General features: G+C 34.1%; 3 protein-coding genes and 1 long non-coding RNA gene across 4 annotated transcripts in view; 3 read left to right on the forward strand and 1 right to left on the reverse strand.

Annotated features, from left to right (window-relative positions):
* Window positions 1-826: 826 nt before the first annotated feature.
* On the reverse strand, window positions 827-1,318 carry LOC126710505 (uncharacterized). Its single transcript, XR_007649676.1, has 2 exons — window positions 1,173-1,318; window positions 827-869 (listed from the first exon to the last, which is right to left on the reverse strand). It is a non-coding gene; the product is annotated as an uncharacterized LOC126710505 (long non-coding RNA).
* Window positions 1,319-34,310: 32,992 nt separating this feature from the next.
* LOC126710522 (triacylglycerol lipase OBL1-like) lies at window positions 34,311-47,893 on the forward strand. The gene is made up of 6 exons (XM_050411028.1): window positions 34,311-34,719; window positions 35,158-35,351; window positions 35,469-35,502; window positions 37,273-37,886; window positions 37,992-38,246; window positions 47,672-47,893. Exons 1-6 carry the CDS (start codon window positions 34,416-34,418, stop codon window positions 47,678-47,680), a joined length of 1,410 nt encoding a protein of 469 aa, XP_050266985.1. The 5' UTR covers window positions 34,311-34,415; the 3' UTR covers window positions 47,681-47,893.
* On the forward strand, window positions 43,855-47,893 carry LOC126710520 (triacylglycerol lipase OBL1-like). Its single transcript, XM_050411013.1, has 5 exons — window positions 43,855-44,395; window positions 44,820-45,013; window positions 45,142-45,175; window positions 46,700-47,313; window positions 47,417-47,893. Exons 1-5 carry the CDS (start codon window positions 44,092-44,094, stop codon window positions 47,678-47,680), a joined length of 1,410 nt encoding a protein of 469 aa, XP_050266970.1. The 5' UTR covers window positions 43,855-44,091; the 3' UTR covers window positions 47,681-47,893.
* A 23,629-nt stretch (window positions 47,894-71,522) lies between these two features.
* The window catches only part of LOC126710512 (triacylglycerol lipase OBL1-like), a 5,497-nt gene continuing 4,930 nt past the window's right edge, over window positions 71,523-72,089 (forward strand). The window contains exon 1 of the mRNA XM_050411000.1: window positions 71,523-71,909. Within this exon, the coding sequence (XP_050266957.1) occupies window positions 71,606-71,909 (304 nt within the window). The 5' untranslated portion in view covers window positions 71,523-71,605. The remainder of the gene's footprint in view (window positions 71,910-72,089) is intronic.

The raw sequence follows: 72,089 nt of genomic DNA on the forward strand, positions 1-72,089 counted from the left end.
AAACAAAAACTATGATTTATTGACTTACCAGAAAAAACTATGATTTATTGACTTACAATTCCACCCTAAAGAAATCTGTGGGCAAGGAACACATCTACATCATACCTGCAAAGCCAGAAGTCCGATTAAAAGGTTCAAAAAGTTTTAACTAAGTTACAAACACTATAAAAGGTAATTAGTGAATTTATATATACTAATTATAGTCAGACCAAAGCAAGAAAGCTATTGTGATTGTACATACAAAAAGCTAAGCCCTTCTAAATTTTATTGTCATTTTTTTCTCATTTATTTTAAAATCTTTTTTTTTTATATATTTATTTAGGGGTGGGTGAGAGGAGGTTAAAATGCAATCTAGAGGGATCAAACTTGTAAATTAAACATTTTGTCAATTATTTTAGTAGATATACGTTCCCACTTCTGGTAAACTCAATGCTGAAAGCCAACTATTTTGGGTCGCAATTGTAAGTTAATGGGGTGGATTGTTGAACACACTCCAAAGGAAGAATCTTATGAGGTGAAATTAAAGCAACTGTCCAAAATAAGTAAAAGCCATAGTCATATGCATTGTCTTGACATACTGCACATCAATCAAAACATCCACAATTCAAATACATTTATTTAATGAGCATGTTTTATTATAATATCACATACCATAAAGCAAATTTGACAACTAATTACTAATTGTGTTGATGGCAACATCACAAAAGACATAAAATGAGGAGGATGAAGGAAGTGAAGCAAGAGAAGCAGTAGCTAGGCTTCTATTCAGCATTGGAGCCATTGAAAACCCCTTTCTTCTAAATTCTAATTCCCAGTGATCAACATATTTAACCCAGTGATCAACCAATGATTTAATTTTCTTGTCATTTCTACATATATAGAAAGTAATAAGGTGCTAAGTGGCAAACTGACAGAGAAGTGTTAAGGCTTTTCTCCTTGTTCTTCTTTTCTTATCCAAATTCTTTGGTTTTGGTATTGGTAAGACCATTTATAGAACTACCTATGCTAGAGTTGTTGATTGTGTTTAAATATATTGACAGCTACAACGCACATTCAAGAAATGAAAACTAAAACAAGCTAATACCCACTTAAATGCAATCACAACATCAAAACCCACTTCATGTGAATATGGCAAAGAGACATAACACAAATTAAAAGGCAAATGAACTTACCAAGAACTTGAAATTTGAACTCACAAACGTTCTAGCTTTCAATCCCACAAATAGTGAAAAAACTGCTGGAACAATTACATTAATAAATTCAATCTCACTTGCTAAAAACAATCAAAGTAGCATCATTACCTCAATGATGCAAGTGAGTACCATATATTGCACTGAGTGATTCAGCCAACAAAAAACAGAGTATCTAATATAAAAAATGCAAGTCAGTATAAAAAAAAAAAAGCAAGTCAGTTTCATTCTCAATGCTCAGTACCATATATTGCACTTATGCTGATAATTAAATGGTAAGAATATCCTTCTACATATTCAATCTCAAGAATTATTTCATAAAAATTAACAAAATTCATTATTAAAGCACTTCAAGTAGAACCATAGATTCCTTAACTAAACCAGAAAACAATTCTTAAGTCATAAACATGTGGTGAAAAATATACCAGAACCTAAGATTTATGGAAATGGAAACAAGTACTATAGTTTCAAAAAGACATGGGACGTTCAGCACAGCCCAATATTTTTCACATATGTTTGAACAAATGTCAGACAAAGGTTTACACAAGCCCTGCCATAAAAAAAGTTGAAACACCCCAAAATCTGTAAGAGTTTTCCTACAAACTGTAGACCAAATTAACCTGAAAAAGAGTTGGACCAAGGCACTATTGCTTCATGGGATATCTCCAAGACAAGATAAATATTCGCATTAGTATATAATAATAATAAAAGGCTGAAAATAAGTTGAGGGTTCTGATTCTTGAGGCTTAAAATTACAATTATTTTATATGTAGCATTACAATATCTTAAATAATATTAATTTATTGTTGGCACCCAGTATTTTTATTTGCATTTCACAAGGTGTGTGCGAACTTTGATTGACAGTCCAAAGCCTAGGATTTTTGTACTCTCCATTGTACATAACAAGCTGACTTTAGATTCTTTATCTCTTTTATTTCTATCAGCTCATACCATACCCATTTAATGACCACCAACAATAAGAGAGTACAAAGGGCATGCCTTGAGTTCACCGTAGAAGGTGATATGTTTGCTTGATGAAAGGATAGTTTTCCCTGATGTGATGCCATGCAGTAACCACTAGATAGTAGGTAACTCTGTCCTGAATTTTATTTTATTTTTTTAAACCAAGCTAGAAGGCTTAAAGCACTGGCATCAACATTGACAACACATTTAATTATAAACCACAAAAACAATTTTAATTAGTATTTTACAAGGTTCTAGTAGTGATAAGCAAACTCAAGTTGTTATAGATAATAAATGAAAATCTCAAAATTTTGAGCAACAAAAATAGTAAAAACAGCTAGTGATAGGTAGAAATAAAATCTTCTATTGTTCCTGAGATCATAACCATCCATCTTGTAATCTACAGATATGTTATTAAGACAAAAAGTGAACTCTTGTTAGAACACAAAAAGGCAAACAATCAAATAATTGTAAACCCTTTATTAACAAGTTACATATCAAGTACAAAATTAAATACCAAATCTTCCAAAGATTATTGTTAATCTAACAAAAACCAAACTTTCAGATGCACACAAATTAGCCAAAAAAGTCAAAAACTCAGCTTTACAATACAATTAGAAGCTTCATACAGAACATGAAAACAACCACAAAGCATGATAATTAGAAATTAATTGAAGTAACAAAAAAAACCAATAGAGTAGAGAACGTTTCTCATTTTTAAGAGTAGATTTTTTTTTTTTTTTTTTGAAATGTCATATACTCCATAAACTACCACAAAAAAAAACTCTCCCAATTAATGGTAACCTCTCCCATATAGTCGATTTTGTGATTTTAGTTCTTCTTTTATTAGTTCAGGTCACTTAATAAACAAATCCCAAAAACCCACACACCCCAATCTCTCAAACAAAACCAAAAATTAAAAAAAGCATTGACTATTGAAATACCCACTTCCCCAACTGCAAAGATGATGAACTAAAAAGCCAAAAACACACACACGCACACAAAATGAAACCAAATATACTGAGAGAGAGAGAGAGAGAGAGAGAGAGAGAGAGAGAGAGAGAGAGAGAGACTCACGGTGGCGTTTGATGATTGCGCAGGGATCAAAACGACGTCGGTGGTTTGGAAGAGAGTGGTGACAAGAGTGCCGGATGGAGGGACCTGGTGGAGGTCGGCGAAGATGGTGGTGGAGGAGATGAGGGAAGCGAAGGAAGATCTGCTCTAATGGAGGGTGAGGGTTGAGCTAGATCGGGCTTGAGAGATGGAGGCTATGTGCGATGGAAGAGGCTAGGGGTGAAAAGGTTTGTAGTTTAGTATTTATATAATTCCTGAAGCCGCGTTTTTAACCTGCAGCTATAGGGGCCATCTGAAGCCACGTTTAATAAACGCGGCCACTTCCTAATTTAAAGCGCGTTTTCTACACGCGGCTATAGACAAAACTTAAAGCCACGTTTGATAAATGCGGCTTTAGCTCAAAAAAACGCGGCCTAAGAATCCGTCTATGGCCCCGTTTTTAAAATGCGGCCACAGTTAAGGAAAAGAAAAGAAAAAAAAGAAAAAAAAAAAAGAAAAAAAAAAAAAGAAAAAAAAGAAGTTTGCCAAAAAATAAAATATGGAGGTCCTTAGGCCGCGTTTTTAGCTCAAAAAAACGCGGCCTAAGAACCCGTCTATGGCCCCGTTTTTAAAATGTGGCCACAGTTAAGGAAAAGAAAAAAAAAAGTTTGCCAAAAAATAAAATACGGAGGTCCTTAGGCCGCGTTTTTAGCTCAAAAAAACGCGGTCTAAGAACCCGTCTATGGCCCCGCTTAAAAAACGCAGCCTAAGAACCCGTCGATGGCCCCGTTTTTAAAATGCGGCCACAGTTAAGGAAAAAAAAAAGTTTGCCAAAAAATAAAATACGGAGGTCCTTAGGCCGCGTTTTTTATAGCCAAGGCTTAAAAAACGCGGCCCAAGGCCCCCGCGTTTTGTAGTGACAAAACAAAAGTGGAACACCAATTGAGGGATTTGAATGCAATCAGCTTGTGCTTAGCAAAAAAACTGCCACTACCCATTTTGTTTTAGTAAAAGAGAGTGCATCTACTGCAAGCCAGAGAGATTAGCAAAGTTGCTTGATGACAAGATGGACTGTGAGATTAGCTAAGTTGCTTAAGAGCTAGTACTTTGGATTTTGGAAGAGAAAGTGTAATACAAGGTGGGTTGTGAGGCTCAAGTTACGTTTATCTCTTTTTAAAGACTTTAATTTTATGGTTGTTTCCGTGTTATTACTTAATAGCATTTGGTAGATTGATAAGGATGAGAATAAATTGTTGAGTTTCTTAAGTTAGATTAAGAATAAGTTCTTAAAAAAAAAAAAAAAAACTCAAAAGTTTTATTTTGTTGCATAGGATAAGAATGCAGGGTTTTTTTTAATGTTAGATTAGGAATAATTATATCTTATCTATGACTTTTTCTATTTAAAATTTTAACTTTATCTTTTAATGCTATATACTCCGGAATCCTATTCTTCATAGTTCTTACTTTTAGAGTAACTATATCATGAAAATTTTAAAATTCTATCTTTCTCTGTTAAAATAAATTGATTATTTTTTTTTTAATATCTTAAATACATACCAAAATGGTAATAGTCCATATGTTTGTTTAGATGTTGTTAGGTTCTAAGACTTTAGGAATTAAATGTATTAGAACTTCCCTTTGTATATATTGGCAAACCATGATCAAAACTGTAAAGTTGAATTTATTCAATCATGTGTTGGCTTTATTCCGTGTCAAATTTGCTTGTAATTTAGAAATTAAATACCCTGTATTTAGGTGAGAATAATGTAAGGATTGTGTGTGAGAGAGTGTGAAGAAATTCAAGTGTGTGTGCATTGGAGGATTCTCGCGATTGGATCTCGCGAGTGATTCGCAACTGGCAACTCGCCAAAATGCCACATGTGTGAAATATGCAGGAAGCTGAAGGGTCACGACAGCTGGAGCACTATAGGACAAAAAGTACAGTCTGACTTGGCAGTTATCTTGCAACTCATCCCACTCGCGAGACTAAGTTGCCAGAATACCATGTTATGCTGAAAAAATGACATTTCACATTCCTCACGTACATTACTATAAATAACTGTGGGGGTAACAGACTGGGGAGCTCACACCAATATACACGTTGGGCCAAGGACCCAGTCTAAGGAAGAACCCTTCCTCAGCCATGGGAAGAACCCCTCCTCGGCCATGACAAAGGGAACGGCCTATCACTGAGAGTGGCACTCCGGGTCATTCCATGGAATAAGAAAAGTACTAAGACAGAAAAGAACAACGGAACGAATGGAAATATCTAAGGGAAAGTTGCCATTATTGCATTCAGTACTCTGTACCTGACAGAGCCATGCTTTTCTGCCTTTACAACCATTCCCAACAGTTTTGGAGAGGGGCTGATGGGACAAGCATCAGCACTATGAATCTAAATCGGGAGGAAGGAAACTAATATAAAAGGGCGTGAAGGGAGGCAATGGGGGGGACTCTGGAACCCCGACCACTCACCACGTACCAAAAAAACTCCTCGGATCGTTCCGAGGACCAACCTTCTTTGATAAACTTAGTTCATCTTTGCTTGACTGTCATGAACACCATATTAACTGTTACCCATGCACTAAGGCCTAGCTCTTCGACCCACTCTCTATAAATTTATTGTACCGGCTTCACAAGTCCAAGATCCCATACATCTTAAGCTTGGGCTGCAAAACGTGACCCTACAATTAGCGCCATCTGTGAGAAGAGCTTGTGCGTTGGTGGATGCAACGGTTAATCATGGTGGGATCAAGCTCCTATCAGTAAGAGTCCCTCGAGAAGACCATTTCGGCGGTGGTACATGCTACACGAAAGCTTCCCCGTTATTTCCAAGAACACACAGTTGTTGTCATAACTCAGCCTTCGTTCAGGTCTACACTTTGAAGTACTGATTACGCGGGGAGGATTGCTAAATGGGGCGCAATTCTAGGGGCTTCTGACGTCAAGTATATGCCCCATACACTTGTCAAGAGGCTAGTTCTCGCGAGTCTAGTAGCCCGGTTCACTGAATCCCCATTGGAGAAAGAAGCCGAGAGTCAAAGCATGGATGGTGAAGCGGTTAAATAGAACCTTAGTTATGTCGAGTCCTCAGACCTCCTGCTTTGGGGAAATTAACACGCATTGAAATCTTTTGAAGCGGTTAAACAGAACCTTAGCTATGTCGGGTTCTCGGACCTTCTGTTTTGGGGAAATTAACATGCACTGAAATCTTCTGAAGTGGTTAAACAGAACCCTAGCTATGTCGGGTCCTCGGACCTCTTACTTTGGGGAAATTAACACACACTGAAATCTTCTGAAGCGGTTAAACAGAATCTTGGCTATGTCGGGTCCTCGGACCTCCTACTTTGGGGAAATTAACACACACTGAAATCTTTTGAAGCGGTTAAACAGAACTTTAGCTATGTCGGGTCCTCGGACCTCCTGCTTTGGGGAAATTGACACGCACTGAAATCTTCTGAAGCGGTTAAACAAAACCTTAGCTGTGTCGGGTCCTCGAACCTCCTGCTTTGGGAAATTAATGCGCACTAAAATCTTCTGAAGCGGTTAAACAGAACCTTAACTGTGTTGAGTCCTCGGACCTCCTGCTTCGGGAAATTAACACGCACTGAAATCTGTTGAAGCGGTTAAACAGAACCTTAGCTATGTCGAGTCCTCGGACCTCCTGCTTTGGGGAAATTAACACGCACTGAAATCTTCTGAAGCGGTTAAACAAAACCTTAGCTATGTCGAGTGTCCTCGGACCTCTTGCTTTGGGGAAATTGACACGCACTGAAATCTTCTGAAGCGGTTAAACAGAACCTTAGCTGTGTCGGGTCCTCGGACCTCCTACTTCAGGAAATTAACACGCACTGAAATTTTCTAAAGCGATTAAACAAAACCTTAGCTATGTCGGGTCCTCGGACCTCCTGCTTTGGGGAAATTAACACGCACTGAAATCTTCTGAAGCAGTTAAACAGATCCTTAGTTTTGCTGGGTCCTCGGACCTCCTGTTTTGGGGAAATTAACACGCACTGACAACTTTCTAAATGATTAAGCTGAACTCAATCATGCCTCGGTCCTCGGACCAAATGATGTGGGAAGGCTAACACTTTGTGACAACTTTTAAAGTGCTTAAATAGAACCTAGTGCATGCCTAAGTCCTCAGACCAGACGCTCAAGGGAAGTTAACGCTATAACATTATCGTAAATGTTGAAAAGAACCTTTGTACCCGGTGGTCCCCTCGGACCGCTTACTTTAAATTACATGTTCTTTGATGGTTGCGCTGTTCGCAGTATAAAGCACACAGTTATTTTCCTGATTAGTCCTACATAGTTAACTTATTTAAAGTTAGCGATCGGGTGCCCGTCAGTTTTGATAAACGCAGGGTGACAACTTTTCATTACCATCAACAACACCAATTCTAAGTACTATTTGAGAGAAAAATACCAACACACCCATTCACGAAATAATTATTGCATAAAAGGAAAGGTTCGTAAAATAAAATGCAGTTATCTTTTTATTAAATAGAGGGAAAGTACATCGTATACAAAAGGGCTTAGGCAAGCCCGTTTTAAAAGCTAATTATAAAAAGCAGTCTATAGGAGCAGTAAATCCATAATCTTGTTCTAGCAGCAATCGAACCAGCATGGATGGTACCGGCGATGAGAAAGAGGAAGAAGCGGAGTATGGATGGTACCGGCGATGAGAAAGAAGAAGAAGTGGAGACGCCAGATCCACAATCTTGATTTAGTAGCAATCGAGTCAGTATGGATGGTACCAGCGATGAGAAAGAAGAAGAAGCGGGAGCGCTTGATGGACCCCTCTTCTCCTAACTACAAGATGTTCTGATATCAAGGCTGAAAGACAGAACACCTGCCTACCCACGTTCTTGTTGGTTTACTTGATCAACCTTAGTTCGTCTCCATGTCTGCGCACATGTGACACATGACGCCGGGTGAAATCCAAATTTTGTCGCACCAAAAATCTGATGCGGTCTACACCTACTTTGGGTTTTGGCTGCAAGAAGAGAGATTTCTTTCTTGCTCGGTTGAAAGGAAGAAATGTCTTTGGCCTCTGCTTCCCTTGCCCTAACTGTGTCATCCTGAATCTTGGCAACGTCCTTAGCTTCTGAAGAGGGCTTGGTTCCTTCACCCTCATCTTTATCCTTGGCCACTTCATTCCCCAAACCTCAATCAACACCCTGGTGGGGCCCTTGGGAACATTTGAAGAGTTAAGAACCTGAAACTCCCGCAGAACTCAAGGATCTGAAAATGAAGAAGAACGACCCCCCCTGTGTCCTATATTAGAGGCAAACCTGGTGGCAATTAATTCGCCCGAATCTCAAAGAAAGAATTACAAGCGAGATAAATCCCGCTCAATTTCCAAAGCAGTCTTCAACCGTTGGATTTGCGTCACCTCGTAAAAGACCTTAATGAAAGCGCGCCTCGTGTACCGAAACAGCAGGAACGCGACTTGGATAAACTAAAAGAATATCTTACAATCAGACATAGTGTAAAATGGGCGCGAAAGAACTATCATCACATCGAGATCCTCCTTTCCTCCCATGGGGAAGAATAGAAGAACCTCGAGGGGCTATTGTGGGGGTAACAGACCGGGGAGCCTACACCAATATACACGTTGTGCCAAGGGCCCAGTCCAAGGAAGAACCCTTCCTCGGCCATGGGAAGAACCCCTCCTTGGCCAGGTATGGCCGAGGATAAAGGGAACGGCCTATCACTGAGAGTGGCACTCTTGGCCGAGGATAAAGGGAACGGCCTATCATTGAGAGTGGCACTCCGAGTCATTCCATGGAATAAGAAAAGTACTAAGGCAGAAAAGGACAACGAAACGAATGGAAATATCTAAGGGAAAACTGCCATTATTACATTCAGTACTCTGTACCTGACAGAGCCATGTTTTTCTGCCTTTACAACCACTCCCAATAGTTTTGGGGAGAGGCTGATGGGACAAGTATCAATACTATGAATCTAAATCGGGAGGAAAGAAACTAATATAAAAGAGGGTGAAGGGAGGCAATGGGGGGGGGGGGGGACTCTGGAACCCCGATCACTCACCACGTACTAGAAAAGCTCCTCGAATCGTGCCGAGGACCAACCTTCTTTGATAAATTCAGTTCATTTTTGCTTGACTGTCATGAATACCATATTAACTGTTACCTATGCACTAAGGCCTAGCTCTTCGACCTACTTTCTACAAATTTATTGTACCGGCTCACAGGTCCAAGATCCCATACATCTTGGGCTTGGGCTACAAAACGTGACCCTACAATAACCTTATACCCACGAAATGTAAAGAGCTTCTAGAGATAATTTTGAGAGAGAAACCCTAAAGAAAACCAAGATTGACTCATCCACAATCTTTGCCTTTTGATTCTCCAAATTCCTCCATTCTCATCCTCTCCTTTGAGAGGTTCATTAGCCAAATCCTTATCTCACTATACCCATATCAGTGAGGAGGTATTTTGGTGCTTGGAAAGCAGTTCAAAGAGGACCAATTCGTTTGGTTGATGCAATGGGCTTAATGCGGGATTCGGAAAGTTAGAGAAGACATGGTTAGGCTTAACCAATTGGTTGCAGGAGCTTAGAGGGCTCAACTACATTGGGTAGACTAAGCTTGGAGGGTATTTTGTTATTCATGTACTCCAACTTTATTCTCTAGTGGATGTTTCATCGCTTGGAGTGCGGTGGAGAGGTTTTTCGCTGAGTTCTTCGATTTCCTCTTCGATAACATGTGCCGGTGTTATCTTTGTGTTGGCATCTCTCTTCCCTTACTCTTTGCCTTTTAATTGTTGTTGTGTTTGTGATTAATTATGGTTTAGAGTGTTTTACCAATTTGGGTTTAGCTTATATTCATCATTCCACACATATATTGTTTATGTATAAGCTTGTATTGGTAATTTTGAAATTGGGGATCCAAACATTCATTGATATTTTACACACTAATTGAACTTTCAAAAACAATGAGTCTAGGTTTAGACTTGCTCAAATTTTGGTTTAATGTAAGTTTGGAATCGAGTAATTATAGGAAATTACTATTCTATATCTGCAAGGCTCAATTGATCGAAGAATAGACTCGATCGATTAAGAATCATGGATTAGGAATTTTCTGCAGAATTTTCAAACCAGCCTAAGCCCAACACACGTGTAGGGTTAAGTGTTTTATTTCTAGTAGATAAAGGAAACTCTAAGTGCGTTTTTATAGGGCTTTTCAAAGAGAGAAGAGTGTGCCTCTTTTGTAGATCTAGGGTTTTGTACCCAAAAACTCTCTAAAGTCTTTGTTGTGTTGTGTGTTGAATTTTCTGTGAGATCTGAGAGGTGTTTACCTTCATCCACACATAGAATTATCAAGATCAAGATTCATGTCAAGAACTTGATGATCTTTTCAGTTGCTACATAAAGAACTATAAAGAAGATCTAAAACCTTTAAGTGGAGTCTTAAAGTCACAAGTAAGAGAACTTGTGGTTGCTGCAAATCAAAGAAAGAAGTAGTCCGTGGACTCGGAGCTGTCACGTGGTCGTGGTAATAAGTTTTCTACTCGAGGTAGTAATAGGATTTTAGTGGTCTAAGTCTTATTATAAAAATTTCAATTCTTTCATAGTTGATCTGTTTTTACCTTGAGGATAGCTAGGTTAAATCTTCCTTAAGTTTTTCACCGGTTATGTTTTCCTGTTATCATATCTTTGTGTTCTTTATTTTTCCGCATTATATCTATTTTACACATGTTGGTTTAACCTAGATCTTATTAACAAACTTGTTAATCAACTTGGCTTAATATTAGGTTAAACAACTTGTGTTAAGGGGTCTAAAAACGTATAGATATTACTATTACAAAGCAAAATCCAAATATCCAATCTAGTCATTTCAAAATAGATAGATGTGACTTAGACATTTACTGTAGAATACAAGAGTTGCCCTAAAACTCTCTAAAATACCTTAATCCATATATTTATGTGAAGGGAAGCCAAGCATCCCCTTTTCCCTCTGTTTGTGAGGGGCCATCCAACATAACTAATCTAATTCAATCTAGAAGATTTAAAACGAAGTTTTAAAATGTTAATGACCTATCTTAAAAAGAAAGGGGAAAAAACAAAACAAGAAGAGTCAAGCAAGCTATTAGAAACCCCATGTGCAAACCTCCCCATGGGGTACATCCCCCTTAGGATCCCAACATGAAGGTTTTCTTCCATCAGTGTGAGCCCCCTTTGTCATGTTTTTACATTACATGAATCCTTCCACCCCTAAATGAAACTTTATCCCTTCAGACAAATTTGTTTGTGTATATAATATATGCTTATATTGCGTCGAGAAAGTATAGAATTTGAGTATAATTCAAATCTTTATTTAAGTTGGTAGATTTCAATAGTCTACCAATAAAGCAATAAGCTTGTCAAGAATATTATAACTGAACTGGTTGGTGCATCTTGATGTTTTCAATAGAGACATTTGTAGTTCAAATTCTCCCACAGGTCCTACCTCCAATTATTAAATTATTAACAAACAAAAAAATAATAATAATGAGCTTTGAGTTTTTGAAGTAGATTTTTGAGCAATTAGAACAAATATCATAATTATTTCCTTAAAAGGAATCAATATCATTTCATAAGAGATGGCATTTAAAGAAATTTGTATTACATATATATTCTGTAAAATACCTAATAATTACTCAGAATATATTGCTCTAGATTTAGTAATGAAATATTTCAAACAGTATAGACTGATTTGGAACGTACATATATTGAACTGTATGGAAAAACAAAAGAAGTAAATGCTAAAAACAAAACCAAAAAACAAAAAACGACAATTAAACATATTCGTTGTTTGGATTAGATTTTGTGGGCTATTCAGAAGAAGCACACAATTAATCTATTGGGCCAATATTCTTTCTTACTTTGTCCCTTTTGATAGGTGGGATGTATTATATATACTTTGCTTGTAGTGGCCCCAGTGTCAATAATACTTATTTTGTTTTTTAACCCAAAAATAAATAAATAAATAAATTAGAAAGAAAAAAAAGGAGGAGATGTATTTTTATTTTGTCTACTAACCCAATCATTTTCTAAAACTTCTTATGCAAATTTTTATGATTATATTTCTAAAAACGTGACTATTGAAGAATGATTATATTTTTTCATCTGTCAACTATAAATTGACTGAATTAGTAATTATTGAACTATATTGACACAATTTAATATTCCCCCCCCCCCCCCCCCCCCCAAAAAAAAAAAAAAAAAACCTTTTCACCAATTATATAACCTGTACCAAATATAATGAAATCTAACAAGTGACACTATAAAATTCAAAGACAAGCTTTTTTTTTTTTTCCTTCATTGACAAGCAATCTGTTGGTGCAGATACACAGAAAAGGCATAATTATCTGGAAGGCAGGCCATGTTCTTTTCCACTATGATCGGTGGACTATGTGTTTGTTGGGTTTTTTATTTTTATTTTTTTATTTTTTTATTTATTTTTTTTTTTTTATGCATACCTTTTTAAGGGACTATTGAGCGATTGCCCTTGTCTCACTTGAGACTAAAATCCCATCCATGTTCAATTGGGTCCAACCAACAGTAGGTGAAGGTCCAAGAGATGAGATCTGTGGGTTTAAGGTCATGAGTTGGGCCTTTGAGGAATTTAATTTTAGGATTTTTTTTTTTTTTTGGGGTAAAACAATGAACATTAAATATAGTGAAGATATTGTGAATTCATTATGTAACCTAAAAAATAAATAATAAAAAAAAAAAAAAAAAAAAAAGAAGAAGAAGAAGAAGGTTACTGTACTCTTGGGCTTGGGTTTGGTTGAAGGTACATATTACAGGAAGTAGGAATCGTCCATTGGATAGGCTTGGACCTATCTTGGGTAGTTACTATGAACATATAAATGTAATATTTAGGTAGTTACTCATTTGTTTTAACGTTATTATTTTAAATGAATTGCACGAGATTGATTATACTTCAAGACAAAATAAATAAATAAATTTTTATTTAACAATCCGATCAAGCACATGGTAGTGACTAGTTTTATATAAGCTAATGTCCAAATTATATTATTTATTTTCTTGATAAGGATGTCCAAGTTATAGTATATACCATATAAAAAAAAATTTCATTCACGCTCCTTATGTTATATGAGGCACTTTAAAATTTTAAAATTATTATTATATTTCTTTGAATGAAACTCTACTACACTGATTAAATTTGCACTACCAAAAGTTTTTAGAAGATTCAACTTCATATTTGCATTTGTCATAAAATTTACAATGGTTTTTGTTCTTTATTTTTATAGTCTATTTTATTATTTATTTTTAGTTATATTATTAAAAAAAAATTAGTTTACATATTTGATTTCTCCATTTTTTTTTTGTCTTATTTTTCAAATTTTGCCTTAGTCAGTTTTCGTAATTCCAAATCAATATAAATGAAGCTCCTGTAAATTGGGCCCTTCTTGGGTCCGCAATAAATTTTACGAAAATGTGCTTATATAAAACTAGTCACTACCATGTGCTTGATCGGATAGTTAAATAAAAATTAATTAATTAATTAATTAATTTTGTCTTGAAGTATAATAAATCTCATGCAATTCATTTAAAAGTAATGATGTTAAACAAATGAGTAATTACCTAAATATTACATTTATATGTTCATAGCCTATTAGCCTTCTGTAGGCACACGATTTGCGTTAAACCGCAGTTGAGTTGGGTTCGCACGTAAATGGGCCCGTACAATATCATTTGTAGAGAGTGGGATCGAAAGGCTAAGCCATGTTTACCCGGCTGTGTTTTTGTTAAGATATTTATGCATGGTTCCTGTATATTTGCCTCTGAAGCCCTTTTTTTCTTTCAGTGGGACTGGAGGAGCCCCTCTTTTAGGTTACATATTTTTTCTTTTATACTCGCATGCGTTCAATTTCCTTAGTCCACGTGTAGGGTCGACCCCTTCTGAGACTGATACTTGTCCCATCAGTCTTAGACCTAAGTCATTGAGAGTTGTTGATAAAGTTAATGGATAAGGCTCTATTAGGCGCAGAGATATGCATGGGGAAGGTGACAAAGGAAGCCTCTCTTAGATATTTTAGATTTCCCCTTCGAGCACGCCCCTTTACCTTTCTGCCCTTTTTCTGGGGTCAGCCGAGGACTGCACTGTCCTCGGCTGCTTCTCCGGGCCAATTGGGCCACACTATTCTTGAACTCTGGCCATGACCTTTTTAGGCTTGGGCCTTTGGACCCTTCATCAGCAAACGGGCCTAGCCCGCCGATTATTAGACCCCACACCTTCATATTCAGAAAGACTTTTACTTAAATTTAGTGGGGGATTGAAATACTACGTTAATATGGTTCAATAAGAGTATAGAACAAGAAATGCTATACTAAATATTTTAGATATTACCAGTTTAGATCAATATTTTTTTTGAATAAATTTGGATTTAAAATAAATGCGCTCAACCTAAATCTATCTTTTCCCATTATGTAAGTGCAAAAACCGAAACCGAATGAATGTACCAAAGTGGACCAAAATAGATTTAATAGAGCAAAGTGGACCAAATAAGACCAAAGTCGACCAAATAGCATTGTATGAACCAAAGTGAACTGAATAGGACCAAATAGAAACATATGGACCGAATAGGACCAAAGTAGACCTAATAGGATGGAAGTGGACCGGAAAGGTCTAAAGTGGACAGAATGGACCGAATAGGACTAAAGTAGACCTAGTATAACCAAAGTGGGCTGAATAGGACTAAAATGGAATGAATTGAACTGAAGTGGACAGAATTGGACCAAATTAACCAAATAGGACCAAAGTGGACCGAATAAGAGCAAAGTGAACATAATAGACTGAAGTAGACTGAATAGAAACGAATGGACCGAATAGAACATAATAAAAACAATGTGGACCGAACAGACCGAATGAGACCAAAGTGGACTAAATGAACTGAAGTAAATAGAATGGACCAAATTAGACCGATTAGGACCAAAGTGGAATGAACTAGACTGAAGTGGACAAAATAGGACTGACGTGGACCGAATACAAAAGTTTAAAGAAATTGTCTTATAAAAAAAAATTCAAAGAAATTGATGACTTGGGTATTGACTAAATCGATATTTAGATAAGTTAAAAGTATGACCCTACGAGACCTTCACCAAGTCCATTTATTAGATGTTTGTATGAAAGTGAATATATATATATATATATATATAGATTACTTTTAAAGGCACACAAAAAATGTTACAATGTTAAATATTAAGGTGAAAAATTATGATTTTTTTTAATAGGTAAATAGTGGGTGGAGAATGTGTGGTTCAACATTTCACATAACCTGGCCCACCCGTCGCGAACAGTGATTAGTTTATATTTGAAAGTTTTGAAGAAACATAGTGAAAAAAAAAAAAAAAAAAAAACATTTCACATAACCTCACCATTAACATTATTAATATTAATAAAAACAAAACAAAACATACTACCTCAACACGAGTGAAAGAGATGATGAATTATCTTTTGCATCAAAAGTTAATGATCAAACCAACAGTACATATTTCTGCACTTTCATTAGGAACAGTATCATTGACAGAGACAATAATTTTATCTATTTATTTATTTGGATGTTAATTTCATGGAGATTCCAAGAAAATAGGAACCCATAACATAAATTTTTATATAAGAGTTGGGGTTTTTACTTTTTCAAAGGTTTTAACTAAATGAGACTATAATTAATTTAAATAATTATAAATATGTCAGCTTTCAAGTTACATTTAGATTTAACCCTATTGTTTTTCTTATAATAAATGAGAAAAATAGTTAGTTGATTTAAGATTCTTTTCCAAGAAAAGACTGGATAGTGGGTCCTATCGCTGAATTATAAGGCTCTGACTAGTCAAATAAATTTGTGTTTACACTGTTCAGTGCATTTGCATATTTGTCTGAACAAAAATGCATAGAGCAATTTGCATATTAAAAACAAGATAAATGATTTGACCCAAAAAAAAAAAAAAAAAACGAGATAAATGTCTCCTTTATCTACGTACATGGCGTGCCCAATGCGCAGCAACAACATTGAACAAAAGCTATAGAGCCCACTGATAACTTTGTCAAAGAAGAGATTTGACTGAGAAAAACTAAAAACACAAGCTAAGACCACCATGACATTCAGTAATTATTAACGTGTCAAGGCTATCAAGCTAATGACTCTGTCAAGGAAGAGATTTGACCAACAAAAACTACATGAAGACACGATCTGAGTTGGATTTTTTTTTTTTTTTTTTTTTTTGTTGAGAATCTAATTGGATATTTAGTACAATAAATTAGTAAATAATATAACAACGCTATGTTACACGAATATTGAACAGTCCAGAGAAAATATAACATGCATCGGATACATGTTTCCTCTCTCTATCATGGCATACCACTTTATCTTTGAGAGAGAAAGAGGGAAGGTGACTATACACTTTGGTTGGAAATACATATTACAAGAAGTAGGAATCATCCAAAGGCTAGGCTTGGGCCTAGAGTAAACATTTTCGTATAATTTATTGCGGACCCAAGAAGGTCCCAATTTACTAGAGCTTCATTTATTTTTTATTTTTGATAAAGAGCTTCATTTATATTGATTTGGAATTACGAAAACTGACTAAAGCAAATTTCGAAAACTAAGCTAAATATCATGGCCAAAGAAAAAACAAGGGTGAAGAAATTGTATATGTAAACTAAAAAAATATTTTAATAATATAACAAAATAGACGATAAAAATGAATGATAAAATAGACGATAAAAATAAAGAACAAAAATTATTGTAAGTTATATGACAAACACGAATCTTGAAGTTCAAGTTTCTAAAAAATTTTGGTAGTACAATTTTAATCAGTGTAATAGGCTAGTAGCGTTTCATTCAAAAGAAACATAATAATAATTTGGGTAAACTACGTATTTGGTCCTTATCTTTTACATCATATTTCAATTAATTCTCTAACCTTTCAATTGTGTTAATTTGGTTCCTAACCTTTTAGTATCGTGTCAATTTAGTCCCTGCCATTATCCCTTGGTTGGAAAAGTCTGACGTGTCAAACAACTTAAATAAAAAATTAATTTATTATCACATCAACTGCCACTTGGACTAACATGTCAACATAATCTTAAATTAAAAAAATAAAAACAACAAATAAGTGAAAGTGAGTAACTTTTGGGATCAAATTCCCTAACTCACATCTAAGAAAGAAAAGGTGAGGTACTACGTTTTCGTCCAGACTCCTTCTATGAGGGCGTTTGGACTGGGCGTTTTGTGCGTCCGCGTTTGATCAGTTCACGTTTTCTCTTTTTTTTTTTTTTTTTTTGCCCGCATTTGTTGACTTTTGGGAGACAAATTTTACTGTTATGAACAGTAAATTCACTGTTCATATACTGTGCTGACACTGTTCACGTATTGAAAAATATTAAAAATGGGTCCCACAGTACTATTTACACATTTAAAAATTATTTTGCTACAGTGTTTTCAGTTTTCAGTTTTCAGTTTTCAGTTTCAGCAACAATAAGCTCAACAGTTTCAGCAACAATATTCCATCTTTGATATTCCAGATTATTTGACAAGCAACATTAATCATAACTTTGCGCATATAGGAACTCTCCCTTGTATATAACTTTTTAAACCTATTACTTTACTACATGGAGAATAATATACGCTGAACCTATCTTTTTGCTGGTGAATAATTGAATTGGAATGTAACAAATTATCTAGATAGTAATGGTAATGGACCTTTATGTTGCTTCATCTCTTCAACAACATAGTGGACAGCAAGAAGTTTTACTGATATAATGAGGGGATTGAGGATCAATAGGAGATTGTGAACCCATCACAAACAGAAGCAATCATGAGTTAGAGTTTTTTTTTTTTTGAAAGACGTGAGTTAGGGATTTTGATCCCAAAATTTACTCACTTTCACTTATATGATGTTTATTTATTTATTTTTTAAAAAATTTGAAGATTATGCTAATATGTTGGTCCAGGTGACAGTTGATGTGACAATAAATTTATTTTTTATTTAAGCCGTTTGACATGTCAAACTTTTCTATCCAAAAAATAATGATAGGGACTAAATTGACACAGTACTAAAAAGTTAGGGACCAAATTGACACAACTAAAAGATTAGGAACTAAATTGAAATATGGTGTAAAGGATAGGGACCAAATACGTAGTTTACCCTAATAATTGTAATATTTTAAAGTGCTTCATATACATAAGGAGCAAGTATGACACAACTTTTATATATGGTATTGTAGGGGGCAAAAACTGGCGACAACAGATCCAGCCCAATGATTTGAGGACCCTGTTAGTGGAGTAAGCCCAATACAACTAATTTTGAAGAGGTGGATGGTTAAAGTCAATAGTCCAAGCTTATGTGGTGAGACCTCAGCAAGATTAATGGAAAGATAAGTAAGACTAAGAATATACTTGAAGAAAAAGCTAAGGAATGATTTTCTTTTATTAAAAAGTCTTCCTTGGTCAGTCTGAGGAGCCCAAACTAAAACACAGATGTTCAATAGTTACTATACTCTCTCTCTCTCTCTCTCTAGGAACTTCTTCTCAAGCATTTTCATCAATCCCCTTTCATGGGGGACTTGCCTTTCTATATATATATAGTAGGAGGAAGTGCATCTTGACCTTCCACTTGACTTTCTATATATAGTAGGTTGTGAAAGTTGTGCAGGTACTGTTCAAGGGTCATTTTCCATTTAATGCGGCAGGTTAGTTTGGCAGGAAGCACTGAATGTGAAGGTGATGGGTGCTTCTTCAAGAAGATACCTCCTGCTTTTACTTGCTCCACCTTACTTCCTTCCTCGGCAATTGCCTTATTGACTCTAAGGTTGAACCCCGATCTCCCGAGGAAGGCATGTTCCTAGGGCTCATCGAGTGAGCCATTCCTTACTCGGTTTTTGGTGTCTAGCTACCTCGCCTAGGTTGGGCCCAATCCGATGAACAATGGGGCACATCTGACTTCTCTGGAAGCCCATTCACCACGTTCCTTTGCCCTCGGGTCACTCCTTCCCATAGGTATAGAGTATAACTTCAACATGAGCTTATATAAAACTAGTTACCATCGTGTGTCTTGCACTAGATAGTTAAATAAAAATTAATTTTATTTATTTATTTATTTAGTTTGAAAATATAATCAACCTCATACAATTCATTTAAAAATAACAACATTAAATCAAATGAGTAACTACCCTAAAGATTACCTTTGTATATTCATAGCCTATTAGCCTCATGTTTAGAAAGACTTTTACTTAAATTTAGCTAGATCGAAGTAGGTCGAAATTCTACATTAATGTGACTCAATAAGATCGTAGCAACAAGAAATGTTATATTTAAGATTTTAGATATTACGAGTTTGAGATCTATATTTTTTATTAAAAAATAAATTTGGATTTAAAATAGATGCCCTCAACCCAAACTTATCTTTTCCCACTATGTAAGTGCACAAAAACATATCGAATGCACCGAAGTAGACCAAAATGGAGTTAATAGATCGAAGTGGACTGAATAGGACCAATGTGAACCAAAAATGACCTAAGTGGACTGAATGGACCGAATAGGACTAAAGTGGACCAAATAGAACCGTATGCACTGAATTGGACCGAATAAGACCGAATAAAACCAATGTGGAAGGATTGGACTGAAAGGATCGAATAAGAGCAAAGTGGACAGAATGGACCAAATAGGACTAAAGTGGACAAAATGGATCGAATAAGAATTGGTCCGAATAACACCAAAGTGGATCGAAGAAGATCAAGGTAGACCGAATTGGAAGAAAGTGGACAAAATAGGACCAAATGGACCTAATACAAAAGTTTAAAGAAATGTCTTATAAAAAAAATTCAAAGAAATTGATGACTAGGGTATTGACTAAATTGATATTTAGATAAGTTCAAAGTATGACCCTACGAGGCCTTCACCATGTCCATTAAGATGTTTATATGAAAAATCCAAATAAAGAAAAAAAAATTGTAAGGACACAATAAAAGGATCGGGTACCTAAGGCATGCTTAGGCATGCTTGCAACGTCCTTAGGCATGCTTGGCAACATCCTTGGCCGACCTCGACATGCTTTGCAACGTCCTCGGCATGCTTAGCAACATCCTAAGCGTCCAGAACTAGTGGTACACTACTCCTTCACTTCAAAGCTTATAAGGTAGAAAGTAGGGGGATTTCTTTTCGATGTGGGACGCTTAGGACGTTGCAAAGCATGCCAAGGTCGGCCAAGGACGTTGCCAAGCATGCCTAGGACGTTGTTAAGCATGCCGAGGACGTTGCAAAGCATGCCGAGGTCAGCCAAGGACGTTGCCAAGCATGCCTAAGGACGTTGCAAGCATGCCTAAGCATGCCTTAGGTACCCACAGTTACAATGTTAAATATTAAATTATAATTTTTTTTAATAAGTAAATAGCGGGGAGGAGAATGTGTGGCTCAACATTTCACATGACCTCACAACTGAATTATTAATATTAATAATAATAAAATTAAAAAAAAAAAAAACATATTACCTTAACAAGTGTGAAAATGAAAGAGATTTTTTGCATCAAAAGTTAATAATCAAACCAATAGCCACCAAATCATTGACAAGTAGAAAAGGTGCATTTGCTGCTATTTCATAATTTTCATTAGGAAAGGTATCAATGACAGAGACAATAATTTATTTTATTTAGAATGCTTCATGGAGATTCCAAGAAAATAGGAATCCATAACATAAATTTTTATATTAAAGAGTTAGAGATTTTACCTTTTCCAAGGTTTCATTTATCTAAAATGAGACTATAATTAATTAAAATAATTAAAAATATGTCAAAGCTTTCAAGTTACATTTAACCCTTTTGTTTATGTTATAATAAATGAGTAAATAGTAATTTGATTCCAGACTCTTTTCACCAAAAAAAAAAAAAAAAAAACAAACAAACAAACTGGTTTTTAATTTTTTGCGTACTAAAATACTCTCACGCGAATTCTTAAACTCTCTAAAATACCTCTATCATTTAGTTAAATAATTTTAAATTAAAAAACACAATCTGGTTAAAAGAGTAATTTATTTTTCCTAAGTTTTAGGTTTTTTCTTTTATCTTCTTCATTCAATTTAAAACTTATGAGACTATTTTTAAACATTATTCCGCGTTACTTTATCTCTTTTTTTTTTTTTTTTATTTATGAGAGAGAGAGAGTTTCAACCTATGGCATCCGCTCCTGATGATAGCTCTTTTATCATCAGACCAAGACACTAATCAGTTTTTGGTGTAGGCGGGGATTGAACCCCAGATCTCTTATACAACTATCAGAGACTTTACCAGTTGAACTAATTGGAACCCACACTTTATCTCTTTCTTTAAAAAACAAAATATACACGGTTATTTATATATTACTTTTAAATATTATAACACTAAACTAAAAAAACAAAAAAAAAAAAAAAAAAAGAAAATTATTGTACATGCAAAGTGTGTGTGATGAGTTTAGTAATTTATAATAAGGCTCAGACTACTAAAATTAAACTTGTGTTCAGACTGTTCAGTGCATTTGCATATTTTTCTGCAGAAAAATGCATAGAGCAATTTGCATATTAAAAACAAGATAAATGTATCTTTCTCTACGTACATAGCGGCCCAATGCGTAACAGCAACATTGAACGAAAGCTAGAGCCTACTGATAACGTTGTCAAAGAAGAGATTTGACTGAGAAAAACTAAAGACACAGCTCCGAACTCAGAAGTCATGATGGAACTGTTTTTTTTTTTTTTTTTTTTTTTTTTTTTCTTTTTAAATTTTTAATTCTTTTTCTTTTTCTCTTTTATTATTATTAAGGAATATAGTAAAATAAAAAAGCCTTTAGTCAACATCCATTTTGAGGACAACATCACCGGTGTTGATTAAGTGAAAATATAACAATTGTAGGCTATTTTGCTTACATTAAAAAAGAAATTAATTTTGTCTTAATCTAATAGAAAAGAGTATTAAAGAGCCCATTATTTTTATAAAGAGTATTAGTTGGCCCATCCTTTGGTGGTGTGGTGAGTAATTCATATTTTTGGGCGAAGCTTACACTTGTTCACAAATTATGATTATTTATCGTGCTTTGAAACTACTTAATTTCAGTTCAACTAAAAAAGGTTAAATCTTGTGTACTTGTAGAGTTTGAGAAATCCTTTAGCCTGGCCAAGAGAGATGCGCACTGATTTGGAGCACTTGTGTAAATTGTAATGCTAACAAATTATTTGATTAACAACCTTAATTTACAATTTTTTTATTTTTTATTTGGTGGATGGTGTGCTGGTGAGGGCATTGATTTTGATGAGAGAGAAGGTGAAATTGTAAATTTTATGCCATTAGCAGCCTTGATTAAGGTTGCGTTTGGAATTTGAGGCTGCGTATCAATTTGGAGCACTTGTGTAAATTGTAAAGCTAACAAATTATTTGATTAACAACCTTAAGATTTTTTATTTATTTATTTATTTTTTATTTGATGAATGGTGTGTTGGTGAGGGCATTGATTTTGATGAGAGAGAAGGTAAAATTGTAAATTTTATGTCATTAGCAGCCTTGATTAAGGTTGTGTTTGAGATTTGAAAAAAAGTTAGCTTATTTTACTTTTTAATTTATTTTTGCTTCAAAAGTGGGTCTCATTGCATTGTTAGGTAGGCCTTATTGCTCCAAAAGTCAATTTCTTTTTTTAGTAAAAAAAATTCAGTTTTAGCAAAATAAGTGGTTTCTAAACGAATTTTAAGTGAAATACGATAATTGTGGGATATTCGGCTCACATAAATTTTTTTTTTTTAATTTTATATCTTAATCTAATGATAAAGAATTTTTTTTGATACAAGATAAAAATTATATTCTAACCCAATTTAAATGTATATGTATATGAAACATACTCTGGAAAACTTAAACACCAACTCTTACCTTTATATTTATGGAGTAACCATCACATCAAATTATAAAACAATGCGGTAGATTTTAAATCATATCATATTTATAAAATTAAATAAAACAAAAATGAAATATGATGATACTGCAAATTCAAGAAATTGATATTTATCTAACCAAGAGACAATTACTAATTTGGAATACACTTGTCTAAATCTGTCTTGCTATTTTGATTAACAACCCAAAGAAAAAAAAAATGATTTGATGGATGGTAAGTTGGTGACGGTGTTGTGACACGTCGCGCCGTCCATGGATTCTGACAAAAGAGAAGGTGAAAACTGCAAATGTCATGTCACCACCAGCAGTGCCATGGAGAAACCGACAAGAATGACTTAGAAGAAATTAAGAATTAGCATCATATGCCAAAAAAGATTATGGACGCCCGTGATCGATGATGCAGTGGAAGAAGAATTATAAGAAGAATTGAGCACATGTCCATATACCAAAAATGTGAATTGCAAGGAAGTAGTGAAGGAAGAATTTGAAGCGGAGAATCGTACACGTAAGGTGAAAGGACAGAGAGGTTATATTGATGTTATTCAATCAGTTAACATGTGCACTTAGAATAATTGTTAATAAGTTATTTTAAGAAAGTTTTAAATGGTCCTTTCAATGGTTCTCTTTCCTCTAAGCGAATTCTCATAAAAATGCTCTCTCTCATTTTCTTCCCTTCTTAGGTCAATGAAGTTCTCGGGTCGGATACACTTTTGCAAGTAGAATCATGTGTGATACTTCATGTTCAATCCTCCTTGGTCCTCGAACACCCTACAATATATATATATATATATATATGTATGTATATGTACGTTTTTAGACCCCTTAAAACACAAGTTGTCTAACTTAAGTATTTAGCCAAGTGATTACTTAGGTAAATTATTCAAATCTAGGTCAATACAAGTAAATCATATTATGTAAACAATGCGGAAAATAAAGAATACAACGATATGATAATCCAGGAAAACCAAACCGATAAAAAACTTAGGGAGAATTTAACCTAATTATCCTTAAGGTAAAACAAATCCACTATGACAGAATTGAATTTTTACAATAGCGACTTAGACCACTAACATCCTATTACTATCTCGAGTAGAAAACTTACTACCACGACCATGTGACAACTCCGAGTCCATGGACTACTTCTTTCCTTGCTCCACAGCAACCACGAGTACTCCCACTTGTGTTTTTCTTTAAGCTCTTGAAACAGCAACTGAAGCGATCACCAAGCTCTCGACATCAATCTTGATCTTGATAACCCTAAGTATGTATGAAGGTAAACACTTCTATATCTCACAAGAGATTCACACACACAGCATATCAACAACATCTAAAACGTGGCTAGAGTTTTTCTTTTTATACTTGAAGCAAAATATAAAACTCTACATGTCATATAGACTTGGGCTAAGTTGGAAAATTCTGCAGAAAAACAATTTGCACGAGGTTCAATCGATCGAGTCTAATTTTCAATCGATCGAGCCTTGCAGAAATTGAATATAAATTTCCTACAGTTACTTGATTCCAACTTTACACATACACACACTTTGAGCAGTCTAAATCTAGACTAAACGTTTTAATAATGGTTTGCCAACATATACATATTGAAGTTCTAATACATTAGTTTCTAATTTCTTAAAACCTAACAAACCCCCCCTTTGGTAATCTGTGACAAAACACATACCAAAACAAAAATGCTCAAAGTTACAAAACAACTCATTACAACAAAATGCCCAAAAACAATTCAACCTAACTATTATCTATCAGTTGCCAGTGTAGACAACAGCACGACTAAATCAACCTGTATATTCATGTAACATTCAACAAACACATAAACGCATGTGTGGAAAATACAAGTAAAAACAAAATAAATTCTTGATTTCACAAAACAAAAAATAAAAGACATATATCATGAATAACCTCATAATATAAATCAAAAATCAATGTAGTACATGTGAAACAAGAAACAATAATAGAAATAAAAACATAATGTCTCCCCCTAACATATACATCCCATAAAAACAAATACATCATGAGCCAATAAAAAAGAATACATCATGAATCTTCTAAATACAATCTAAATCTCCCCTTATCAACAAAAACTCAAAATCTCCTCATCAACATGCATAAATACTCCCCCTTTTTGTGACGAATTGGCAAAGGGCAATCAAGACTCATCATCAAAAGGTGGAGGCGGGGAAGAATTTCGAACACTCGCCAAATCTGCTTGTAAAGCCTAAAGCTCAGCAAGCACATCCACCAAAATCTGTCCATGCACTGCTTGAATGGTCATGACAATCTCCAACATACTCCAAGGGCTGGAATCATCCGAAGCAGAAGGTGGAGGACCAACTGTGGCAGTGGGATCAACAAACTCCTCAGCTGTGGGGTCACCTGAAGAAGGAGGTGAGATGCAGCACCTGTGGAAGACTTTACATGAGGGCATTTAGAGTTAGCTTTCATCCGAGCTGCTCTTTGCCTAAGAAAGGTGACACCTATGGGGGCGATGATATGAACAGGCTCAGATGCAGGAAAATCCTCTAAACCCAAATCTAACAAAATCCTATGAATGAAAACTAGAAAGAAAAGACCATGCCTTTTCGAGCTACTCCTATAAACCTCAACTAAAGTGCTACTAAACAAAGAGGGAAAACGAATAGAAGCATTAGTGACAAGAGCATACAAAAAAGCACATCTCTTAATGGGAATAGTGTGTAAATGAGAGATAGGCCAAATGGAATAACATGAAATCCGGAAAAACAAATAATTGAGCTTAGTAAGCTCACGAAAGGTGATACGAGGATCAGTGCCCCACTGAATGGTAGTACCAGTGATGAGTGACATAATGTCGTCAAAATGGGGGGTCTCATCATAAGGATAGACAGGCTATTGTACCAAAGGTACACCAAGAGCAGAGGCCACTACCTGAGGAGTAATGACATACTCTTCTCCCCTTATCCAACTCTTTACAAACTGAATGTTGGATGAAGTGGAGTGAACAGAGAGGTTCAAATAAAAGAGGCAACCAACCCCTACAATCAAAACTCCTACGAATCTTAGGATCAACCTCATCTAAAATCACTTTTCGCTTAGCCCACACCTTCCTATAAACATTCAGTTTCTCAAAGGTTTCTTGATTTTTCGGGCTAAGAAACCTATCACTCTGGAAAACAGGGATAGAGGAGGTGGAGGTTTTCTTATGGGCTCTAGACTTCCTAACCATGATGCTAAGGGTAGGAAAGGAAAGACCAAAATAGATACCAAAGAAAGAAAATAAAGAAAACCAAGGGCAGACTGCATCAGACAAGGTTAGAGAGAAAACAACAAATGATGCATGAATTGAATGAACAAATGATGCATGCTCTAATGCATTAAAAACAGTTCAATTATACTTTAGAAAACAACAAATGACTTGAACATAGAGTTTTAGAACAAAAACCCCAAATTTTGAAAAACCCAATTTCAAAAAATTAACCCAAATTGGCAATTAACCATCATACTAGTTAGGAAACATTATATAATGAATTAATCAATCAATTACACAAGTCAATTTTACCAATTACAGCCCAATTGAACAAAATCCCCAATTTCATGTAGTTTCAAGCCCTAGAATTTCAAATTGTTCTCAAATCACTAAATTGATCAAATAAATGCATGGGAAACATGTTTACAAAATCTAAGAACAAAAACCCAATGATCAATTTTGAAAGAAATCAACTCAAAAATCAAAAACCCCAAAAATCTATAAGTCCGAAAATTTCACCTAAAATGCATGAAAAATGTAAATAAAATGAAAAAGAAGGGGTAATAAGGTCTTACCGGCGCTTGAAGAGAAAAACCTTGAGAAGAATTAGGAAGAAAACGACAAAAATTGACTTGAAGTGGATCAGTTGAAGAAGAAGAGAGAGAAAGCTTTTTGAAAAAGTATGAACAATGTGATGAACACGTGAGAAAAGCCTTTTAAAAAACTCTCTGACTGATTTTCAATCGGTCAAAAATTAGATTCGATCAATAGAAAATCATATTGGACCGATCTAGCATCAATCGAGAACCGATCGAGTCAGGCAGATTCAAACCTTATTTTTTATCGCATTTTCGATCGGTCGAGCAACAGGTTCGATCAATCAAAAATCTGAAAAAAAAAACAGTTTTTTGAAAAACAGAGCATTTTAATGCAAAAACTCCTCAAAACACATTATTTTATGAATAAAATGTATGAGTATGAGATGAATTTTTTTTCAAAAACACTTGAATTCAACCCAGATCTCCCAAAAACAATATTTTCAATCAATTTGTCCTAAAAAACTCAAACATTAAAACATATTTTGCATCAAAATCAAGGAACTTTTAATCTTGGATGGTTACAACAAGTTCACATATAATATCATGTACTAAGTTTAGCAAAGAATAACTTGTGTAGTGTGTGTAACTAGCAATAGTTTGAGATACACGTGAGGTGATAAGTAGATAGTAATCAATTACAATTTCTACAAAATTCATCACATAAGTTTAAAAGTGACTATCACCTAAAGAGTTACATCATATAACTCTTACATCTCTTAGAAAATAAGTTTGCAATCATGTAAGTTTCTTGATTTGCCTCATAATGTACACACCAATTTTATTTTAATTTGAATTTATTTTATCCCAATAATATACACACCAATTTTAATATTATAAGCCAAGGCTACACCTTATATTATTTTTGTACATGTGCTACACTTTCTCAAGCACATAATCATATGATATGCACTAAATTGTTCATGATTAACTAGTAAATAGTGGTGAGATGGTTATTTATGCTTTTCTCTTAGGATTTTTTAGTCATTACAATCAAAAGCATGTGACTTCAAAATCAAGATCATGTGATCAAAAACTATAAACAACTCCCACACAACATGCACTACAAAGCTAAAACTAGCAAGGTGTAGTAAAATAAGCTCATCCAAGCTAAACAAGGTACATAAACGTATTATGTAAAAATAATATGACCAACCTTGATTTCAAATCTAAGAAAAATAATGCAAAACACATTTTTCCTTCCTTTTTCTCCTTTTTAAAATTTTTAAAATTTTTATTTTTGAAGATAATAACAAAAACAACCTAGCATGAAATGCATAAATGTTATGCAATGTAAATCCTAAAAAACAAAGAAAACAAAAACAATAAAGAAGAATGGTCACAAAAAATAGAAAGATGAAGCATAAGGACCATGTCAAAAAAGACTCAATTAGATTGAGCCTTTTGCATCCAAAACTTTTTAGATGCAACTCTTGCATTGGAGTTATTATTCATATTTGAATGATGAACAACAATAGGATTGGAATAAAGGTTTAAAGCCTTTACCAACTCATTAATAAGTACTATAGAATCTTATGCTTGAGGCATAGGTACTTTTGGCTTATTTGCTCGCTTAGCAGCTTGCAACTTGAAACAGTTTGGACGAATGTGTCCAGTCTTTCCACAAAAATGACAAACCCACAAAAGTCCATTATGCAACTTATCCTTAGGAATGGTAGGATTCTTAGGCTTAGACTCTTTACCCTAGTCTTCCTAGGAGGTGTGACTTCTACTGGTTTGACAATCTCACTCGCGGGGGACTCAGAAGAAGAAATAAAGTTTGTGGAATGTGTCTTAGGCACATAGATGCTATCTTCAAAACCTAGACCAGTTTTGTCTAAGGGAGACTTCTAAATACTCAACATGTGTTCAAGTTTAGAACTAGCAAACCTATTTGTTTGTTCTCTAGCAACAAATAATTCAAGTTTCAAATTCTTAGCTTTATTAAGCAACAACATGTTCTCAGTCTTCACCTTATCAAGCAATTCATTAGCATCAAACAATTTCAAGAGCAATTTTTCTTATCAAGTTCAAGAGAAACAATTTTCTGTAAACCTAAATCAACATTCATAGCATTCTTTACAGCGACCTTACAAAGCTTATTATAGGCTTCTTGTAAATCAACATTCTCAGAGAGTTTTCCATCAGAAGGGTTCTCATCAACCACAACATTTTCATCAACTACAACAGTAGTTGTGAAAGTAATGAAATTTCCATCCTTATCACTACCAGACTCATGGTCAGAAACTTCATCATCACTAAGGGTTACAACCATAACTTTACCCTTTAATCTCAAGAATGTGGGACATTCTGATTTCATATGACCATATTCTTGACAACCAAAACATTGTTGACCCATGAAATTATTAGAAGTTTGACCTACTTTCTCTTTAGGTTTAGCAGTATTGTTCACTTTAGTGGGTTCATTCCTATTAAAATTCCTAGGTTCAGCATTGTTTTTACCTCTTGCCCTTCTATTGTTGTTCCTAAGAAAGTTTCTAAAATTCTTGGCAAGATATGCAATCTCTGTAGCAGAGAATTCATCATCAAATTCATTCTCATTAACATCATCAACAGACTTAAGAGCCATTGATTTAAATTTGTTTGTCTTAGGTAGGTCTAACTCATAGGACTAGAAAGATCCTACAAGTTCATTAACAGGGATGGAGTCTACATCCTTACTTTCAGTAATGACAATCACTTTAGGTCTAAAATCCTTAGTTAAGAATCTAACTATCTTCTTGACAATCTTAGGTTGATCATGAATTTCACCTAAATTATAAGTAGAATTAACAATATCATTAAGCTTAGCATAAAATTCATCAAAACTTTCATCATTAGACATTCTAATACTTTCAAATCTAGTTGTTAATTATTGTAGCTTATTGATCTTTACTGCCTTTGTACCTTCATGCACAGTTTGGAGAATATTCCATATAGTATGAGTAACCTCAATATTAGAGATTCTCTTGAATTTCTCCATAGAAACAGCATTAAAAATAGCATTCATGGTTTTGCTATTAAAAGCGGTTGTTTCTTTTTGAGAAGTTTACCACTCGCTTACAGGAGTAGTTGGTTTCTCCCATCCGTATTCAATGGAATTCCAAACTCTCTCATCAATAGATTTTAAGGAATGCTTTCATCCTTACTTTCCAGTAGGCATAGTTGTTCCCATCAAAGTGAGGTGGGATCACAAGAGAGTGACCGTGTTCCATGACAACAGGGGTCAAGGATTAACTCTTAGATCAAAGAATCTAAATACTATAGCTAACTCGTTCTGATACCACTTGTACGTTTTTAGACTCCTTAAAACACAAGTTGTTTAACCTAGTTATTTAGCCAGGTGATTATTTAGGTAAATTATTCAAATCTAAGTTAACACAAGTAAATTATATCATGTAAACAATGCGGAAAATAAAGAATACAACGATATAATAACCCAGAAAAACCAAATCGGTAAAAAACCTGAAGAGGATTTAGCCTAACTATCCTCAAGGTAAAACAGATCAACTATGAAAGAATTGAAGTTTTACAATAACGACTTAGACCACTAACATCTTATTGCTATCTCGAGTAGAAAACTTACTACCACGTCCATATGACAGTTCCGAGTTCACGGACTACTTCTCTCCTTGATTCACAGTAACCACAAGTACTCCCACTTGTGTTTTTCTTTAAGCTTTTGAAACAGCAACTGAAGCGATCACCGAGCTCTCGACATCAATCTTGATCTTGATAACCTTAAGTATGTATGAAGGTAAACACCTCTAGATCTCACAAGAGATTCACACACACAACATATCAACAACATCTAAAACGTGGCTAGGGTTTTTCTTTTTATACTTGAAGCAAAACATAAAACCTTACACGATATATGGGCTTGAGCTGAGTTGGAAAATTCTGCAGAAAAACAATCTGCACAAGCTTCAATCGATCAAGTCTAATTTTCGATCGATCGAGCCTTGTAGAAATTGAATAGTAATTTCCTACAGTTACTCGATTCCAACTTTACACATACACACACTTTGAGCAGCCAAAATTTAGACTAAACGTTTTGATCATGGTTTGCCAACATATGCATATTGAAGTTCTAATACACTAGTTCCTAATTTCTTAAAATCTAACAATATATATATATATATATATAATGCATATTTTCTAATAGCTAGTTGGTTAGTGCTTGCTTTAGTCTTTAGCTGAATTTATGGATTTTAGTGATACATCTTGTACATACGCATATGCACTAAAATAATGTTTCAATACTTTATTGAACACGATTAATGTAACGGTTTAATGCCTAAGTTGAATATTTTGAATGAACTTATAGTTTACCCTTTATTCTTTTGTTAGCACTATTGACAAAATTCTTTTAAGGAATTCACTTTTATTGCAAAATTTATTTTCTACGCAAATTTGTATTCACTTGAATAATTTTCTTTCAGATCCTAGGCTATGAGAAAATGTCTCATCTTTTCATCCTAATGATAAGGAGAAAATAAATAGAGCATATTTACAACGATGTTCTTATCAACCTCTTAACCATGATTTCCCTAAAAAAGAAATTAATGGAGCATTGCATTGATTTAATCCTGATTAGTTTAAAGAATACAAAATATTGGTTGTAATATATCATAAAAAATGATGATGCATTTTGTTTATATTGCTACTTATTTAAGCGAGTTTTTGGTAATTGAACGAGAGATCAGTAGTTTAATGATTATTTGGTTGTGTATCGAAAAAGATGTAACTAATAGCATTAATAATGAAGCTATCATACAGAAATTTCAAATATGAAAAACTCATAGAAGAAAATTGTAAAAGAAAATTTTAAAATTTTATGTATTGGAGATTTTTTTTTAATGTTAATATATTCAAGTTTTATTTTTATTAAATTTTGTTTAATTTAAGTTTCTTAATGGCCACCGTGAAAAAAAATATCTGGAGCCACCACTATCCCTAGTCATTTATTAGTTGTTACAATGAAAAGAAAAAAAAAAAACTGTATTCAAACTTTAGACGTCTCTAACTCTCTGTTGAAAATACCATGAAATTTAGTTTAGCAATAGGACTCTTGACGCATTCATACCTCTTGAAATTAAATGTTATAGGCTAACTATGATAAGATTAAGCACGGTGTTAGGTTCATAGTACAATTAAAGTGTGCAAAACTATAATAAAAATAAGGACAATGCTAGATCAATCCGTAGTACAAATAAGAGTGTACAAAAATCAAGTTGGAGGGCTTTTTCAACCTAATTTAATCTATAATGCTCAAATTTTTTAACCATTTAAGATATTCATAATATATATATATATATATATATATATATATAAATGTGTCATTTAAATTCAAGTTTCTCTTCTTTTTTTTTTTTAAGAAAATTTTCCCCGTTAATTCGAATCACATTTAGACTACATTTATTTAAACAATTTTGATCTACAAATAACCTCAAGTAAAGGCATAAACAATTAAATATTGATAGAGGAGTCAGTGTACATAAAATAGCGAAATAAATTGAAGAAAATTAATCAAATTTAGGTGTATTTGATAACATATTTTGACATTTAAGAATTTCTGTGGTGAGAAAATAATGATAGATGATGTTTCATTGAGTTATGATAATTAATCCTTTTGATCCATCAAGTAACAGATTGACCCATCTATTGAAAAATAAAACCTATTGGAGTGTTGAGCTATAGGCTGTGTTGCTAATACTGATGTGTTAATTACGTAGTGAGGATTACGGTCCCAAACATCGGCACTAGCAGTGTCAATATCGGCATTAGTGTACTGGTACCAGATATAATTAAATCTAGACTAAAACACCAGCTAGCGACAAACATTGTGGGGTTGTGGTGGCCGTACGGCATAGACAGGCAGCCGCCCATGTTTTTTAGCTATATTTTGTGTACTTATTTCTAACCCTATATTGGATGGAGGAGAAGAGTAATTTATGGAGCGGTTGCGTAAAACAGAGGTAATTTTCTACTCAGTTGTTACGTACGTGCAAGCATGACATTGGTACTTGACAGTCCAGCCCGCTGATGCAATGCACTATATAAAACCTCATGTCTGCCTACCTCCAACTAAAACTGACACGTGGCTTTCTACCCTTTAAAGACTAAAGTGCGCACTTCTTCTTAATACCAATTGGTTTTAGGTGCTATGGTTAGCATAGCGGTCTTAAGTCTCAACACATTTCATATTCCAATTTTATTATTTGATCTTCATGTTCATGGGTGATACGTAAGGGGCAACCCAACTTAACCAATATGAAAAACGAGGGTAGGCTGGATAAATATATTTTATATTTTCTGGTTTATGGGATAATAAAAATACACAATAATTTAAAGGATAGATAAGCTTAATACCAAAGTAAACCTAGATGGATCATCTTTTGAAAAACACAAGATTTTTAATTCTGAAAATACATTCTAAATTTTATTTGATTCAGCCAAAAGGCTTAAATAGAGCTTGGAATAGCACCCTAAGCATAGGAAAACGAAAATACTAATTAACACGTTCACTTAATCTGACCAAGGTCAAATATGACTCTTAGGAATTAGAAACATAATAAAATACTTGTCTGTCTAGGAGAAATAAAATATAAAGTCTGATTCATCCTAGGAGACACTAAATAAAGACTATTTAACTTTATTAATAATAATAAAAAATTCAAAATAATGGGTTGTTATTTTAATTTTCAAGGAAAGCTTTTGGGCCTACCTAACATTAGATTGGACTTCTTGGATCTTGGGACACTCCGGTATCAAATATCTTTTGAATTGTTGAAAAATAATGGTTTTATTTGCAAGGGCTTGAAAATCAACTTGGTTAGGCATAAGAAACCATTTGGATTGGGCTGTAGGCTTATTTGGATACTCCTAATACTCAATGTTTGTAGCTACCACTTTACTCCGGTGTCGAAGGGCCATAAATGTATGGAGTGCTATGAGAGAGTGAATTCATGAATTATCCTTCTATAACATAACTTTTGTTAAATTAGAGTCCATGGAAATTTTTTTTGTTAAAAAAAATGTCAAGGAGACTCGCCTAGAGAATCCATTATAAGCTTATAGTATCAAGAGCTAGTTTGAGTCAAATTTTCAATACCCAAATTGAAGTATACGACAATAAAGTGATTAGCTGGGCCTTAAGGACAACAATTAGTCATTGTTTGTACACGCCCTCCAATTGAATTAGTAATTAGCCATTAGAAAACACCGACAAGATAGACTAATTGTTTAATAAATTACAAAGTCATAAGCATGTGTCTCTTACCTTATCTTTTTTCAAAAGTTAGGAATTGTTGTATACAGAATTACAGATATAAATACTGAGTCTGTGTTTGCTAAATTTACGTAGTATTCCCAATTGAGACATTGACATAGCAATTCATCCTTCACCCTCTCCATATTGCTTCTAAGCCATGTCTTCTGAGAAACAATTCTGTGAAAATTATTTTGTGCTGAAGCCAGATAACGCTAGTTTCTATGATCTCGCTAGCTTTCTCTTTTCCTCTAAATCAGAAACTAGTAAATTCATCGAGGGCTCAGAAGAACTTAAGGGAGAATTTTGGAGAAGATGGTACATCTTCAACTCCCTTTTTGCCCAGAAACTCCTCCTTAAGGTGGGAAAACCTATGGTCCAAATAGGGAATGTGTTAGAGCTATGGCTGAATCTTCTTTCAAGTAACGGTGGATTACTCAGGCTCATCACCAATTTCTTAACAGGTTTGGTTTGTGTGATTGTGTCTATATTTTGTTTCATATGTAGTATGATATATTGAGCGTTTAATAGGTTATAAAGTTCCATATATATGATCTGCATGGATGTATGGCAGTATATATGCGCAAAATTGCGTGCATGCAGTAATTATTATGCTATTATGTATGTGTTCTAACTTCTAACTTCTAAATGTTACTAATATCTACTTATTTACTAATATCTACTTTAAGGCAAAATTTTTAGGTACTAATATCTTAGATTTCCTAAGTATTTTGAAAAATATGACTGTAATGCAGTGTTATCTTTCTATTAAACAATCTAATTTAATGCAGTCATGTCTTTAAATTTAGTTGGAGAATTTATTGCCCCCTAATTTATTATTTAAACCAAGATATGCTAATTCCCTGTCTTCCAAAAATTGATGGAGTAGGTGGGTTTTGCAGGAAAATTGGTAAGGCCAAATAGGTCATCGGCAAAGTTTACATCTGTGTTGGCAAATCTTGATCAAAGAGTGGAATTAGACAAAAACATTAGTTATGGTAATAAAAAATACAACGCGTCGCTCTCAATTATGGCCTCCAAATTGTCGTACGAAAATGAAGCATTTGTTAAAACCATAATCAAAGATCATTGGAATGTAAGTATCACTGACATGACAAAACAAATTTTTGCTTGATTCTGTCTTGGTTATATATGATGGGATGGCTATGATGATGATTAACGTTTCATTTTTTTTTTTTTCATTTTTGCACAGATGGAATTCTTGGGCTTCAACAACTTTTGGAACGGTAAGCAACAACCTATATTATATTCTTTTAAAAAAAATTATGTAGTTATGACCTAGGTTATAAAAGAATAGGAATGGAAGTCTTCCATCTCAAAATTATATAAATATATATAAAGAGATTTTAAAAATCTAATATAACTCATAAAAAAACTAATAAACTAAGGGTCTGATTAATATATGCTCTAAAGGCTATATTAATCATCCATAAAAAAAAAAAAATTAAAAAATTAAAAATGGTTTACTAATATTTGGGCATACATTAGTAAAACACATAAACTAATAGGCAAAGATAAATTATCTAAATGTGCACATTACTAACTAATAGATAGAGTCTTTGACTTAAAAATGACAATATTTAATAATATCGGTAAACATATATAATATGGACATGACATGAGTATATACAAATTAGTATTTATTACAAATTGATTCATGTCAAAGTGAATTGACCTATTGAAAATGTTAAAAAGTCTTTAAACACACATGTGCAATACTTCATGAACATTAATGTGACATTGAGTCTGTTGAAACTTGCATTCATTTTTGCCTTGAAAACAACAGCTCCCATACAATCTCCATAAATAACACATGGGCTTGGTCCCTCCTACATCTTGAACCCATAAATTCATTTATCTTTTCATGGGTGCCCAAAAATTTAGTGTATCGGCCTGCTAGGTTTCTGATCTCTGCTCTTTTGCTCTTTATTTTGTTACACTGTCATTTGGGCTTGGATAATGTGTTATCTAAAAGTCCATGTCATCCGTTTAATATACCAATCACTGGGGAGTAGGGGCAAAAGGCCCACGTTATGCCTTAGTGACTCGGGCAATGACCCAATATGGGCTTCATCTAAATAAATGTCAGCTAATTTTAAATAGCAGTACCCTTGATACACCTCAGGGGACCAATTATTATTATTTAATTTAAAAATTGGTTATTTATAATCATTTGTGGTTTATTGTTAGACCAATACTTTCTTCAAATCATAAGCTTGGAAAAAGTTTCTCACCTTGGGCTTGATTTAACTAAACAACAGGACACACTTTGCCTCCAGAGGTGGTATAACTAAACAATCATGTGTGATAGATGTTATATATTTTCATCTTCATTGCCCAAATATAAATTCCTCGGGCTGATTGGCTGAAAAAGTGTACATTTTACCTGCACCTAGTTTAACGCACATACTTACAGTGCAATAATTTGGTAAGATGATAGACTTTTTATTAAATTTATTTATGAGGGCATTCAGTCCTTATGTATCAGGATCTGGATGCAGTCAAAATAGTTATGAAAATAGCAACACTTTGTATAGTTTCCCCATGCTAACTGTAGGACTCAAATTTGAAATTGCATCACAATTTTTACTTTTGTGACAATTTTATTCTCCATGTTTAGGGTCTGTTTGGATAGAACTTATTTTGCTGAAACTGAAAACTGAAAACTGAAAATACTGTAGCAAAATAATTTTTAAATATGTGAATAGTGTTGTGGGACCCATTTTTAATGAAAAAATTGATAAATAGTGGAGTTTGTGGGACCCGTGAACAGTGCATAAGTGCACTGTTCACAGAAGAACGGTCAACCATTACGGCTTGAAGAAAAAAAAAAAAAAAAAAAAAAAAAACGGAGGAAACGCAGACGCAGCATAAGTGCTATCCAAACGAGCACTTAGTGAAAGATTAGTATATGCTTTGAATGCAATTTTAATATTTTTATCTTTTCCTTTTTTGGCCAACTAGAAATCAAATTGTTCTAATCCAACATTTGACAGATTACCAAGAGGACGCTGCAACTCAAGCCATTATGTTCCAAGATAAAAGGGTTGACCCTAACCTAATCGTGGTTGCATTTAGGGGCACTGAGCCATTCGACCCAGAAGCATGGAGAACAGATGTGGATCTCTCGTGGTATGAATTTGAAGGGGTGGGAAAGGCTCATAGTGGCTTTATGAAAGCACTTGGTCTTCAAAAGAACAAAGGATGGCCCAAAGAAATTGAACAAGGAATTAACCAAAAGAAATATGCTTATTATGAAATCAGACAAAGGTTGAGAGAGTTATTGCAAAAAAATGAGAATGCAAAATTTATATTAACAGGACACAGCTTGGGTGCGGCATTGGCAATTTTGTTTCTGACTGTGCTAGCAAAACATGAAGAGGAATGGTTGATGCATAAGTTGGAGGGAGTGTACACATTTGGGCAACCAAGGGTCGGAGACAATCAGTTGGGGGGTTATATGGAGAAGAAGTTGAAGCAATATGATGTGAGGTATTTTAGGTTTGTTTACTGCAATGACATAGTGCCTAGGGTCCCTTATGATGATGAAACTCTCTTTTTTACTCACTTCGGACCTTGCCTCTACTACAACAGCTTCTATAAAGGAAAGGTCAGTACTCTCTCTCTCTCTCTCTCTCTCTCTCTCTCTCTCTAAGCATGTATATTTTTAGATTTGGTTCAATGAGGTTAAACTATGCATCTTGTTGGAGTGCAGATTTTGAAGGACGAGCCAAATAAGAACTACTTCTCAGCGACATGGGCAATTTTCAAATTCATGAATGCAGTTTGGGAGTTGATCCGAAGTTTCGTTATCCCATATACACGGGGTCAGGAGTACAAAGAAAGTTGGTTAATGAAAATGGTGAGGATTTTTGGATTGGTATTTCCAGGATTAGCAGAACATTCGCCTCCAGATTATGTTAATGTTACCCGATTGGGATCTTTACCCCTAGGCCTACAAGATTCTAAGGTTAACTGACCTTAGAATTGAGTAGTGAAATAAATTTCAATAAAAGTACTGAAATATGTTGTTTGGTACTTTGGTGTGAATTTTTAAGTTTTGAGAATTTTGTTCCCAGTTCCAACAAAACATTTGTAATCTTATAATTGGTAAGGATAACAACATTCTATTTAACTTCATCTAAGTTTAGAAAGAATACGATATGCTTTCATCAAACTAGGTCGACAGTGAGGAGGATGAGGAATCGGGTCGGCGATGGTGCGTGGGGTCGACGGTGAGGATGATGGATGAACGGAGCTGGGCTTCGAAAATGGGTGAGAAGGACGATGAATCGGGTCGGCGATGGTGAAAAAGAGCAATTTGAATGGAACGTTTAGGTTGAATGAACAATTAGGAAGGGGAATAGGAAAGGCCTTGAAAAAGAGCCTTTATAGCAGAGAAATTCCTACGCGTCTTTAGTTTTCCTAAGAACATCTCCAATGGTCTATGCAAAAGCAAAATATTCTCTATAATAGAGAATGAGACCAAAAAAAGCCACTCTAATGGATTTTCTATACCCAAAAAATTTTTTGGCTGATGAACAGTAGCTCATCAAGTTTGATGGGCTACTGTTCATTCTTCAAGTTTTTTTTTTTTTTTTTTCTATTATAATAATCAGGTGTTGAGTAAAAAATGTTGGAAGATATGTAGTTGTTAAAAAAAGAATAAATAATGAATGAAGAAATAATATTTAAATGAGATAGAGAATAGAATAAAGAATCTGTTGGAAAGTGTATTTGAAAAAGTGGGTAGACATAGGTAAAAATCACTGTTCATTCTCCAAACAATACAAAAATTTGATGAATTTACTGGAGATACTCTAAGAAGTTAAGTAGAAATTGCAAACCAGTGTCTTTTTGTATTTGACATTTTGACTCACCGTGTTTATTCCATAGAAAAAGAAAAAAAAAAAAAAAGTAGTTTTTTAGACAACCTCTTCCTCGAAGTTTCCGTGATGCAATCTTTCCAAGCGGTTTCAACTTTCCTTCCAACAAGTTAAAGTTGATTTGATCCATCACATTTCACTCTCACGTTTACGAAGGTTCTGATTGGATACTTGGAAGGTGAGATAAATTAGTTCGGTTTAAGATTGAAAAGTTTTTACACAATTATTAATTGATTTTTCATTTCCAATACTTTCCTTCCAACAAGTTAAAGTTGGAGGGCTTTTTCAACCTAATTTAATCTATAATGCTCAATTTTTTTAACCATTTAAGATATTCATAATATATATATATATATATATATATGTATCATTTAAATTCAAGTTTCTCTTTTTTTTTTAAAGAAAATTTTCCCCATTAATTCGAATCACATTTAGACTACATTTATTTAAACAATTTTGATATACAAATAACCTCAAGTAAAGGCATAAACAATTAAATATTGATAGAGGAGTCAGTGTACATAAAATAGCGAAATAAATTGAAGAAAATTAATCAAATTTAGGTGTATTTGATAACATATTTTGACATTTAAGAAATTCTGTGTGGTGAGAAAATAATGATAGATGATGTTTCACTGAGCTATGATAATTAATCCTTTTGATCCATCGAGTAACAAATTGACCCATCTATTGAAAAAAAAAACCTATTGGAGTGCTGAGCTCTAGGCTGTGTTGCTAAATGCTAATACTGATGTGTTAATCACGTAGTGAGGATTACGGTCCCAAAAATCAGCACTAGCAGTGTCAATATCGGCATTAGTGTACTGGTACCAGACTAAAACACCAGCTAGCTAGCGAGTAGCGACAAACATTGGGTGGTTGTGGTGGCCATACGGCATAGACAGGCAGCTGCCCATGTTTTTTAGCTATATTTTGTGTACTTATTTCTAACCCTATATTGGATGGAGGAGAAGAGTAATTTATGGAGTGGTTGCGTAAAACAGAAAAACTTCATCTCCATTGAAAGAGATTAATTTTATTGGCCTTAGGGGGGGACCAACATTTTGTACTCAGTTGTTACGTACGTGCAAGCGTGCTTCACAGTCCAGCCCGCTGATGCAATGCACTATATAAAACCTCATGTCTGCCAACCTCCAAAAAAACTGACACGTGGCTTTCTGCCCTTTAAGGACTAAAGTGCGCACTTCTTCCTAACACCAATTGGTTTTAGGAGCTATGGTTAGCATAGTGGTCTTAAGTCTTAACACATTTCATATTCCAATTTTATTATCTGAATCTAACAGCATGTAAAGTACAAGGGTGATACGTAAGGGGCAATCCAAACTTAACCAATATGAAAAACGAGGGTAGGTTGGATAGATATATTTTATATTTTCTGGTTTATGGGATAATAAAAATACACAATAATTTATAGGATTGATAAACTTACCACCAAAGTAAACCCAAAAGGATATAGACAACATCACCCAAAAGAATTTAGCTAAGGATATAAAACTAGTTTGACTCACCACTCTATGGGATACAAATTTACATCACCCAAGAGATACAGAAACAGAGACTCGCCATCCAAAGGAATCCACCCAAGGGATAAGAGTTGATTTATAAGAAATTCATCTTTTGAAAAACACAAGGTTTTTAATTTTGAAAATACACTCTAAAATTTATTTGATTCAGCCAAAAGGCTTAAATAGAGCTTGGAACACCACCCCAGGCATAGGAAAACGAAAATACTAATTAAAACATTCACTTAACCTGACCAAGGTTAAATATGACTCTTAGAAACTAGAAACATAATAAAATACTTGTCTGCCTAGGAGAAATAAAATATAAAGTTTGATTCGTCCTAAGAGACACTAAATAAAGATTATTTAACTTTATTAATAATAATAATAAATAAAAAACATTCAAAATAATGGGCTGTTATTTTGATCTTCAAGGAAAGCTTGTGGGCCTAAATGACATCAGGTTGGACTTGCTGGATCTTGGGACACTTCGGTATCAAATATCTTCTGAATTGTTGGAAAAATAATGGTTTTATTTGCTGGGCTTGAAAATCAACTTGGTTAGGCATAAGAAACTGTTTGAATTGGGCTATATGCTTATTTGGATACTCCTCATGCTCAATGTTTGTAGCTGCCACTTTACTCCAGCGTCAAAGAGCCATAAATGTATGGAGTGCTATGAGAGAGTGAATTCATGAATTATCCTTCTAACATAATTTTTGTTAAATTAAATTAAAGTCCATGGTAATTTTTTTTGTTAAAAAAAATGTCAAGGAGACCCGCCTAAGAATCCATTATAAGCTTATAGTATTGAGTCAAATTTTCAATACCCGAATTGAAGTATACGACAATAAAGTGATTAGAGCATCTCCAACAGTCATTGTATATCTATTTTTGGAACACCAAATGCTACTTTTCATGCTCCAGTGGATTCTCTAAACGCATAGATTCTCCAATTTTTTTTTGAAGCTGCTATAGTACTTCTCTAAATCTAGAGAATACTGTAGTAACTTCAAATCAATTTTTTTGCTTAAAAAATTATCCCAGCTACTATTATATCAATTCTTTCTCTTTCCTCTAGATTTTTTTTTTTTTTTTTTTTTTTTTCCGTTTCTCACATAATCCAAACACAAAACACAAAACAAAATCTAATTCTTAAAATAAAGTTGAATCAGAACAAGCAAATATGAAAAAAAAAAAAAAAAGGAAAAGAACAAGCCAATCTGACCTCGTTTCTCACATAATCCAAACACAAAACACAAAACAAAATCCAATTCTTAAAATAAAGTTGAATAAGAACAAGCAAATATGAAAAAAAAAAGAAAGAAAAAGAACGCTGATCTGACCCAAGTGGCGGGGAGGAGGACGAGCGGCGGTGGGGCGGCAGACGTGGTAGTGTCGTGTGGTGAACGCCGATCTCCACTGGCTTGTCCTTTTGGCGACCTCAATCTCCACCGGCGGTGGGGCGGTGACCTCGATCTCCACCAGCTTGCCCTCTCTCTCTCTCTCTCTCTCTCTTATATGTGAAGCAAATGAGTTGCTGGAATGTTCTTGAGGTGAAAAAGAAAATAAAAGAAGGGGGGCTGGACACTTGTGTGAAGGAGAAAAGTAAGAAAAAGAAAAAAAGAAATGAAACGTGAATGGATGAAAATGAAATGAAACGAAGAAAAATAATATAAAAAATCATAATTGAAAAATACTACCACAATATTTTCACAATAAATTTTAAGTAACAAATTATTATTAGTTAATATAGGCAAGTAAAAAAATAATTTCAATGGTGGGTTCAATTTAGAACTAGTAACAACTTTCCACATAAATTTTGTTGTGAAAGTATTACGTAAAATGTTGTGAATATAACACTTCTCATTGAAAAATATAATTGTTAAAAAAGAATAAACAATGAATGAAGAAATAATATTTAAATGAGATAGAGAATCTGTTGGAAAGTGTATTTGAAAAAGTGAGTAGGTAAAAGCTAAATGTCACTGTTCATTCTCCAAACAGTACAAAAATTTAGAGAAACTGTTGGAAATGCCCTTAGCTGGGCTTTTTTTTCTTTTTTTTTTTGAGGACAACAATCGGTCATTGTTTGTATACGCCACCCTCCAATTGAATTAGTAATTAGCCATTATAAAACACCGACGAGATAGACTAATTGTTTAATAAATTACAAAGTCATAAGCATGTCTCTTACCTTATCTTTTTTTTTTTCTTAATAACAAGGAATGGAACTTGTAAATTGTAATGCTTACTGAAGGTTTGCTTGCGCTTATTTTTGTGGAATATTCCTAGACTTGAGGAACATATGTATTCTTGACTTAAGAGGAGGGAGTAGTTATTTATTTATTTATTTTTGGAATAGTTATTTACTTATTTTAGCTTTACAATCAAATAAATAAATACGATATTCCTTTTTTATTTTGGATTGAACAGTGCAGCAAAATTGTCCTTTTATATGTTCTTTTTTACATTCTTCAAGAAGATGTTTGTATCATATATATATATTTGTAATTCCAAGATTTTGATAACTTGAAATCAATTCTTTTTTCTTTTTTCTTTTTTTTTAAAGAAGAAACTTGATATCATTTGATGTAAGGTAAGTGTAACTTTTTTTTTTGGTCATTAAATTTTAAAGACCAAAACTTTTTATTACTTACTTGGCTTGATGCATTCTTCAAAGTTCAATAATGAGACCCCAACCCAAGGGGGTACTGGACAGTGGGTAGATTGATTTGAAAAATGAAGTAAATTCGAAAGTCTCAAATTCAATTCATCATATTATTAGTTCATAAGGTTTTTATTTTTTAGAGTATTTCATAAGTAAAGAGTGGAATAGACTAACCAAAAGTTAGAACATCACTCTTTTTAATGTATATAATAAAAAAAAATCAATGATTAAATAATATAAGAGGTGAATACTTCATTTTATCAATATACACACAAAAAAGGGCATCTATAATTTTTCGTGTGGAAGAAATTTCTGATTCTGTAACTACCCTTCTCATTTTAATATTTGTAGATTTTTTTTTTTTTTTTTGGTTGATATTTTGATAGAATATTCGTACCTAATTTCATGTTAAAAAGTGATTAATAGATTCAACAATATATGCCATTTCCAAGCAAGTCGTAATATGATTACCTTTTTCCCTAAAGAAATTATTGATACTCTCGCCTACAGCCACCTACTGCGCTGACTTAAGTCAACTAATAAGAAGTTGGAATTACTTTTCCGAGTCCATGGAAAAAATTTCCAGGAAATTGGGCCAAATTTGTTAAATTTCCAGGAAATTGAGCCAAATTTGTTAAATTTCCGAGTCTGTGCTCGATAAACTTACGTAGTATTCCCAATTGAGACATTGATATAGCAACTCATCCTTCACCTTCTCCATATTGCTTCTAAGCCATGTCTTCTGAGAAACAATTCTGTGAAAATTATTTTGTGCTGAAGCCAGATAACGCTAGTTTCTATGATCTCGCTAGCTTTCTCTTTTCCTCTAAATCAGAAACTAGTAAATTCATCGAGGGCTCAGAAGAACTTAAGGGAGACTTTTGGAGAAGATGGTACATCTTCAACTCCCTTTTTGCGCAGAAACTCCTCCTTAAGGTGGGAAAACCTATGGTCCAAATAGGGAATGTGTTAGAGCTATGGCTGAATCTTCTTTCAAGCAACGGTGGATTACTCAGGCTCATCACCAATTTCTTAACAGGTTTGGTTTGTGTGATTGTGTCTATGTTTTGTTTCATATGTAGTATGATATATTGAGCATTTAATAGGTTAATTATAAAGTTCCATATGTATAATCTGCATGGATGTATGGCAGTATATATGGGCAAAATTGTGTGCATGCAGTAATTATTATGCTATTATGTATGTGTTCTAACTTCTAACTTCTAAATGTTACTAATATCTACTTTAAGGCAAATTTTTTAGGTACTAATATCTAAGATTTCCTAAGTATTTTGAAAACTATGACTGTAATGCAGTGTTATCTTTCTATTAAACAATCTAATTTAATGCAGTCATGTCTTTAAATTTAGTTGGAAAATTTATTGCCCTCTAATTTATTATTTAAACCAAGATATGCTAATTCCCAGTCTTCCAAAAATTGATGGAGTAGGGGGGTTTTCCAGGAAAATTGGTAAGGCCGAATAGGTCATCGGCAAAGTTTACATCTGTGTTGGCAAATCTTGATCAAAGAGTGGAATTAGACAAAAGCATTAGTTATGGTAACAGAAAATACAACGCGTCGCTCTCAATTATGGCTTCCAAATTGTCGTACGAAAATGAAGCATTCGTTAAAACCATAATCAAAGATCATTGGAATGTAAGTATCACTGACCTGGCAAAACAAATTTTTGCTTGATTCTGTCCTTGTTATATATGATGGGATGGCTATGATGATGATTAACGTTTCTTTTTTTCTTTTTCTTTTTTTTTTTCATTTTTGCACAGATGGAATTCTTGGGCTTCAACAACTTTTGGAATGGTAAGCAACAACCTATATTATATTCTTTTTATAAAATTATGTAGTTATGACCTAGGTTATAGAAGAATAGGAAAGGAAATCTTTTGTCTCACAATTATATATATATATATATATATAAATAGATTTTAAAAATATAATATAACTCATTAAAAAAAAAAAAAAAAGCTAATAAACTAAGGATCTGATTAATATATGCTCTAAAGGCTATATTAATCATCCATTAAAAAAAATTTAAAATGGTTTACTAATATTTGGGCATACATTAGTAAAACACATAAACTAATAAGAAAAGATAAATTATCTAAATGTGCACATTACTAACTAATAGATAGAGTCTTCAACTTAAAAATGACAATATTTAATAATATCTGTAAACATATATAATATGGACATGACGTGAGTTTATACAAATTAGTATTTATTACAAATTGATTCATGTCAAAGTGAATTGACCTATTGAAAATGTTAAAAAAGTCTTTAAACACACGTGCAATACTTCATGAACATTAATGTGACATTGAGTCTGTTGACATTGAGTCTTTAAACACACGTCCCCTGAGGTGTACTTGCATTCATTTTTGCCTTCAAAACAACAGCTCCCATACAATCTCCATAAATAACACATGGGCTTGGTCCCTCCTACATCTTGAACCCATAAATTCATTTATCTTTTCATGGGTGCCCAAAAATTTAGTGTATTGGCCAGCTAGGTTTCTAATCTCTGCTCTTTTGCTCTTTATTTTGTTGCACTGTCATTTGGGCTTGGATAATGTGTTATCCATAAGTCCATGTCATCCGTTTAATACCAATCACTGGGGAGTAAGGGCAAAAGGCCCACGTTATGCCTTAGTGACTCGGGCAATGACCCAATATGGGCTTAATGTCAGCTAATTTTAAATAGCTGTACTCTTGGTACACCTCAGGGGATCAATTATTATTATTTAATTTAAAAATTGGTTATCTATAATCATTTGTGGTTTATTGTTAGACCAATACTTTCTTCAAATCATAAGATTGGAAAAAGTTCCTCACCTTGGGCTTGATTTAACTAACCAACAAGACACACTTTGTCCCTTGAGATGTTATAACTAAACAATCATGTGGGATAGATGTTATATATTTTCATCTTCATTGCCCAAATATAAATTCCTCGGGCTGATTGACTAAAAAAGTGTACATTTTACCTGCACCTAGTTTAACGCACATACTTAATAGTGCAATAATTTGGTATGATGATAGACTCTTTATTAAATTTATTTATGAGGGCATTTAGTCCTTATGTTATGTATCAGGATCTTAATGCAGTCAAAATAGTTATGAAAATAGCACCACTTTGTATAGTTTCCCCATGCTATCTGTAGGACTCAAATTTGAAATTGCATCACAATTTTTACTTTTGTGGCAATTTTATTCTCCATGTTTAGTGAAAGATTAGTATATGCTTTGCCTGCAATTTTAATATTTTACCTTTTTCTTTTTTTGGCCAACTAGAAATAAAAAATGTTCTAATCCAATGTTTGGCAGATTACTTGGAGGACGCTGCAACTCAAGCCATTATGTTCCAAGATACAAGGGTTGACCCTAATCTAATCGTGGTTGCATTTAGGGGCACCGAGCCATTCGACCCAGAAGGATGGAGAACAGATGTGGATCTCTCGTGGTATCAATTTGAAGGGGTGGGTAAGACTCATAGTGGCTTTATGAAAGCTCTTGGTCTTCAAAAGAACAAAGGATGGCCCAAAGAAATAGAACAAGGAATTAACCAAAAGAAATATGCTTATTATGAAATCAGACAAAGGTTGAGAGAGTTATTGCAAAAAAATGAGAATGCAAAATTTATATTAACAGGACACAGCTTGGGTGCGGCATTGGCAATTTTGTTTCTAACTGTGCTAGCAAAACATGAAGAGGAAAGGTTGATGCATAAGTTGGAGGGAGTGTATACATTTGGGCAACCAAGGGTCGGAGACAATCAGTTGGGGGGTTATATGGAGAAGAGGTTGAAGCAATATGATGTGCGGTATTTTAGGTTTGTTTACTGCAATGACATAGTGCCTAGGGTCCCTTATGATGATGAAACTTTCTTTTTTACTCACTTTGGACCTTGCCTCTACTACAATAGCTTCTATAAAGGAAAGGTCAGTACTCTCTCTCTCTCTCTCTCTCTCTCTCTCTCTTTAAGCATGTATATTTTTAGATTTGGTTCAATGAGGTTAAACTATGCATCTTGTTGGAGTGCAGATTTTGAAGGACGAGCCAAATAAGAACTACTTCTCAGCCACATGGGCCATTTTCAAATTCATGAATGCAGTTTGGGAGCTAATCCGGAGTTTCATTATCCCATATACAAGCGGTCAGGAGTACAAAGAAAGTTGGTTAATGAAAATGATGAGGATTTTTGGATTGGTATTTCCAGGATTAGCAGAACATTTGCCGCTAGATTATGTTAATGTTACCCGATTGGGATCTTTACCTCTAGGCCTACAAGATTCTAAGGTTAACTGACCTACACTAATACGAAACCGAAACCGTAGATTAACATTTCCTTTAGACTATCAAGAGAATAGAGATTCAAAGAATTGAGAAGTGAAATAAATTTCAGTAAAAGTACTGAAATATGTTGTTTGGTACTTTGGTGTGAAGAATTTTGTTCCCAGTTCCAACAAAACACTTGTAATTTTATAACCGGTAAGAATAACAACATTCTATTTCACTTCATTTGAGTAGAGAAAGAATACGGTATGCCTTCATCAAAGTAATACCAGACCATTCAAAATTAAAGCAGCTTCTTCATATCAATTTTTAGATACCACATTAATTGCAGGAAAGTCACATGTCTCATTTCTCTAAAGGCATGCTAATACTTCAAAAACAATTGATTCCTATATTAAAATAGCACATCATGTCTGAAACAAAACTACTGCATCTTAGATAGAAGACAAAAAGATAAACAAAGTACACTACAAGTTGTCAAGTTATATTGCCCACAATATTACCAATTGGAGGAATTTCAAAAATTAACAAATCAATCATAATAATGCACAGAGTGCACATAAAAACCTAGTCACTTTCAAGTTTTGATAAAACCTAGAGCTTAATTAGATGAGTGGTGTCTCCACATGTACGACAAAATGCCATGGTGAAAAAAACATTCCCCAAAAGAAAAAGAAAAATCTAAAGATTGATTTACAGACATGCATGCATTATTAACCATTGAATCCCCAAGATTGTGTTTACTGGGGTCTCAATCTCATCCTATTGGGAACCTTGATGGGGGAACTAGTGCTTCAAACCACCACAAAATACAATGCTTTGCTCTCAATTATGGCCTCCAAATTGTCGTAAGAAAATAAAGTATTCGCTAAAACCATAATCAATGATCATTGGAATGTAAGTATCATTAACATGGCAAAACAAATTTTTGTTTGATTTTGCCCTTGTTATATATGATGGCTATGAAGATGATTAACGTTTCTTTTTTCAATTTTGCACAGATGAAATTCCTGGGCTTCAACAAAATAGGTCTTTTTAGCCTATATTATTATGGTGCTTTTGAAACCTCCATAATAGGCCATATTTAAAAATATCCTATAGCGGCGCTTTTGAAACTGTCGTTATAGGCCTGTATTTAAAAAGGCCTATAGTGGCGATTTTAAAACCGCCGTTATAGGATATATTACAAAAAGACCCATCCGGTACTTTTAACCGCCGCTATAGGCAACTATTAATGATATTAATTTAATTTCTCAATCTTTAAAATCAAGTCAATTTTATCATTATACCTCCTCATCGTTTAAATTTTAATGGAATTGAAAACTGTAATTGACTTGATTTCAATTTTTTATTCTTCCTAATAACCTTTTAAGGTATACTCCATTTTCAAAAACTAATTTTTTAAAATTTAAATAGAGAGTAGATATAAAGATAAAATTTATTTTCTATTAAAAGTTTAGTAAATAAATTGACTTAATTATTAGATACTGAACTATATTGACACAATTTAATATTACCAAATATATATATATATCTTTCACCAATTATATAAGGTGTGCAAATATAATGAAATCTAACAAGCGACACTTTAAAATTCAATGACAAGCTTTTTTTTGCCTTCATTGACAAGCAATCTGTTGGTGCAGATAGACATAAAAGGCATAATTATCTGGAAGGCAGGCCATGTTCTTTTCCACTTTGATCAGTGGACTATGTGTGTGTGTGTTTTTTTTTTTTTTTTTTTTTTCATCTTTTTTATGCATACCTTTTTAAGGGACTATTGAGTGATTGCCCTTGTCTCACGTGAGAATAAAATCCCATCCATGTTCAATTGGGTCCAACCAACAGTAGGTGAAGGTCCAAGAGATGAGATCTGTGGGTTTAAGGTTATGAATTGGGCCTTTGAGAAATTTAATTTTAGGCTTTTTTTTTTTTTTTGGGATAAACCATGAACATTAAATATTGAAGATATTATATTCATTATGTAACCTTAAAAAAAAATAAATAAATAAAAAAAATAAATAAATAAAAGAAGAGAAGAAAGTAACTGTACTCTTGGGGTTGGGTTTGGTTGAAGGTACATATTACAAGAAGTAAGAATAGTCCATTGGCTAGGCTTGGGCCTATCTTGGGCCAGGAGGTAATCATACATTTTCGTATAATTTATTGTGGACCCAAGAAGGGCCCAATTTATTGGAACTTCATTTATATTGATTTGGAATTACGAAAACTGACTAAAGTGAAATTTGAAAAATAAGACCAAAAAAGAAAAAGAAAAAAAAGGAGAAATCATATATGTAAACTCAATTTTTTTAATAATATAAGTAAAAATAAAGAACAAAAACCATTGTAAGTTTTATGACAAATGCAAATATGAAGTTGAATCTTCTAAAAACTCTTGGTAGTGCAAATTTAATCTGTGTAGTAGAGTTTCATTCAAAGAAATATAATAATAATTTTTTTTTTGAGGGGGAATAATTTTAATATTTTAAAGTGCCTCATATGACATAAGGACCTTGTATGAAACAACTTTTTTATATGGTATATAATATAACTTGGACATCCTTATCAAAAAAATAAATAATATAATTTGGACATGAGCTTATATAAAACTAGTCACTACCATGTGCTTGATCGGATAGTTAAATAAAAATTAATTTATTTATTTATTTATTTTGTCTTGAAGTATAATCAATCTTGTGCAATTCACTTAAAAGTAATGATGTTAAAACAAATGAGTAACCTCCTAAAGATTACATTTATATGTTCATAGCCTATTAGCCTTCATATTTAGAAAAACTTTTACTTAAATTTAGTGGAGGATCGAAGTGGATTGAAATGCTATGTTAGTATGGTTCAACAGGAGTGTAGGAACAAGAAATAATATACTTAAGAATTTAAATATTACAAGTTTGAGATCAATAGTTTTTTTTAATAAATTTGGATTTAAAATAGATGCGCTCAACCCAAATCTATCTTTTCCCATTATGTAAGTGCACAACAACGGACAGAATGTACCAAAGTGGTCCAAAATAGACTTCATGGACCGAAATGGACCAAATAAGACCAAAATGGACCAAATAGAACCGTATGAAACAAAGTGGACTAAATAGAAACATATGGACCGAATAGGACCAAAGTAGACCTAATAGGACCGAAGTGGACCGAAAATGTCTAAAATGGACATAATGGACGGAATAGGACCAAAGTAGACCGAGTATAACCATAGTGGGCCGAATAGGACCAAAGTGGAATGAATTGAACTGAAGTGGAGAGAATTGGACTAAATTGACCCAATAAGACCAAAGTGGACCTAAGAGGACCAAAGTGGACCGAAAAGAAATGAATGCACCGAATAGAACATAATAAAACCAATGTGGACCAAACGGACCGAATAAGACCAAAATGGACGGAATAGGACTGAAGTGAATAGAATGGACCGAATTGGACTAAATTAGACCGATTAGGACCAAAGTGGGCCAAATAGGACTAAAGTAGAATGAACTAGACTGAAGTGGACAAAATAGGACCAACGTGGATCAAATACAAAATTTTAAAGAAATTGTCTTATAAAAAAAAATTCAAAGAAATTGATGACTAGGGTATTGACTAAATCGATATTTAGATAAGTTCAAAGTATGACCCTTCGAGGCCTTCACCAAGTCCATTTATTAGATTTTTGTATGAAAAACCAATATATATATATATATATATATAAATGTTAAGATTAATTTTCAAGACAAACAAAAAATGTTCCAATGTTAAATATTAAGGTGACAAATTATGATTTTTTTTTTTTAATAGGTAAATAGTGGGTGGAGAACGTGTGGTTCAACATTTCTAATAACCTCACCATTGGCATTATTATATTAATAATACAAAACATACTACCTCAACACGGGTGAAAGAGATGATGAATTATTTTTTGCTTCAAAAGTTAATGATCAAACCAACAACCACCAAATCATTGACAAGTAGAAAAGTACATATTTCTGCACTTTCATTAGGAACAGTATCATTGACAGAGACAATAATTTAATTAATTTATTTATTTAGGATGTTAATTTCTTGGAGATTCCAAGAAAATAGGAATCTATAACATAAAATTTTTATATAAGAGTTGGGGTTTTTACTTTTTCAAAGGTTTTATCTAAATGAGACTTTGATTAATTTAAATAATTATATATATGTCAGCTTTCAAATTACATTTAAGATTTAACCCTATTTTTTTTCTTATAATAAATGAGAAAAATAGTTATTTGATTTCAGATTCTTTTCCAAGAAAAGACTGGATAGTGGGTACTATCGCTGAATTATAAGTCTCTGACTAGTCAAATAAATTTGTGTTTGGAGTATAGACTGTTCAGTACATTTGCATATTTGTCTGAACAAAAAAGCATAGAGCAATTTGCATATTAAAAACAAGATAAATGTCTCCTTTCTCTACATACATGGCGTGCCCAATGCGCAGCAACAACATTGAACAAAAGCCATAGAGCCCACTGACAACGTTGTCAAAGAAGAGATTTGACTGGGAAAAACTAAAAACACAAGCTAAGACCCCCATGCCATTCAGTAATTATTAACGTGTCAAGGCTATCAAGCTAATGACTCTGTCAAGGAAGAGATTTCACCAACAAAAACTACATGAAGACTTGATCTGAGTTGGAATTTTTTTTTTTTTTTTTTTTTTGTTGAGAATCTAATTGGATATTTAGTACAATAAATTAGTAAATAATATAGCAACACCATGTTACGCGGAGATTGAATAGTCAAACTCTATCTATGCCTTTGAGAGGAAAATACATCATGCATTGGATGCATGTTTCCTCTCTCTCATATGGAGGTAGACCCCACACGTATGGAATCTACCTACATGTAAAAGAGAGAAAACATGCATCCGATACATGATATACCACCTCGCCTTTGAAAGAGAGAGAGAGAAAGTAACTATACTCCTTCGCTGGAGATACATATTACAAGAAGTAGGATTCATCCAATGGCTAGGCTTTGGCCTAGAGTAAACACTTTTGTATAATTTATTGCGGACCCAAGAAGGTCCCAATTTACTGGAGCTTCATTTATTTATTTATTTATTTTGATAAAGAGCTTCATTTATATTGATTTGGAATTACGAAAACTGACTAAAGCAAATTTCAAAAACTAAGTTAAATATCATGGTCAAAGAAAAAAAAAGGTGAAGAAATCGTATATGTAAACTAAAAAAATATTTTAATAATATAACTAAAAATGAATAATAAAATAGACGATAAAAATAAAGAATAAAAATTATTGTAAGTTATATGACAAACGCGAATAATGAAGTTCAAGTTTCTAAAAATTTTTTATTCTCAGAAAAAAAAAAAAGTTTCTAAAAATTTTTGGTAGTACAATTTTAATCAGTGTAGTAGCGTTTCATTAAAAAAAAAAAAAAAACATAATAATAATTTTCATATTTTAAAGTGCTTCGTATAACATAAGGAGTGGGTATGACACAACTTTTATATATGGTATATAATATAACTTCAACATGAGCTTATATAAAACTAGTTACTATCGTGTGTCTTGCACTGGATAGTTAAATAAAAATGAATTAATTTTATTTACTTATTTAGTTTGAAAATATAATCAACCTCATGCAATTCAATTAAAAATAATGACGTTAAATCAAATGAGTAACTACTCTAAAGATTACATTTGTATATTCATAACCTATTAGCCTTCATGTTTAGAAAGACTTTTGTGGGGGTAACAGACTAGGGAACCCATACCAATGTATATGTTGGGCCAACGGCCCAGTCCAAGGAAGAACTCCTCCTCGGCCAGGCAAGGCTGAGGACAAAGAGAATAGCCTGCCATTGAGAGTGACATTCCAGACCATTCCATGAAATAGGATAAGTATTAAGAAAGAAAAGGACAAAGGAAGACATGGAAATATTTGAGAGAAAGCTGTTACTATTGCATTAAGTGCTCTGCAACTAACTGAACCATACTTTTCAGCCTTTACAAGCACTCCTAACGACTTTGGGGAGGGGCTGATGGGACAAGTATCAGCACTGTCAATCTAAATCTACACGTGGACGGTGGAAATGAGAGGAATGTGGTATAAAATAGAGGAGAAGGGGAGAACAAAGGGAAGGGGACTTGTAACAGAGGATTACGAACAATATATATGAAGAATAGACCTCCTCGGACAAAATCTAAGGACATCTCTCCCTAGTAAACATATGTTATCTTTCTTTCTTTATCATCTCCCTAGAAAACATATGTTATCTTTCTTTATTTATCATTTATACATGTTGGTCGATCGTCTGATTCGCTAAGGTCCAAGTTTCCAACCCATTCTCTACAAATTCATTGTATTGAGCTCATTGGACCAAGACTCCATACGCCTTGGACTTGGGCCCTAAAATTGTGACCCTACAATTGGTGCCGTTTGTGGGAACCTACTGTTTTAGGGAGTTGAACGCTCAACATACCGAGGCGATGCAGCGATATATTGACCATTGGTGGAGGAGACCATTTTGGCCGTGGTGCATGCTACACAGAGGATTGCTTCGTACGGAACAACATTGGGGGCTTTCAATATCAAATATATATCTCGTGCCTCCGTCAAGGGCCAGGTTCTCACGAACCTGGTGGTTGAGACCGCTAAACCCTTGCCAGAATGAAATGACAGAAGCACAACATGTAGATGGAAAATTAGTTGGCACGGTCTTGCTACATGGAATCCTTTGTCCAGAATGGTGCATGTTGATAGCACTACAAATCAAAGATGATCCAAAGTGGGGCTAGTTATACCATCTCTATAAAGTGCTTAAATAAAACCCAAGGCATGCCTGAGTTCTCGGACCAGATGCTTGGGGGAAATTAACACTATACCATCTCTATAAAGTGCTTAAACAGAACCTAACGCATTCCTGAGTCCTTGGACCAGATGCTTGGAGGAAATTAGCACTATATCATCTCTATAAAATGCTTAAACATAACCTAATGCATGCCTGAGTCTTCGGACCAGATGCTTGGGGGAAATTAACACTATATCATCTCTATAAAGTGCTTAAACAGAACCTAAAGCATGCCTGAGTCCTCGGACCAGATGCTTGGGGGAAATTAACACTATACCATCTCTACAAAGTGCTTAAACATAACCTAACGCGTGCCTGAGTCCTCGGACCAGATGCTTGGGGGAAATTAACACTATACCATCTCTATAAAGTGCTTAAATAGAACCTAAGGCATGCCTGAGTCCTCGACCAGATTACCATCTCTATAAAGTGCTTAAAAAGAACCTAACGCATGTCTGAGTCCTCGGACTAGATGCTTGGGGGAAATTAACACTATACCATCTCTATAAAGTGCTTAAACAGAACCTAATGTATGCCTGAGTCCTCGGACCAGATGCTTGGGGGAAATTAACACTATACCATCTTTATAAAGTGCTTAAACAGAACCCAAAGCATGCCTGAGTCCTCAGACCAGATGCTTGGGGGTAATTAACACTATAACATCTCTATAAAGTGCTTAAACAGAACCTAACGCATGTCTGAGTCCTCGGACTAGATGTTTTGGGGAAATTAACACTATATCATATCTATAAAGTGCTTAAACAGAACCCAAGGCATGCCTGAGTCCTCGGACCAAATGCTTGGGGGAAATTAACACTATACCATCTCTATAAAGTGCTTAAATAGAACCTAACGCATGCCTGAGTCCTCATACTAGATGCTTGGGAGAAATTAACACTATACCATCTCTATAAAGTGCTTAAACAAAACCCAAGGCATGCCTGAGTCCTTGGACCAGATGCTTGGGGGAAATTAACACTATACCATCTCTATAAAGTACTTAAACAGAACCTAACGCATGCCTGAGTTCTCGGACCAGATGCTTGGGGGAAATTAACACTATACCATCTCTATAAAGTGTTTAAACAGAACCCAAGGCATGCCTAAGTCCTCGGACTAAATGCTCGGAGGAAATTAATGCTATGACTTCTCTATAAAGTGTTTAAACAGAATCTAACGCATGCCTACGTCCTCGGACCAAACGCTTAGGGGAAATTAACGCTATAACATCATCATAAATGTTGAACAGAACCTTAGTACATGATGGTCCCCTCGGATCACTTACTTTAAATTCCACATTCTTTGATGGTTGCACTGTTCGCAGTATAGAGCACACGGTTATTTTCCTGATTATTTCTATATAATTAACTTATTTAAAGTTAGCAGTCGGGTACCACTGTCAGTTTTGATAAAGTCAAGGTGACAACTTTTCGTTACCATCAACAACATCAATCCTAAGTCCTATTTGAGGGGAAAATACCAACACACCCATTCACGAAACAATTATTGCAAAAAGGAAAGATTCATAAAGTAAAAGTGCAGTTTTCTTTTTATTAAATAAAGGAAAAGTACATCATATACAAAATGGCTTAGGCAAGCCTGTTCCAAAAGCTAAACTATAAAATAGAAAGCTCATAGGAATGGTAGATCCACAATCTTGTTCTAGCAGCAATCGAGCCAATATGGATGGTACCGGCGATGAGAAAGAAGAAGGGGCGGGAACGCTTGATGGACCCCTATTCTCCTAACTACAAGGTGTTCTACTATCAAGGCTGAGAAATAGGAAACCTGTCCATCCATGTCCTTGTTGATTTGCTTGATCAACCTTGGGTCGTCTTCACATTTGCGCACACACGATATATGTCGCTAGGTGAGACCTAGATTTTGTTGCACCAAAAATCTGATGCGATCTACATCTGCTTTAAGTCTTGGCTGAAGGAGGAGAGACTTCTTTCTTGCTCGGTTGAAAGGAAGAAACATCTTTGGCCTCTACTTCCCCTGCCTTAACTGTGTCATCCTAGATCTTGGCGGCATCCTTGGTTTTTTAGGAGGGCTTGGTTTCCTTGCCCTCACCTTTACCCTTAGCCACCTCATTCCCTAGACTTCGATCACCATCTTGGCAGGGTCCCTAGGAATGCCTGAAGAGTTAGGAACTTGAGATTCTCGCAGAACTCAAGGATCTATAAATGAGGAAGAACGACTCCCCCAAAGGTGTCTTATATAAAAGGCAAAGTCTAGTGGAAATTAATTCGCCCAAATCTCAAAGAAAGGGTTACAAGTGAGATGAATCCCGCTCAATTTACAAGGAAGTCTTCAATCGTTGGATCTGCGTCACTTCGTAAAGACCTTAATGAAGGCATGCCTCGAGTATCGAAATGTCAGTAACACGACTAGGATAAACTAAGAAATATCTTGCAATCAAAGATAGTTTAAAATGGGTGCGAAAGGGCTATTATCACATCGAGATCCTTCTTTCCTCCCATGGAGAAGAAAAGTAGAATCCCGAGGGGCTATTGTGGGGGTAACAGACCAGGGAACCTATACCAATGTATATGTTGGGCCAAGGGCCCAGTTTAAGGAAAAGCTCCTCCTCGACCAGGCAAGGCCGAGAACAAAGAGAACGGCCTGCCATTGAGAGTGACACTTCGGACCATTCCATGGAATAAGATAAGTATTAAGAAAGAAAAGGACAAAGGAAGGCATGGAAATATCTGAGAGAAAGCTGCTACTATTGCATTAAGTACTCTGCAACTAACTGAACCATGCTTTTCAGCCTTTACAAGCACTCCCAACGACTTTGGGGAGGGGCTGATGGGACAAGTATCAGCACTGTCAATCTAAATCTACATGTGGACGGTGGAAATGAGAGGAAGGTGGTATAAAATAGAGGAGAAGGGGAGAACAAAGGGAAGGGGACTTGTAACAGAGGATTACGAACAATATATATGAAGAATAGACCTCCGAGGACAAAATCCGAGGACATCTCTCCCTAGTAAACATATGTTATCTTTCTTTCTTTATCATCTCCCTAGAAAACATATGTTATCTTTCTTTCTTTATCATTTATACCTGTTGGTCGATCGTCTGATTCGCTAAGATCCAAGTTTCCAACCCATTCTCTACAAATTCATTGTATTGGGCTCATTGGACCAAAACTCCATACACCTTGGACTTGGGCCCTAAAATTGTGACCCTACAACTTTTACTTAAATTTAGCTGGATTGAAGTAGGCCGAAATGCTACATTAATGTGACTCAATAGGATCATAGCAATAAGAAATGTTATACTTAAGATTTTAGATATTACGAGTTTGAGATCTATATTTTTTTTTTTTTTTTTAAAATTGGATTTAAAATAGATGCTCTCAACCCAAACTTATCTTTTCCTAGTATGTAAGTGCACAAAAACAAATCGAATGCACCAAAGTAGACCAAAATGGAGTTAATAGACCGAAGTGGATTGAATATGACCAAATGGACTAAATAAGACCAATGTGGACCGAATATGACCTAAGTGGACAGAATGGACCAAATAGGACTAAAGTGGACTGAATTGGACCGAATAAAACCAATGTGGAACAATTGGACCGAATAAAATCAAAATAGACAGAATGGACGGAATATGACCAAATTGGACGGAATAAATCCAATATGGAACGAATGGACTGAATAGGACCAAAGTGGACAGAATAGATCGAATAAGAATCGGTTCGAATAAGACCAAAGTAGACCGAAGAAGACCAAGGTAGACCGAATTGGAAGAAAGTGGATAGAATATGACTGAATACAAAATTTTAAAGAAATTATCTTATAAAAAAATTCAAAGGAATTGATGACTGGGGTATTGACTAAATCAATATTTAGATAAGTTCAAAGTATGACCCTACGAGGCCTTCACCAAGTCCATTAAGATGTTTGTATGAAAAATCCAAATATATATATATAAATATATATATATATATATATATTAATTTTAGGGACACAAAAAGATGTTACAATATTAAATATCTAATTATTTTTTAAATAAGTAAATAGCGGGAAGGAGAATGTGTGGCTCAACATTTCACATGACCTCACAACTGAAATTATTAATATTAAAAAAAAAAAAAAAGCATATTACCACAACAAGTGTGAAAGTGAAAGAGATGATGAATTATTTTTTGCATCAAAAGTTAATAATCAAACCAACAGCCACCGAATCATTGACAAGTAGAAAAGTACATTTGCTGCTATTTCATAATTTTCATTAGGAAAGGTATCAATGACAGAGACAATAATTTATTTTATTTAGAATGTTTCTTGGAGATTCCAAGAAAATAGGAATCCATAACATAAATTTTTATATTAAAGAGTTGGAGATTTTACCTTTTCCAAGGTTTTATTTATCTAAAATGAGACTATAATTAATTTAAATAATTATAAATATGTCAAAGCTTTCAAGTTAATTTAACCCTTTTGTTTATGTTATAATAAATGAGTAAATAGTAATTTGATTCCAGACTTTTTCTCCAAAAAAAGAAAAAAAAAAAAAAAGAAAACTGGATACTATCACTGAATTATAATTTACAATAAGGCTCCTAACTAGTCAAATTAAACTTGTGTTCAGACTGTTCAGTGCATTTGCATATTTTTCTGAAGAAAAATGCATAGAGCAATTTGCATATTAAAAACAAGATAAATGTATCTTTTTCTACATACATAGCGTGCCCAATGCGCAACGACATCAGGCTAAAATTTCAATAAAAATATTATATAAATAATATAAGAAATGTTATGTTCATAATATTTTCACAACAAATATTAAGTGACAGATTATTATTAGTTGTTACTAATGAGCAAAAAAGTAATTTTAGTGGTGAATTCAAATTAGAACCAGCAACAACTTACTATCTAGAATTTATTGTGAAAGTGTAATAGACGTAACACTTCTCTAATAATAGTAACTACTTGTAGGGTCACGTTTTGCAGCCCAAGTCCAAGATGTATGGGATTTTGGACCAGTGAACCCACTACAATAAATTTGTAGAGAGTGGGTCAAAGAGCTAGGCTTTAATGCATGGATAACAGTTAATATAGCGTTTATCACAATCAAGCAGGGATGAACTGAGTTTATCAAGGAAGGTTAGTCCTCGGCACAATCCGAGGAGCTTTTCGAGTGGGCGTTGAGTGATAGGGATTCCAGAGAGCCCCCCTTATTGCCTCCCTTCACCCCCTTTTATATTAGTTTTCTTCCTCCTGATTTAGATTCATAGTCCTGATACTTGTCCCATCAGCCCCTCCCTGAAGTTGTTAAGAGTGGTTGTAAAGGTAGAAAAGCATGGCTCTGTCAGGTACAGAGCACTGAATGCAATAATGGCAGCTTTCCCTTAGATATGTCCATTCTTTCCGTTGTCCTTTTCTGTCTTAGTACTTTTCCTATTTCATAGAATGACCCGGAGTGCCACTCTCAGTGATAGGCCGTTCCCTTTTGTCCTCGGCCATACCTGGCCGAGGAGGGGTTCTTCCTTAGACTGGGCCCTTGGCCCAACGTGTATATTGGTATGGGCTCCTCGGTCTGTTACCCCCACAATAGCCCCTTGAGATTCTTCTTTTCTTCCCCGTGGGAGGAAATGAGGATCTCGATGTGATGATGGCTCTTTCACGCCCATTTTACACTATGTCTGATTGTAAGATATTCTTTTAGTTTATCCAAGTCGCGTTCCTGCCGTTTCGGTACACGAAGCGCGCTTTCATTAAGGTCTTTTATGAGGTGGTGCAAATCCAATGGCTGAAGACTGCTTTGGAAATTGAGCGAGATTTATCTCGCTTGTAATTCTTTCTTTGAGATTCAGGCGAATTAATTGCCACCGGGTTTGCCTCCTATATAAGACACATGGGGGGGGGGGTCGTTCTTCTTCATTTACAGATCCTTGAGTTCTGCGGCAGTTTCAAGCTCTTAACTCTTCAAATGTTCCCAAGGGCCCCACCAGGGTGTTGATTGAGGTCTAGGGAATGAAATGGCCAAGGATAAAGGTAAGGGTGAGGGAACCAAACCCTCTTCAGAAGCTAAGGATGTTGCCAAGATTCAAGATGACACAGTTAAGGCAAGGGAAGCAGAGGCCAAAGACATTTCTTCCTTTCAGCCGAGCAAGAAAGAAATCTCTCTTCCTGCAGCCAAAACCCAAAGCAGGAGTAGATCGCATCAGATTTTTGGTGCGACAAAATTTGGGTTTCACCCGGCACCGTGTGTCACGTGTGTGCAGATGTGGAGACAGACTAAGGTTGACCAAGCAAACCAACAAGAACGTGGTTAGGCAGGTGTTCTGTCTTTCAGCCTTGATATTAGAACATCTCGTAGTTAGGAGAAGGGGGGTCCATCAAGCGCTCCCGCTTCTTCTTCTTTCTCATCGCCGGTACCATTCATACTAGCTTGATTGCTGCTAGAACAAGATTATGAATCTGGTGTCTCCGCTTCTTCTTCTTTCTCATCGCCGATACCATCCATACTCCACTTCTTTCTCTTTCTCATCGCTGGTACCATCCATACTGGTTCGATTACTGCTAGAACAAGATTGTGGATTTACTATTCCTATAGACTACTTTTTATAATTAGCTTTTGAAACAGGCTTGCCTAAGCCCTTTTGTATACGATGTACTTTCCCTCTATTTAATAAAAAGATAACTGCATTTTATTTTACAAACCTTTCCTTTTCGGCAGTAATTATTTCGTGAATGGGTGTGTTGGTATTTTTCTTTCAAATAGTACTTAGAATTGATGTTGTTGATGGTAATGAAAAGTTGTCACCCTGAGTTTATCAAAACTGACGGGCACCCGACCACTAACTTTAAATAGGTTAACTATGTAGGACTAATCAAGAAAATAACCGTGTGCTTTATACTGCGAACAGCGCAACCATCAAAGAACGTGTAATTTAAAGTAAAAGGTCCGAGGGGACCACCAGGTATAAAGGTTCTTTTCAACATTTACGATGATGTTATAGCGTTAACTCCCCTTAAGCGTCTGGTCCGAGGACTCAGGCATGCGCTAAGTTCTATTTAAGCACTTTAAAAGTTGTCACAGAATGTTAGCCTTCCCACATCATTTAGTCCGAGGACCGAGGCATGATTGAGTTCAGCTTAATCATTTAGAAAGTTGTCAGTGCGTGTTAATTTCCCCAAAGCAGGAGGTCTGAGGACCCAACATAGCTAAGGTTCCGTTTAACCGCTTCATAAGATGCCAGTGTGTGTTAATTTCCCTAAAACAGGAGGTCCGAGGACCCGACATAGCTAAGGTTCTGTTTAATCGCTTCATAAGATGCCAATGCGTGTTAATTTCCCTAAAGCAGGAGGTCCGAGGACCCAACATAGCTAAGATTCTATTTAACCGCTTCAGAAAATTTCAATGCGTGTTAATTTCCCCAAAGTAGGAGGTCCGAGGACCCAACATAGTTAAGGTTCTGTTTAACCGCTTCAGAAGATGCCAGTGCATGTTAATTTTCCCAAAGCAGGAGGTCCAAGGACCCGACATAGCTAAGGTTCTGTTTAACCGCTTCAGAAGATTCCAAAAACAGGATAAATGTCTCCTTTCTCTACATGCATGGCGTGCCCAATGCGCAGCAACAACATTGAACAAAAGCTATGCAGCCCACTGATAACTTTGTCAAAGAAGAGATTTGACTGAGAAAAACTAAAAACACAAGCTAAGACCACCATGACATTCAGTAACTATTAACGTGTCAAGGCTATCAAGCTAATGACTGTCAAGGAAGAGATTTGACCAACAAAAACTACATGAAGACTCGATCCGAGTCGGATTTTTTTTTTTTTTTTTTTTTTTTTTTTGTTGAGAATATAATTTGATATTAAGTACAATAAATTAGTAAATAATATAGCAACGCCATGTTATGCACTTACGCGGAGATTGAACAGTCAAATCTCCGCCTATGCCTTTGAGGAGAAAATACAACATGCATCGGATACATGTTTCTTCTCTCTCATATGATATACCACCTTGCCTTTGAGAGAGAGAGAGAAGGTGACTATACTCTTTGGTTAGGGATACATATTACAAGAAGTAGGAATCATCCAATGGCTAGGCTTGGGTCTAGACTCTAGAGTAAACATTTTCGTATAATTTATTTTGGACCCTAGAAGGTCCCAATTTACTGAAGCTTCATTTATTTTTTATTTTTGATAAAGAGCTTCATTTATTTTGATTTGGAATTACGATTTACGAAAACTGGCTAAAGCAAATTTCGAAAACTAAGTTAAATATCATGGCCAAAGAAAAAAAAAGGGTGAAGAAATCGTATATGTAAACTAAAAATGAATAATAAAATAGACGATAAAAATAAAGAACAAAAATTATTGTAAGTTATATTAAAAACGCGAATCATGAAGTTCACGTTTCTAAAAAATTTTGGTAGTACAATTTTAATCAGTGTAGTAGCGTTTCATTCAAAAGAAACATGATAATAATTTTAATATTTTATAGTGCTATATAACACAAGGAGCATTTCAAAAAAAAATATAACACAAGGAGCGGGTATGACAACTTTTATATATGGTATTGTAGGGGGCAAAAACTTTTATATAACAGATCCGGCCCAATGATTTAAGGGCCCTGCTAGTGGAGTAAGCCCAATAGAACTAATTTCAAAGAGGTGGATGGTCAAAGTCAACAGCCCAATCTTATGTGGTGAGACCTTAGCAAGATTAATGGAAAGATAAGTAAGACTAAGGAATGATTTTCTTTTATTAAAAAGTCTTCCTCGGTCAGTCCAAGGAGCCCAAACTACAACACTTTTTCATCAATTTCCTTTCATGGGGTACTTGCCTTCTATGTATAGTAGGAGGAAGTGCATCCTGACCTTCCATTGGGACATCCCTTAAATTTGGCTTTAGATACTTGTCCCACCACTGCCTTACTGGTGGTGGTAGAATAGATTGTGAAAGCGGTGCAGGTACTATTCAGGAATCATTCTTCATTTAATGCGACATGTTCGTTTGGCATGGAGTATTGAATCTGGAGATGATGAGTGCTTCTTTAGGAAGATACCTCCTGCTTTTACTTGCTCTGCCTTACTTCCTTCCTTGGTAATTGCTTTTGTGGTTTTGAGGTTGAATCCCGATCTCCTAAGAAGGGAGTGTTCCTAGGGCTCCTCGGGTGAGCCATTCTCTACTCGATTTCTAGTGTCTAACTACCTCACTTGGGTTGGGCCCAATCCGATGAACAATGGGGTCCATCTGACTTCTTGGGAAGCTCATTCACCACGTTCCTCTGCCCTCAAGTCACTCCCTCCCATAGGTATATAATATAACTTCAACATGAGCTTATATAAAACTAGTTACTATCATGTGTCTTGCACTGGACACACAATATATAATCAATCTCGTGCAATTTATTTAAAAATATTAATGTTAAATCAAATGAGTAACTACCCTAAAGATTACGTTTGTATGTTCATAGCATATTAACCTTCATGTTTAAAAAGACTTTCACTTAAATTTAGTTGGATCGAAGTATGCTGAAATTCTACATTAATGTGACTCAATAGGATCATAGCAACAAAAAATGTTATGAGTTGAAGATTTTAGATATTACAAGTTTAAGATCTATATTTTTTTATATAAAAAAAAATTGGATTTAAAATAGATGCTTTCAACCCAAACTTTTCTTTTCCCACTATGTAAGTGCACAAAAATAAATCGAATGCATCAAAGTAGACCAAAATGGAGTTAATAGACTGAAGTAGACTGAATATGACCGAATGGACTAAATAGGACCAATGTGGACCGAATATGACCTAAGTGGACAGAATGGACCGAATAGGACTAAAGTGAAACAAACAGAACCATATGGACCGAATAAGACAGAATAAAACCTAAGTGGAAAGATTGGACCGAAAGGACCGAATAAGAGCAAAGTTGACATAATGGACCAAATTGGACCAAATTGAACGGAATAAATCCAATATGGAACAAATGGACTGAATAGAACCAAAGTGGACCGAATTGGAAGAAAGTGGACAGGACCAAATGGACTGGATAGGACAAAATACAAAAGTTTAAAGAAATTGTCTTATAAAAAAAATTCAAAGAAATTGATGAGTAGGGTGTTGACTAAATCAATATTTAGATAAGTTCAAAGTATGATCCTGCGAGGCCTTCACCAAGTCCATTAAGATGTTTGTATGAAAAATCCAAATGGACCGGATAGGACAAAATACAAAAGTTTAAAGAAATTGTCTTATAAAAAAAATTCAAAGAAATTGATGAGTAGCGTGTTGACTAAATCAATATTTAGATAAGTTCAAAGTATGATCCTGGGAGGCCTTCACCAAGTCCATTAAGATGTTTGTATGAAAAATCCAAATAAAGAAAAATAATATATATTAATTTTAAAGACACAAAAAAAAAATGTTACAGTGTTAAATATTAAATTATAATTTCTTTTAATAAGTAAATAGCAGGGACGTGAATGTGTGGCTCAACATTTCACATGACCTCACAACTGAAATTATTAATATTAATTTAAAAAAAAAAAAAAAAACCATATTACCTCAACAAGTGTGAAAGTGAAAGAGATGATGAATTAATTTTTGCATCAAAAGTTAATAATCAAACCAACAGCCACCGAATCATTGACATGCAGAAAAGTACATTTGCTGCTATTTGCCTATTTCATATAATTTTCATTAGGAAAGGTATCAATGACAGAGACAATAATTTATTTTATTTAGAATGTTTCTTGGAGATTCCAAGAAATAAGATAACATATATTTTTATATTAAAGGGTTGGAATTTTACCTTTCCGAGGTTTTATTTATCTAAAATAAGACTATAATTAATTTAAATAATTATAAATATGTCAAAGCTTTCAAGTTACATTTAACCCTTTTGTTTTTCTCATAATAAATGAGTAAATAGTAATTTGATTTCAGACTCTTTCAAACAAAAAAAAAAAAAAAAAAACTGGATACTATCGCTAAATTATAATTTATAATAAGGCTCCTAACTAGTCAAATTAAACTTGTGTTCAGACTGTTCAGTGCATTTGCATATTTTTCTGAAGAAAAATGCATAGAGCAATTTGCATATTAAAAACAAGATAAATGTATCTTTCTCTACATGCATAGCGTGCCCAATGCGCAACAACGACATTGAACGAAAGCTAGAGCCCACTGATAACGTTGTCAAAGAAGAGATTTGACTGAGAAAAATTAAAAACACGAGCTAAGACCACCATGACTTTCAGTAAATTATTACCATGTCAAGGTTATCAAGCTAATGACTCTGTCAAGGAATAGATTTGACCAACAAAAACTATATGAAGACACAATCTGAGTTGGATTTTTTTTTTTTTTTTTTTTTTTTGTTGAGAATCTAATTGGATATTTAGTACAATGAATTAGTACATAAAATATAGCATCGACATGTTAGGCAAAGCATGCTTATTGAGAAAGACGCTACCCACAGGTACAGCTCAGAACTCAGCAGTCATGATGGTACTATTTTTTTTTTTTTTTTCCTTTTCTTTTCTTTTAAGGAATATGGTAAAATAGAAAAGGCTTTAGTCAACATTCATTTTGAGGACAACATCACCGGTGTTGATTAAGTGAAAATATAATAATTGTAGGCTGTTTGCTTTACACTAAAAAGAAATTAATTTTGTTTTAATCTAATAATAAAGAATATTAAATGGTCCATTCTTTGGTAGTGTGGTGAGTAGTTCATATTTTCGGGGAAGCTTACACTTCTTCACAAATTATAACTGTTTCTCGTGCTTTGAAAGTACTTAACTTCAGTTGAACAAAAAAATTGTTAAATCTTGTGAACTTGTAGAGTTGGCAAAAACCTTTAGCCTGGCCAGGAGAGATGCGTATTGATTTGGAGCACTTGTGTAAATTGTCATGCTAACAATTGATTAATTTGATTAACAACCCTAAGGAAAAAAAAAAATTGATTTGATGGAAGTTGAGTTGGTGAGGGCATTGATTTTGATGAACGAGAAGGTGAATTTGTAAATTTTATGTCACTATCACTGTTGATTAAGTGAAATACAATAATTGTGGGATACTTCACTTACATAAATAAATAAAATATATAATAAATAAATAAATAATTAATTAATTTGATTTCTTAATTTGGTGATAAAAAGTATTAATTATGGAGTAGATATAATAAGTTTCAAATTTTATTGTATTTATAAAGTAAAAAAACAAAAAAACAAAAATGAAATATGATGATGATGATAATGATGCAAATTCATGAAATTGATATTAATCTAAGTATCTAACAAAGAGTGACAAGTACCAATTTGGAAGGATCTGATTAACCATTCATAATGAGAAACTTTTTATGAAAAATTTGAAAAAAATGTTAAATCAGTTAGTTACTTTTTTTTCATAAAAAATTTCTTAAAATAATTTGCTAATATAACATACGTTAATAAAACTCAATTTAGAATACACTTATATCGGTCGTGCTACCAATTCAATTGATTAGCAACCCAAAGAAAAAAAAAAAATTGATTTGATGGATGGTGAGTTAATTACGGTGTTGTGACCCATCGAGCCGTCCATGATTAACTGATGATTCACCAAAGGGAAGGGGGAAATTGCAAATGTCATGTCAGCACCAATCCAGAAGTGTCTAGGACTAACTGACAAGGATGAATTAGAAGAAATTAAGAATGAGAATCATATCATATAGGTTTCTCAAAAAAAAAAAAAAAAGAATCATATCATATACCAAAAAAGATTATGGATGCCCGTGATGATGCAGTGGAAGAAGAATTAATTAAGCACGTGCTTATTTTCTCCAAAATAAAAAATAAAAATAAAAAATAAGCACATTCTCATATACCAAAAATGTGGATTGCAATGAAGTAGTGAAGGAAGAATTTGAAGCAGAGAAACGTACAAGAAAGGTAAAAGGGCAGAGAGGTTGTATTGATGTTATTCGACCCATTAACAAGTGCATTTAAAGCAATTGTTAATAAATTATTTTAAGAAAATTTTAATATAATTTTTATGAGAAATATAAAATGTCGTAAAAAATAAATTTTTTTCCCATAAAAATTTTGAAAAAAGTATTTCTTAAATCAATATTCTTATAGTATTTGTTAATTTTTTTTCTTATTTTTTAATTAAGAAATTGACTATAATAAATCTGTTAACTGAACAAAGATCACAGAGATTAGGGATAATATATGTCATAATAAAGCAAGGCTAATGACATCTTCCCCTAACGTAATATCTACTGTTAAGATTTAATATACTGAACACTTTAAAATCCCTACTAATAGTTTTTATTTAAGCTTCAGTTGATTACGGCTACGTTTCAGGATTGCTTCTTGGAAATTGTTGCTGTCTTAAAGTAACAACCAAGTGACCATCCTATATCTGTTTGCCAGTTTGGTAAATGGAGAATTGGCTTCAGTTCAGATGCAAAGAGTTCTTTAATATTAAAAATAATTATTTAATGTTAACTAACTAGTTATATGTATATATATATAGGTAATGAGGGAACATTAATATATTATTAAGACAAAACCTAGAGGAGGAAGCATCATCATCTCGTTTAAAAAATTGCAAAAGAGACTATGAGATGGAGGAGATTAAGATTCTTCCCACTCATTACATCAAATTATTCAAGGGTTAAGCTAGCGAGAGAAAGAGAAAGAGAGTTTGCCCATCTCAAAAAATATGAGCTGCACTCAACAAATAGCCCAACTAATAAGTAATAATTAGTTTATTCTGTTAAGAGTCCCCCAATTGTTGTCCATAATATATTGCCATGAGATTATAGCCCTCTTAGCCGCTTATTGGTTGTTACAATGAAAAGAAGAAGAAGAAGAAGAAAAACTGTCTTCGAACTTTAGATGTGTTTATTGAAAATACCATAAAGTTTAATTTAGCAATAAGACTCTTGACACATTCATACCTCTTGAAATTAAATGTTACAAGCAAACTATGATAAGATTAAATACAATTTTAGGTTCATGGTACAATTAGAGTGTGCAAAACTATGATAAAAATAAGGACCATGTTAGGTTGATCCATAGTACAAATAGCAGTGTACATAAATCAAGTTGGAGGGCTTTTTAACCTAATTTAATCTATAATGCTCAAATTTTATAACCATTCAAGATGAATATAAGATCAATAATATATATGTGAGTATCATTTTTTTTTAGAGAGTTTCAACCTATGACGTCCACTCCTGATGATAACTCTTTATCATCAGACCAAGATACCAATTTGTTTTTAGTGTAAGCGGAGATTGAACTCCAGATATCTTATACAACCATTAGAGATTTTACCAATTGAACTAACTGGAACCCACATGTGTGTGTATCATTTAAATTCAAGTTTCTCTTTTTTTTTAAAGAACATTTTCCCCATTAATTCGAATCACATAAGGGTTTGTTTGGGATCCGTTTATTTCACTAAAACAAAAACTTTTTGCTAAAAGTACTGTAGGTAAAAGTTAGCTAAAATAGTACAGTGAGACCTATGAATAGTAAAATAAGTTGGCTTTTTAATTTTTACCAAACATACACTTGGGGTGTATTTGGATACCGCTTATTTTGCTAAAACTGAAAAATTATTGCTAAAAATACTGTAAATAAAGGCAAAAGTTAATTGAAATAATACAGTGGGGCCCATAAATAGTGCTAAAGTGCAGTGGAGCCATGAATAATAACAAAAATAAGCTGAATAGTGAAATAATTTTCATTTTTCAATCTAACCCAAATGCACGAGAAATTATAGAGTCCTCTGGTGGACCACATCACTTGTCCACCATTCCACTAAAAAACTTCCACTTGTTCAAAATTGCTAAGTTAGTAATTAATTTTTGTTTAAAAAAATTTTCTAACTAACAATTTTAAACGAGTGGAAGTTTTTTAGTGAAATGGTGGACCACATCACTTGTCCACCATGTGGATCTTATAATTTCTCCAAATGCACACTTATTAGACTAAATTTATTTAAACAATTTTCATCTACAAATAACCTCAAGGCATAAACAATTAAATATTGATAAGGGAGTCGGTATACATAAAATAGTGAAATAAATTGAAGAAAATTAATCAAATTTAGGTGATTTGATAACATACTTTGACATTTAAGAAATTCTGTGGTGAGAAAATAATGATAGATGATGTTTCATTGAGCTATGATAATTAATCCTTTTGATCCATCAAGTAACAAATTGACCCATCTATTGAAAAATAAAACCTATTGGAATTGAAGTGTTGAGCTCTAGGCCGTGTTGCTAATTAATTCTGATGTGTTAATTCCGTAGTGAGGATTATGGTCCCAAACATTAGCACTAGCAGTGTCAATATCGGCATTAGTGTACCGGTACCAGATATAATTAAGTTGATGATGTAGGTATAGTAATCAAGACTAAAACACCAGATTGTCTTTGGTTTGGGACCGGACCAGCAGCTTAAAAGGCTAGCGACAAACATTGGGTGGTTGTGGTGGGGGAAGGGTCAACATTTTGTATTAGTACGTATGTGCAAACGTGACATTAATTGGGGCTTGACAGTCCAGCCCGCCGATGCAATGCACTGTATAGAACCTAGCTCATGTCTACCACCCTACCTGCCTGCAGCAAAAACTAACACGTGGCTTTTTGCCTTTAAAGACTAAAGTGCGCGCCTCGTCCTAACACCCATTGGTTTTAGGAGCAATGATTAACTTAGCGGTCTTAACACATTTCATATTGCAGATTTATTTTCTAAATCTAACAGCATGTAACATATAAGGGTGACATCGGATTCGTAAGGGGCAACTCCCAAACTTAACTGATATGATAAATGAGGGTAGACTAGATAAATATATTTTAAATTTTCTAGTTTATGGGATAATAAAAATACCCAATAATTTGAATGATAGATAAGTTCACCACCAAAGAAAATACAAAAGGATATAGATAACACCACCTAAAGGAATGTAGCTAAGGATATAGATTTACACCACCCAAGAAATACAAAAATCGAAACTCGCCACTCAAGGGATAAGAGTTGATTTAGAAGAAATCAATCTTCTGAAAAACACAAGATTTTTAATTCTGAAAATACACTCTGAATTTTATTTGATTCAGCCAAAAGACTTAAATAGAGCTTGGAATAGCACCCCAAGCATAGGAAAACAAAAATACTAATTAAAAAATTCACTTAACCTGACCAAGATCAAATATAACTCTTAAGAACTAGAAACATAATAAAATACTTATCTGCCTAGGAGAAATAAAATATAAAGTCTGATTCATCTTAAGAGAAACTAAATAAAGACTATTTGACTTTATTAATAATAATAATAATAATAAGTTCAAAATAATGGGTTGTTATTCTGATCTTCAAGGAAAGCTTTTGGGCCTTACTGACATTAGATTGAGCTTGCTAGATCTTGGGACACTCTGGTGTCAAATATCTTTTGAATTGTTGTGAAAATAATGGCTTTATTTGTTGGGCTTGAAAATCAACTTGGTTAGGCTTAAGAATTTGCTTGGATTGTGTTGTAGGCTTATTTGGATGCTCCTCATGCCCAATGTTTGTAGCTGCCATTTTACTCTAGTGTCAAAGGGCCATAAATGTATGGAGTGGTATGAGAGAGTGAATTCATGAATTATCCTTCTAACATAATTTATGTTAAATTAGAGTCCATGGTAATTTTTTTTTGTTACAAAAAATGTCAAGGAGACCCGCCTATATGAATCCATTAGAAGCTTATAGTATCAAGAGCTAGCTTGAGTCAAATTTTCAATACCCGAATTGAAGTATACGATAATAAAGTGAATAGCTGGGCCATAAGGACAACAATTAGTCATTGTTTGTACACGCCATCGCCATCCTCCAATTGAATTAGTAATTAGCCATTATAAGACACGGACAAGATAGACTAATTGTTTAATAAATTTCAAAGTCATAAGCATACGTCTCTTACCTTATCTTTTTTGGAAATTGTTAGGAATTGTTGTGTACAGAATTACAGATATAAATACTGAGTCTCTGTTTGCTAAATTTACGTAGTATTCCCAATTGAGACATTGACATAGCAACCCATCCTTCACCTTCTCCATACTGCTTCTAAGCCATGTCTTCTGAGAAACAATTCTGTGAAAATTATTTTGTGCTGAAGCCAGAAAACGCTAGTTTCTATGATCTCGCTAGCTTTCTCTTTTCCTCAAAGTCAGAAACTAGTAAATTCATCGAGTACTCAGAAGAACTTGAGGGAGATTTTTGGATAAGATGGTACATCTTCAACTCCCTTTTTGTGCAGAAACTCCTCCTTAAGGTGGGAAAACCTATGGTCCTAATAGGGAATGTGTTAGAGCTATGGCTGAATCTTCTTTCAAGCAACGGTGGATTACTCAGGCTCATCACCAATTTCTTTACAGGTTTGGTTTGTGTGATTGTGTCTATGTTTTGTTTCATATGTAGCATGATATTTATAAAGTTCCATATATATAATCCGCATGCATGTATGGCAGTATATATGGGCAAAATTGCGATGCAGTAATTATGCTATTATGTATGTGTTCTAACTTCTAAATGTTACTAATATCTAATTTATTAGG

The sequence above is a fragment of the Quercus robur genome, chromosome 2 (genome assembly GCF_932294415.1).
Source record: "Quercus robur chromosome 2, dhQueRobu3.1, whole genome shotgun sequence".
NCBI classification, from domain to species: Eukaryota; Viridiplantae; Streptophyta; class Magnoliopsida; order Fagales; family Fagaceae; genus Quercus; species Quercus robur.

Coding starts and splice junctions, on each gene's coding strand:
- LOC126710522 (XM_050411028.1), top strand. CDS start 34,416: ATGTCTTCTGAGAAACAATTCTGTGAAAATTATTTTGTGCTGAAGCCA. Junction 35,352..35,468: donor TAATCAAAGATCATTGGAAT/GTAAGTATCACT, acceptor ATTTTTGCACAG/ATGGAATTCTTGGGCTTCAA. Junction 37,887..37,991: donor ACAGCTTCTATAAAGGAAAG/GTCAGTACTCTC, acceptor GTTGGAGTGCAG/ATTTTGAAGGACGAGCCAAA.
- LOC126710520 (XM_050411013.1), top strand. CDS start 44,092: ATGTCTTCTGAGAAACAATTCTGTGAAAATTATTTTGTGCTGAAGCCA. Junction 45,176..46,699: donor CTTCAACAACTTTTGGAATG/GTAAGCAACAAC, acceptor AATGTTTGGCAG/ATTACTTGGAGGACGCTGCA. Junction 47,314..47,416: donor ATAGCTTCTATAAAGGAAAG/GTCAGTACTCTC, acceptor GTTGGAGTGCAG/ATTTTGAAGGACGAGCCAAA.